This window comes from Lissotriton helveticus, chromosome 4_1 (genome assembly GCF_964261635.1).
Source record: "Lissotriton helveticus chromosome 4_1, aLisHel1.1, whole genome shotgun sequence".
Taxonomy (NCBI): Eukaryota; Metazoa; Chordata; class Amphibia; order Caudata; family Salamandridae; genus Lissotriton; species Lissotriton helveticus.
The window spans coordinates 1,721,896,040-1,721,968,128 of NC_136063.1; the positions used below are offsets into that span (position 1 = coordinate 1,721,896,040).

Consider the following 72,089-nt stretch of genomic DNA (forward strand, 5'->3'; position numbering starts at 1 on the left):
TCAACAGTTTGTCACAACTTACCTTAAAACATGTTGTGAGCATTGCTCTACTTTTTTTTTTTTTTGACAAATTCATAATTAATACATAAATTCAAAAAGAAACACGATTAAGTATAGCAGTTGATCGCGTAACTTAATTAACAAAACAATTTATACAGTGTCAGGTGGCATAATTAGACCAATGCTAAAAAAAAAAAAATCATAATTATAGGCAGATTAAACAATCCAGAATTTGAGAAAAATGTACATTAATCATTGGCAGAGTCTAATTGGCGCACCTCATTTGTGTACTATCTTGTAATGGGATCCCAAATCTGTGCTCCTATTACTTTCATTTTTCTACCCCTAGTAGCATATATTGCAATTTCTTGTTTATAGATTGCAAGGAAACGACTTAGCCACATATGAAAAGTAGGGGGGTCTGGGTCTTTCCAGCGAGCTGCCAAAATGATACGAAGTACGGCATACCCCAGGAAGACTACCGCTTGTTCCTCTTTATTATGGCCCAGTGATTCATCATGGCCTAGTATATACAGAGTTAATGAATCTCTTATCTGACGTCCAAAGACCTGGGCCCAAAACTCCAATATCATGGTCTTTAACCTCTTCAGTTCCGAGCATTCTGAGAACATATGTAGCAGATTGGCAAGTGGTTGTTTGCATCTTGGGCAGTTGTCGTCGGCCCGAAGACCCCAAGCAAATAATTTTGCAGGTGTATAGTATAGATTGTATACTATTCTATAATATTGTGCTCTTAAATTGGAGGCTATAAAGTATTTTGCAGATAGTGCTAGTGAAAGATCAATATCGACATTAGGATTTGCCAATTTTACAGCCCAAGATTGTTCTGTTCGTTCGATATCATCAGGACAATTACCCATTAATATCTGATACAGAGCCCCTATTATTGTCGTTTTCTTACCAATAGCTTCCAGAAGTGGGAGTTTGTCTCGTATTATTATTGGTAAAGCATTGCGGATACACGACAGAATTTGAAAATATTTAAGAAAATCCTGCGTAGGAACACAGTATTTTTCTTGAAAATATTCAAAAGATATAGGGGTATTATATCCTAGTATGTCACCAACTGTATTGATACCTAGATGTTCCCACCTCTGCGAGGTAGTATCATTAAGAGATGAGGGGATAATCTTACTATGCCACAGAGGGGTATATCTTGTAAAAGTGGGAATAGATAGGTATTTAGAGATTGCTTTCCATCCCACCCATGCGTCTAAAACTGTCTTCAATTTGATTTTTTTATAATACGAAGGCTCTACCTGTCTTAGGAAAAGCCCTTTACACTTATCACCAAGACTAAGTTCGTAGATCGAAGGAATATATAGATCTAGGGGCGTATGGGTATTAATTTTTTTATCAGTAAGCAGAGGATCCATAGATTGTATCAGTGTTGCCCAAAGATATAATTTTAGATTAGGGATAGCTAGTCCTCCTCTATCCTGTGGGAGCGACATTAAGCGGAAGGATCTTCTTATCTTTCCGTAGCTCCATATAAATTTAGAAATAGCAGACTCAATGGTCTTAATGAAGTTATCTCCCGCTAACAACGGGATCGCTCTAAAAAGGTAGAGTACCCTAGGAAAAATATTCATTTTAATATAGTTAGCCCTTCCAATTATAGATAGATGTAAGTTATCTATTCTTTTAAGGTCTATTTTGATTTTATCAATGAGGGGAGTGTAGTTCAAATGGATAATTTCTTCCACTTTGGTAGTAAGGCGAATACCTAAGTATGTAGCATCTTTAACTTTCAGAGCACTTTCATATTGGATATTATCAGTAGCTAACACCATGGTTTTCTCCCTATTTAAAGAGTATCCTGAATATGTACCAAAGGCCTGGGTAATTGATTCGATTTCCAGGATTGCATCCGTAGGATTGTTAGTTACAACGGCAATATCATCCGCATATGCCATGACTTTGGTGACATATGGCCCTACTTTGATTGGCTGTATTAGAGGTGTCGAGAGGAGTTTCTGAATAAGGGGATCTATGTATAATGCAAATAGAATCGGGGAGCATGGGCATCCCTGTCTTGTACCTCTGTGCACCTCAATAGACTCTGACTCATTGCCACATATAGAGATTTTTGCACTAGGATCGATATATAGGGCTTTAATAGCTCTGATGAAGTTGTTTCCAAAATTCTTTCGTTCCAGAATGTTCCATAGAAACTGCCATGCTACTCGATCAAAAGCCTTTTCGGCATCAAGGAGGATCATCGCCATCTCACCCCCCGTGGTACCCATGATATCAAAAAGGGTAGTGGCTCTCCGGGTATGATCTGTAGTGCCCTTTCCGGGTATAAAGCCATGTTGCCAGGGGGATACGAGATGTTTGATAACCCCACTCAATCGGTTGGCTAGTATTTTGGAGTAGAGCTTTGAGTCAGAGTTTATCAGGGATATCGGTCTGTATGATGAGGGAAGCTGAGGTGGTTTACCTTTCTTGTGGAAAATTATAATATTCGTCTGTTTCCAGGAGTCCGGTGGGGCCGAGTGATACTGCACTCCGAGAAACAGATCTAACAATAGCGGAATTATTTGTTTACCTAGGATCTTATAGAGATCTAGGGGAATTTTGTCGGGGCCTGCCGCCTTACCATTGGATAGTTCAGATAAGGCAATCTCTACCTCAGTATAAGTGATTTCTTTATCCAGAATTATTTTAATCCTGTCATCTATCCTAGTATTTACGTCTTGATCTGGGAGCCAGTTATTCAGAAATGATGTGATGTCCACATCAGAATTTGTCAAATCACTGTGATACAGTTTCTTATAATATTTTTGGAATATGTTTAGGATATCCTGCTTGGATGTGTATTCCTTGGCTTCAAATTCAATCATCTTTATACTACCTTGTGATTGTTTTTGGCGTGTTCGTAATGCTAGGTGCTTACCAACATTCTCCCCTGATTCGTATAACTTAGTTTTGTTAGCTTGATAGGTCTCGGCTGCTTTTTGGATCAAGATGTTATTAATTTCATTTTTTAATATCAGTATTTTTTTAAGGGTTTCTGATGTTGCAACACCCTGGCCTATCTGAGTGGCATGATGTGTCTCAAGATCAGAAAGTTCTTGCATGAGCTGTGTATTAATATTGTCCTCCCTCTTCTTTTTATTGGCTACAAATGAGATAGTTTCTCCCCTTATTGCGGCTTTAAAACAGTCCCAAACCATTACTCGTGACGCACTAAAACGATTACAATCAAAAAAGCCCTGTGCCCAATTTTTCATATGTATTATGTATTCCTGATTGACCAAGAGTCTCCTGTCAAAGGTCCAGTTAAACTTTGGTTTAACCAGTTCGTGGATATCGAAGACACAGGTAAGCGCATTGTGGTCCGAAATCGTTTTAGGGGACTTAATCATATCAATCATTACCAATCCCTCTAAGGATGACATAACATAGTCGATTCGAGAATATTTATTGTGAGGGTGAGAAAAGAATGTATAACCGTCTGTCTTTTTGCCTGATAGAACCCACATATCCAGTAAGTTATGACTTTCCATTAATTGCCTAAGTGCGCTAAATACTTTTGGTTTGCGTCCTTTATAATTCATAGAAAAATCGTTGTTAATAGGTACTCCTATATCAATGTTGAAATCTCCACAAAAAATTAGTGAGCCTGTCCAGGAGGCCAGCTCTATCTCTAATTCCTGGAAAATAGTAGGATCATCCATGTTTGAGCCATAGATTGCACATATTGTAAGACCGCATTTTAGTTGAACTATGGCCCATCTGCCATTTTTATCCGCTGACCTGCGAGTCGGGGGACCTATAATAGGTTTAGCTAAAATAGCTATCCCTCTAGTTTTGGAAGATTGGGTTGTGGCTACCAACAGGTTATATCCCGGTAATTTAAGTAGTTCTCTATCAGCAGTTACAATGTGAGTTTCTTGCAGGCAAAGTATGTCTACTGGATTCTGACGTGTTAGTTGAAATAGTTGGGCCCTTTTACTTTTATCGTTTAAGCCTGCCACATTCCATGTACATAGACTCACTCTCCCCATTTCGCAAAATATACGTTCAACCTGGTTTTAATATATCGATCAAATGAGTAGAAACTAGCATTATAATTAATAATGTCTCTTGTTTCTCTGCCATATTTGTTGTAATCCACATATAATATTTGCATATACTTTACTTTACAAATGAATTTGTACATTTTTTTACATTTTTCCCAACCCCCTTTCCCCCTCCCCCTCTCAACCCTTTCCTGCCCTCCCCCATCCCCCCCGCCACCCACCCAATGAGGCATTTAGACTCTAGCTAGAGTCCGTTGTGATGGAGAGACATCCCTATCCAGTGCCACACCTATACCTTATGTCTTATAATGTCCTTTTGATGGGCTTGAAATAGGAGAAAATACAGGGTGAGAGTAGAGAAGAAGAAAAAAAAAAAAGAGAAAAAAAAGAACAACAGTGAGGAAAATAGAACTAAAAGAACTAAGAGTGTGACCCATTATAGAACTTTATATAGAAAGCTAAGAGACCCTGTCTGGGAAGATCAGCATACATCAATTCTATATGTGTATTGGTTATCTTTGGGTTAGGAGAGCTATATAGCCCCTAAGCTGGTTCACTAGAAATATCAGATTGTTGAAGATTTTTAAGGATAATTAGTAGCTATCTCCCAAAATCGCTATCTAATTCAGAACCTTAACTAGGTATACAGTTTCCATCTAGTTCCCCCGCGTTTAAAGCAATAAGCCCTAATATCATAGTGAAAAAAATACATCTCTAGTTCATGCTGTCAAGGAAGTCTTTTGCTTTAATTTCTGAGGTGAAAAACTTAGCGTGGCCCTTATAGATGACTTTCAGGGTTGCCGGGTTATTCAAGTACACCTGGGCCTTTTTCTCAAGGAAAGGCTTAATCAGTTGGCGGAGCCGCCACCTCCGCTCCACCGTGGTGTGGCAAAAGTCGGGTCTTACAAAATAGGAAATTTCACCTCTTGTCCGATGAGCATCTGGTCTTGCTTTCTCGGCAATAGCTTGACGGAGGAGGAAATTTCCAAAGTATACTAAGATAGCCCTTGGATATTTAGCCTGCTCCTTTGTGGCCCTTAAAGTAAATGGGGTTCTGTGGACGCGTTGAACCTCTAGCTCCCAGTTCCAGGTGGAAAGTTCGGGGAGCGTATCCTTGAGGAGCTGGATTACGAACGTGCGCACATTTTCACCCTCAATTTTCTCCGGAACACCAAGTATTCTGAGGTTGTTGCGTCGCATGCGGTTTTCCATTTCCTCGAGTTTCCACCTGACGTCTTTTAGTTCTGCATCATGAGCGTCTACTTGTTCTTTTACGGCAGTGGCTTCAGCTTCATTTACTACTATGCGGTCCTCCATATCGGTCATTCTTGCATTTGATGCAGCTACTGATTTAGAAAGTTTGCGTACTACGCCCTGGACTTTGTGAAGTGCTTGTTGCGCCCTGCGCCCATCTTTTGAGGTCTGTTCCCTATGGGAGGCTATCGCCTGAAGCACTGTGTCCATGACAGATGTCAAGGTGGCATTTTGCTGTTCAAAAAAAGGGGAACTATCGATCTGGGCTCTGGAGGGAGGGTCCTGCGCGTTGGTAGGTGGAGATTGGACCCTAGAGTGACCACTTGCACCCTGGTGGCCTTTTTTCTTTCTTAGCACTGTGTGCCTCCTGTGTCTGCCCATGACTGCGTCAGGATCACTTTCTTGTGAGCTCGCATCAGAGTCTGTACGAATATCTGAGTCAGATTGAGAATAGGAAAGAGAATAGGAGTCTGAATCAATGTCTTGGTCTTGAAGCAATATAGGATCCTCCGCACCTTCAGAGATGGTAAAAAACTCTGATGGTTCCTTGTCTGTGTCTGACGCTAAGCCCGTTCCCATTTTGAAATCTGTTGTAGGAGTTGTAGGAGTTGTAGGAGTTTATGAACCCTGTTCATCGTTTAGATGCTGCTGAGCGATGGCAATCTCCTTAACCAAGATGGAAGTAACAGTCTCGGGGGGAATTATATATGACTGGGGATGCATTGGAGCTGATACTAGAGTGATGGGTTCGACAGAAGATACATCACTATGGAGGGTGTGCGTAGCCTGTACTGGTTGAGACACTGGTGTGGGTGCAGACGCAGGCCTTACCTCCTTTTGGATCGGTGCCAAACCTTGCTGTGGTAATCCCAGCCCCGCCGATGTAGGTGCTGATTGTATTGTAGGTTTTGCGGCTATTACCTCTATGCCAGGCGCCCCAGGTGGTCCCCCATCCGTTTGGACCTGCGTAGCACACTGTAGCTGTGTGGTGGAATCAGCTGCTTCTCTAGCTTCAGTCGCTTCAATGGAGGTCGGATCAGCCGTTTTTCTAACCTCTGTTGCCTCAGCCGCTTTTGCACATTGTGAAGCCTCAGGGACTTCTATGGGAACAACTGCTCCAGGCTCCAGGGCTGTCTCCGCCGATGGAGAGAGCAGCGAATCAGGACAGGCGAGGGCCGCGGGAGTAGCGTGAGCGGCAGCAATCACCGCTCCGCTTGTTGCGTGGTGAACGGGGGAGGAAGAGACAGCCACTCCGCCGGGTGCTTTCCGCAGCAGATCTACCACAGATGGCCCCGGACCGGGCCCCGGTGTTACAGGGGTCTTTACCAACTTTGGATGTCCTCGCTCTCTCTTGTATGGTTGCTGGTCAGGGCCGGCTCCTTCCTCCGACACAGATCCGCCAGCGCCAGCGCCAGCGCGCCTTGCCGCAAGCTTTTGTTCACGAATAGCCTGTTTGGCCGCTCGGGCTTTGGAAGCGGCAGAAACCGATGCAGCATTTTTTGGTGCCATCTTTGCAGGAAGACAGGCGACGTCCGCCCCCAGTCCGGTGGGAAAGTTCTTCTGTACCCTGCTGCCTTCGCTCAGAGCGCTCGGAGCATTTGGAAGGCGGTGCCAGGAAAGAAGTCTCAGCACTGCATAGCCGAGAACCGAGGCCACCAGATGCAGAGGTGGACGGGGCCGTTCTGTTATTGATGGAGGACCAGCAGCCGGGTAAGAACCACGCATATTACTTCATTTCCACCAGCGTGTAGAGGTTCTAGATTATAGATTATAGCTTCCTATCCCCAATACGGATAGATATCATTCTCCAGAAAGACAGAACATAGCCCTTTGATTTTTCGAGACACTGGACAGAGGGTGTCTCACAGCGGTCTAGGGAGCCGCCGCCATCTTGCCTCTCGCGGTGCGTGTACCCACTCCGTGTGTACCCACTCCCGCATTGCTCTACTATGAAATTCATGTGTTTCATGTATAATTACTGGAGTAAGTTTTCTGGCATACTAATAGAATATATATGTTTTATTATGAGGTTTTCAAAAAGCCTGTGGCTTGGTCAAACTCACTCATTTCACAGTTCAGAGACAGATTAGTGCCTAATGTATGGTACAATCAGATAAAATAATAATATACTCTTCAAGAGGTTCCAATTCCTATTTTGAGCCTTCATGAATAATTGGTAGAGTATGGAGAGCTGGAACAATGAGATCAGTGCTGTGACAAATTATATACTCTTTCTTCCTAATCCACCTTTTACTTTGTACCGCCTCTGACAAAGTGTAACGACATAGGAAAGAGCTATCTTTGAAACTGAGCGATTTCATTCATATCAACATATCCATGTAAAACACAAATGTTCTGGGTGTGTACTGGAATTGGTTGTTATGGCATTGAGTGCCGTGCTGTGAGTGGTCAGTCTACTTGTATTGCGCTTGGATTGGATGCATATGTCAATGAGTATTGCATTGTGATTTGTTAAAAAATGCAGGTTATTTAAATTTCTGTTTTGCATTTTGTAAAGAGCAAAGATTAAATACTTTACAAAAATAAGAGCTATGTTGATAATTGATGGAGAATACCTGTCCGCAAGACTGAGGAGCTCACTCCAGAGGCGAGCGACCCTTGACCCCGCTTCCAGGCAGGTCACTCCCCACGCCGCGCAGCTCCACCTGACTGTGCCTGAGATCCCAGCTCTGCTGCTGCCAGGTTCGTAGCCCGCCGTAGCTCCTGCTCGTTTCTCTTCCTAATTGCATTGTGATTGTCCTGACATCGCGCTGTGTTGTTGTCTGCTCATTCCCTTTCTTACATTGTGATTGTGCTGATACTGCCTTGTGTTGTTGTCTGCTCATTTCCTTCTTGATTGCATTGTGATTGTGCTGATATCGCGTTGTGTTGTGGCCTGATCTGTCCCTTTGTTTTCTTTTTCCCCCTATATTTGTTGTGCTGCCCTTTTACCTTCTGTTTTCCTCGCTGTTAGATCTGGGGGTCTCTAGTTGGCAGAGGTAGGTACCACTGTCCAAATAGGGACCCTTGCTTCTAGTCAGGGCAAGGAGATAACCCTCTGAGATAACCCCTGCTCACCCTCTAGGTAGCTTGGCATGGGCAGTCTAGGCTAACCAGAGGCAATGCGTAAAGTATTTGTACCAACACTCACAGTAACACAGTGAAAACACCACAAACTGACTCCACAACAGTTTAGAAAAATAAAGGTATTTTAATCTAAACTACACAAGACCAAAACGACAAAAATCCAACATACACAGTTCAAGAATATGGTTTCAAAAAGAGTTCTTAAGGTTGCGTTAGAATTCTCTACGTTTCGATAGAATTCTCTACTGATGCGTGAAAAGTTCACAGTTGCGTCACGTTTACTCACAGTACCTTTTAGTTGCAACAAAGTTCCAAAAGCAGAAGCTGGTGCGGTGGAAAACAAGCGATGCGTTGCTCCTGAGACCCTGGGGAGGCGATGCGACAGCCCCGCTGCAGCAGCGGGCGTGTTGCGACGAATCCGGTCTGTATGGGGAGGAAGGCCACTTGTATGGATTCCGATGCGTAGGTTCCGTAGGAAGTCTGTTCTCGCAAAGGCACGCTGCGACGATCTCGTAGGGGCTGTGACGATCTCCGGACACGATGCGCGGTCCCGCGGGGATCCTCTCTCTCGCAGCTCCTCGATGCGTTGATTCTGCGACGATGCTCGCAGCGACGTGATGCGGTCCGCAATCAAGCGGTGCGGCGTTCTCACCCAGCGACGTCAGGCTCTGCGATGATACTCGCAGCGATGTTCGATTCTCCCGCACCGGTCTGGTGCGTCCCGCTTACGAAGGATGCGACGTCTCTGGCAGCGGCGTCAGGCGCTGCGACGATCTCGACCTCCGTAGCGGCGGGAAACTTCTCGCACTGTCGGGGATGCGCTCCGCAAGCGAGCGATGCGACACTTTTCAAGTTCCAAAGTCACTCAAGCTTTAGTTTCAAGCTTCCCAGCTCAGGTACAACTTCCAGAGGCCCCACAACTGGATCAAGCACTCTAGGAAGGACAGAACTCTCTCAGCAGAGTTCAGGGAAGCTGGGGGTGAAGTCCTTTTGTTCCTGGGACTTCAAAACAGGGAGCCAGCTCTTCTCAGGCCCTTGGAGATTCCTTCAAGACAGGGGACACAGCTCAGCAGCAAAGTCCTTCCCCTCTCCTTGGCAGCAAAGCAACAGGTCAGTCCAGCAGAGCAACAGCAGGACAATCTTCCTTCTTCAGTTTCAGCTTTCTCCTTGGCAGAGGTTCCTTCTTGATTTCCAGGATGATCTAATTTTCTGTTGTCAGGGGTCCTGTACTTATACCCCTAAAGTCTTTGTTCTCTTGGTGCATGTGGGCCCTGAGCCCGGTCTGAACCAGTTCTGGGTGGATCCTGAGCACTTTGTTATGCTGGCTGCATCTTTCCTTTCAGAGTGAGGGCCAGGGTCCTCAGCCGCCCAGCAGGGGGGTGGAGCCAGCATTGTGGAAGGCAGGCACAGCCCTATTCAGCCCAGGTGCTAACTCCTCCCACCACTCCAGTTGCAATTGCAGTCATTCAGCCTAGTGCTGACTCATCCAGCCTCCTGGGGAATCCCCCAGCCCATGTCACTCTCAAACCAGACAGTCAATACACAAACAGGCCCAGGCACACAGAAGGGTCAGACAAGAGAACAGCAACATGCTAAAAGTGCTGTTCTCAAACACAGGATTTAAAAACAACCTTTCCTAAAAGATGTGTTATTAAATTCTGAGTTCAGGGATACTAGATACTTATGTCCTATCTTGTTCCTATGGGAAGAAATGCTGTTAACCCCTGTAGCCAGCATTCCCCATGTTAACCTATGGAGCAAGATAGCCTTACAGTAGTGAAAAACGAAAATGGCTGTAATTCACTACCAGAACATGTTACCTGCACTAGTACATGCTCTACCTTTCACATACACTGCACCCTGCCCAGGGGGGTACCTTGGGCCTTCCATAGGGGTGACTGATGTGCACAAAAAGGGAAGGGTTAGGCCTGGTCAGTGGGGAATCTGACCAGGAGGACATGGCAGTTCTAAACTGCACACAGGCACTGCAGTGTCAGGCCTGAGACATCATTTTAGGGCTACTCCTGTGGGTGGCACAATCAGTGCTGCAGGCCCACTAGTAGCATTTGTCATCACCAGCCCTGGCACACCCAGTGCACTTTACTAGGGACTTCATGGTGATACAAATATGCCAAACATGTATATCCAATCAGAATAACAATTTACACAGAGAGCATATGCACTTTAGCACTGATTAGCAGTGGTAAAGTGCGCAGAGTCCTATTGCCAACAGCCGCGGGTCAGGAAAAATAAGGGCGGAAGAAGCAAAAAGTTTGAGGATGACCCTGCAAGAAGGGCCAGTTCCAACACTCGCCGTTTTTCCCATTCACAATCCCCACCGCTGTGTCCCCTATGGCCCCGCCCCCGTGGTCCAATCACTTTCCACCTCCCAGCTGCTCCTCCCTCCCACCTCCCCTTGTATTGTGGCCGCGCGCATTGGGCGCGCAGGGTGCGTCCAGCCCCAGATCCTCTGGCTCCCGTGAATGCCACAACGCCCACCTCTGCTACGACTCCCGCTCCCTCCATGCACTCAACAGTGGATGATCACACACCTGTTGCCTGGCCGCCCGAAGCGCACCCAAGGACCATTCACCTTCCAGAATTGCAGTTTCACCAGCATCCTCCCCGCCAACCCACCTACCAAAGAACCTAACCACCACAGATGCATCCTCCTCAACACCCGCTCCGCACGCAAACACGCCGTGGAACTGTGGGACCTACTGGACTCCAACACCCTGGACGTCGCCTTCCTAATGGAGCCCTGGCTGAACCCCTCCTCGGCACCCAACATCACCATAGCCATCCTGGAAGGCTATAAGATCACCCGCAGGGACCGGAACAACAACAGAGTAGGAGGAGGAATCGCCATCGTCCACAGGAACACTCACAAAGTATCAACCAACACTGATGACACCCTCAGTACCGCCGAGCACCTGCACTTCCAGAATCACACGTACCCCAACACCAGCCTCAGAGGAACCCTCGTCTACAGACCCCCCAGACCTTGAGCACAGTTCTGTGACTCCATCACTGACCTCGCTAGCACTCACGCCCTCGCCTCCACAAACTACATACTCCTCGGGGACCTGAACTTCCACCTCGAGAACAACAGCGACACCAACTCTTCCACCCTGATCGCCAACCTCGCCAACCTCGGACTCAGACAACTCGTCACAACACCCACCCACTCCGCTGGCCACACACTTGACCCCATCTTCTCAGCAAGCTCTCACATCTCCTTCAACCACACCACCAAACTCCACTGGACCGATCACCACTACATCCACTTCACCTTCCAGAAACCCACCACGCACCACTGCCCCAACAGATGCCACACCGCTGCTGGAGCAAAGTCACCGAAGACCAGCTTTCCACCACCCTCGCCCAGAACCCACCCGCAGACCCGACCGACCCCGACGCCGCTGCTCACAACCTTAGACAGTGAATCAACGACTGCGCCAACACCCTCGCCCCGCTCAAAAAGCCCTCCCACATCCAAACCAGCAAGAAAGCCAGCTGGTTCACCGAAGACCTCCAGGCCTCCAAACGAACCTGCCAAAAACTCGAAAAAAACTGGATCCGCGAACGAACACTCGGAAAGCTACACTGCCCACAGGAATGCCACCCGCAGACACCACCCCCTCATCAGATCCACCAAAAGAACCTCCTTCAAAAACCTCCTAGACAACAACGCACACAACAGCAAAGAGCTCTTCAGCATCGAGTAGGAACTCTCCAACCACAGCTCCAAAGCCAACGACATCCCACCTTCACAAGACCTGTGCGACTCGCTGGCCACCTTCTTCCATCGCAGACATCCATGACAGCTTCGGCACCGTGACCACCTAGGCAACCATTAAGACCCCGCTCTCACAACCACCACCAACACCAACCACCTATACTCCTGGATCAACATCAATGACGGTGATACCATCAAGATCATGAACACCATCCACTCCGGATCCCTGACAGACCCTTGCCCACATCACATCTTTAACAAAGCCAGCAGCACCATCGCACCCCATCTCTGGAAAACCATCAACATCTCCTTCGAGAAAGCAACCTTCCCAGAGAGTTGGAAGCATGCAGAGATCAACGCCTTACCCAAGAAACCCAAGGCGGACCCAAAGGGCCTCAAGAACTTCCGGCCCATCTCCCTGCTCCCGTTCCCTGCGAAGGTCATCGAAAAGGCAATCAACAAACAACTGACCTGCTTACTCGAGGAGAACAGCATCCTGGACCCGTCACAGTCCAGGTTACGCCGCACCTGCAGCACCGAAACTGCCCTCATCACCGCCACAGACGACATCACGACCATGCTAGACAATGGAGAAACTGCCGCCCTCATCCTCCTGGACCTGTCAGCCGCCTTCGGCACGGTCTGCCACCGCACACTACGAACACGCCTCTACGATGCCGGAATCCAATAGAAGGCCCTAGACTGGATACCCTCCTTCCTCTCCGGCACAACACAGAGCGTTCGCCTCCCCCCCCTTCCGCTCCAAAGCCAGCGAGATCATCTGCAATGTCCCCCAAGGCTCATCCCTCAGCCCAACACTTTTCAATGTCTACATGCCCACTCTCTCGAGGCCACGCCCCCACCGCCTACATAACCAAGCTGATTGCTAGCTCAGTTAGATCTTTAATCCTGAGGCACAGCCGGGAGCATTTGCTATCGTACTTTGTGTTTTTAAAAAAATTGTGTATGTGAATTGATTTTAAAACTCACTACCCTCCCTTGCCTGCACTCTGTCTGGGGCACTTTCCTTACCTCGTGTGATCCGCGCAGCTGAGACAAACGCTGACGCGGGATTGCAATTGACATCGCCGCCATCAGCGAGCGAGCCGGTCTTGTGGCCACGCCCACTCTCTCGAGGCCACGCCCCCTTGGCTCACACAAAAAGATGTGCATTCTACGTACGCGCAGCGGACGGGCGCAGTGGGCGCGCCGGCAGCGTGCCGATGGCGCGCCTAAGGCAAGCCCGTCTGGGCCCGTCCGGGCCCTGCCGGACCCAGGCCCAGTTACTCTGCCCATTTCTCCCAATGACCGAGTGGTCTACTCGAGGGATAGGCTCTTAGCACTCCATTCAGAAAAAAATCCGAAGTGCAGTTACTTCTATGCGGAAGACAAACCCTACATCAAGTGTGAACTATGTAACCCTGACACCATTACCGCAGGTAATTCCGGAATACAGCTGGGTCTCCTCAACTGTCGGTCCCTTCCTAAGCATGCTGATGAAATTAACCTGCTTATTCAGGATCACGGCTTGGACATTTTGTTCCTCACAGAAACATGGCTTACTGCTTGGTCTAATGCTGATATTGTTAACACCCTACCCCCAGGATACTTAATCCAAACCTTAGACAGACCCCTTGGCAGAGGGGGTGGCCTTGCGATTATCTACAGAGAATATTTTGCTTGCAGATCTGGTAATGCTAACATTGAAGACTGTGAAAGCTGCCATTTTGCGCTTCAAATATCCCCTGCACATTCCCTTTCGGGGCTGTTGATTTATCGCCCGCCGGGTACACCTGGGAAATTTATAAGTGCCCTTATCAACAATGTTTCTCAGACAGCAACCTCCTCTCCCAATTTTCTTATCGTGGGTGACCTCAATTTACACCTTTCAGACCCTAATGAGCCAACTGCGTCTGAACTTCTTCTTGACCTTATGTCCTTTGACATTCGGTTAGTTAATTTAGGACCCTCACACAATAAGGGGCATCTTTTGGACCCGGTCTTAACCAACATCACGGACATTACCACTTGCTCCCCCGTCCCCCTGCCTTGGACAGATCACTTTTTAATACCCATTTCTTGGCACCTCCACATTCTCCCGACCCAACAGACCAAAACCCGGGTCACCGACCGGCGCTGGCACAAACTGGTGCCAGACGAATGGATCACTATTCTTGGGACAGCTCCTCCCTCCCCAATCTCAGACCCAGCCAATGCTGATAAACAGTTTAACTCCTGGCTTACCTCATCATTGGATAAACTTCTCCCCAAAACTACCATCCTCAGGCGAATCAAAAGAGTGAGCCTTGCCCCTTGGTACACTCCTGAGCTTAATCTTTTACGGAAGGAGTGTAAAAGAACGGAGCGCTCTTGGAGAAAGGATAAATCGTCAGATAGGAAAGATGCCTATCGTACCTCCTTAAAAAATTACAAGCTCGCTCTTCGTAATACTAAAAGTATATTTTATCAGGAAAGGATAGAAAATTCGTCTTGCTCCAGCAAGGAAACTTTTGTTATTTTAAAAGAACTATTTAATGCCCCTGACCCTGGACCAAAGATTCCGCCAGACCCCAAAGCAGATGAAGAAAAATGTCTTAAATTGGCCAAATTCTTCGAGGAGAAGGTTCAGAAAATCCTTGCCTCCATTCCACCCATTAATCCTAGCGTGGAAGATGGCACTAATACGAATCTTACCTCTCCCCGTTTAAATTCTTTGGGACCAGTAACTGCCGAGGAGGTCGCAACCACGCTAGACACCATTAAAAGCGGATCCCCTAGGGACCCTGTTCCGCTTCGCATCCTTAAGAAAGTTGCCACTACCATCGTCCCCCCACTCACCCATCTCATAAATGCCTCTTTACTACAGGGAAAAGTTCCCTCCAGTTGGAAGGCGGCCGTCGTTAAGGCGCTACTAAAAAAACCCTCTCTGGACCCCTTGGATCTGGCCAACTACAGGCCAATCTCTCTCCTCCCCGGAACCAGTAAAATCGCTGAAAAGCTTGTGAACAAAAAACTCTCGCAGTATCTGGAAACTAACAATCTGCTCAGATACTCGCAGACTGGATTCCGTCCAGGGCAGGGCACTGACATCGCCCTTCTCGCAGCGGTGGAGGAGGCCAGAGCACTTTTGGATGCAGGAGGATCAGTGGCAGTGATCCTCTTGGACCTTAGGTGGAGAAGCGTGGCTCAGTGGTTAGAGGCGGCAGACCCGGAAGCTGAGATCAGCCGTGGACCAGGGTCCGATTCCCCCCATCGGCGGGTCTTGGGCTCAAAAATTCCACAGACTCGACAATTCTCGCTCCGGTGCCTACTCGACTCACGGGGTCACACTCTGCGACTCTGGGCAATAGCTTGCTTAATCTCCACTACGGCCCCTCGCGGCGGGATGCCTGGCTTTCACCTTGTGAATACCCTGCCGGGGTATCTCACAGGGGAATACCAGGACGGGTTCCCTAAGCAAGCGCCTTGAGACCCCTGGGTGATTCGTGTGCTATATAAATCGAAATACATTTACATTTAGTGCGGCCTTCGACACCGTTAATCACCAGGTCTTAATCCAACGACTTAAGAACATCGGTGTGGAGGACACCGCGCTGTCCTGTTTCACCTCCTTCCTTGGTGAGCGCTCTTTTCAGGTCTGGGAGAATGACACCCGTTCCCCCAATTTACCCCTCCAATGCGGCGTGCCCCAGGGCTCATCCTAAGCCCGACATTATTTAATGTCTACATGTCCCCATTGGAGGAGGTTGTCAACCCGTTTGGGGTGAATATCATCAGCTATGCTGACGACACGCAATTAGTGGTGTCTTTATCCCACCCGAACCAAAAACCATCTGATCTATACAACTGTCTGACAGAAATACAAGGATGGATGAATCGCTCGTCCTTGAAACTAATGGCTCAAAGACAGACATTCTCCTCCTTGGTCAGAAGGGGCCATCCCTCTCACAGAATATCTGGCCCCCTTGCTTGGGCGAACCCCCCGCTCCTCGGTCTGAGATCAAGAGCCTGGGAATCTGGCTTGAGAAAGATCTGTCCTTCAGGATGCAAGCCAAGAAAATCGCAGGTATCTGTTTTGGGCTCCTCAAATCGATCAGGAAGATTCTGCCTTTACTCCCTCCAGCCTCCAAAAAACTGTTAATCCAAGGCCTTATTTTATCAAGGCTGGATTATAGTAACACCATCTATCTGGGAGCTCCCGAGGCAACCCTGAACAAATTACAAAGGATCCAGAATGCCGCGGCGCGGATCCTTACCAACACCCCGGCCAGATCCTCGGCCAAACCATCCCTGAAACTCCTTCACTGGCTCCCAGTGAGAGAGCGGGTGAAGTTCAAGGCTCTCTGTCTGTCTCACAGACTTCTGCAAGATAAAGGCCCCCCTATTTTGAGAAAATTCATTAGGCCCTACAAAGCTCCAAGATCCCTCCGTTCTGATCAGTAACACCTTATCATCATCCCTAGAGTTAAGAAGGTGCGCATGGGTGGACGGCGCTTTTCAGTTAATGCGGCCCGTCTTTGGAACTCCCTCCCCCGTGACCTTAGGTTGGAACCAGACTACCTTTGATTCAGGAAGCGGCTGAAAACGCACCTTTTCCCCTGATCTGTTCTCCCCCTCTGCTCTGTTTGACCCTCTGCTGTTTGGATCTTAGCGCTGGGATACTTACGGGTGACTACGCGCTTTATAAAATGTATTAATAATAATAATAATAATAACATGGCACAGCTCGCCCACGTCGCATGACGGCTCGACCTTAACATCATCTCCTACGCCGACGACACCCAGGTGATCCTCCCCCTCCCCCACACCTCCAAAACCAACCACCACGAAGGAATTAAGTTCGGCGCGGACTGGATGAGGAACAGCCGACTGAAGCTGAACTCGGACAAGACGGAGGTCCTCATCCTCTGACCCACCCCCTCAGCCTGGGATGACTCCTGGTGGCCGACTGCACTAGTAATACCCCCAACACCCACCGACCACACACGCAACATAGGGGTCATCCTTGACTATACCCTCTCCATGACGAAGCAGGTCAATGCTCCTCCTGCTTTAACACCCTCCGCATGCTCCGCAGGATCTCCAAGTGGATCTCCACCGAAGCAAGATGGAAGGTCACCCAGGCCCTCGTCAGCAGTAGACTGGACTATGGGAACGCCCACTACGCAGGAGCCTAGGCCAAACTCCTGAGACGGCTCCAACGCATCCAAAACGCCTCCGCAAGCCTGATCCTCAACATGCCTCGCCACAGCCACATCACACCTGCACTGGCTCCCTGTCAACAAGAGGATAATCTTCAAACTCCTCACCCACGCACACATGGCACTCCATAACACTGGACCAGCATACGTCAACAGCCGACTCAGCCTCTACACCCCCACCTGCCAGCTCTGCTCCGCAGACCGCGCCCTTGCCACCGTTCCCCGCATCTGAAGAGTGACCGCCGGCGGCAGATCATTTTTCCACTTCGCCACCAAGACATGGAACACCCTCTCCATCTGTCTACGGCAGACCGAAGACCTTCTGACCTTCAGAAAACTGCTAAAGAGCTGGCTCTTCGAACAGTTGCAGCTTTCCCCCCCTAGCGCCTTGAGACCTATAATTTAGTGAGAAGTAAGGTCCATAGTTGGATGAAGGAAACAGAGGATGGAGAGCAGCAGAGATGCAGAGAAAATGTGATTGAAGGCATAGGGATGCACCCTATGAGAGCGAAGAGAGTGAAAGAAATCACAAGAGAGAGGTATGAATAAAAAGAATGGCGATGAGAGCTTCAGTTCCTCAAATAACAACTTTTTGGATGATTTGCTAACCTCCTGACCACCCATACAATGTTGTTCCTCAAGCTTCAGGAAACCAACAACCCCTATTGTTATCTGAAGTAGAGGAACATTCTCAGGTACAAGTGCGAGCACTCCTGTTGATTAAGAAGTGAGGTTGGGTTGTGAATTGGGGCATCCCTGAAGAAGACGCTGTATGCCGAAATACTTGTTGAGCAAGTTGAATTTAAGCCACAATGCACAGATTGAACTTAAGCTGCAACAATGTGTAGATTTTAAAGATATGCACTCTTCTGTTTCAATGTACAAGACTTTTAACCTACAAGTGACCTGGAAAAAACAAGAATATAACTGTATGATATATTTGAACCACCATTGTACTGTTTGAACAATTCTAAACTAAAGTTGTTGCATGTAATAGGATATGTTTTAGTATGGAAATGAATGTATGTATTAACATGTGGCCCTATTATCTATGTATGAACAATTATTGAAATGTCTGAGGTTTCAATGAGAGAGGGTTTGTATGACAGGTTTTCTTTAAAACTTCAAACATGTAGTTTTCATGATGACTTGGTTGTTGAACTAGTTAAGAGATGTGTCTTTTTTATTGTAAATAGGAGATGTATTTTGTCAAACTTTGATACAAATACTGAAGGGTTTTAGCACAAGAAAATAAAAAATATTTATTATAATACATAATTTCATGGACCATACATTGATGTGTGAATGATAGACTGGAGGGTGTGTTGTAAAGAAAAGAGCTAGATTCCAGGGGAATTTGTTTCTAAGGTATTAGTGTAGCCCTGCCCCAGAATCCTAGAATCGTATGCAGGAGGTGCTGTCTCTAAATAATGATACCAAAATACATTTTCCACATTAATTTTGCCATATGAAATTTTAAACAGCTGAGCCTATTTGAGAGAATGGAATTACACCAAGTTTGGCAGAAAGCTAGATCGTGGTGAAGAAAGCATGCTTTTTGTGATTTGGTGTAAATCAATTCAGTAGTTTTGGAGAAATTAAGGCTCATAAACTTTGCATATTTCACACCACCTTAGATCAACTATTGGAAGGCCCCTACATGAAGGAAAAGTGGCAGCCGCTATCTTAGGAGTTGGCTACTCGGTCCCTAAGTCATAAAACATAGACCAAATATAAGAAAAAGAGCAAAATAAGATATACAGGTTCAGAGTATGGGCACCAAGACCCCCTGGTCTTGTGTGGGGGGCCCAGAGGGAGACATATCGGGTCAAATTTAAAAAAAACATGTTTTTGGGGGTTTCTGTGGTCCAGGCCGATGCCCAACATGACACCTCTGGGGATTCGCACCGCATAGTAACTATAACACATGCCCTCGCCATGCACTGCTTCTACCCTCGCATATTAGACCACTCATGACATGTTAAACACTGCCTAGCGTGCGATTGACTCATAGTTACTTAAGGGCCCGAGTCATAGTTACTTGAAATAAGTATAACTGATGAATGTCTGTGGTTTTATTCTTTCAAAACAGTATATTTTAACTGACATTTTTACCTAACTTTACCATCCCTTTAACCTTTGTTTTTTCAGTGAATTTATAGGCTTTTTATAATTGGAAAGTAAGATATCATTATAATCCCTAACTACAACGTCATATGTGCATGTGTAGTCAGGGCCGTTTCTACCATTAGGCAGGACTAGGCGGCCGCCTAGGGCGGCAAAAGGGCTAGGGCGGCAAAAGGGGGAAACATTTTGTAGGCCTTCTCAATTCAACGCCATGTGATGTTATGTTTGGCGCCACTGGTGGCGGCCGTGTGCGCCGCGATCTGTGCGGTACAATCAGAGCCACAGTACAGACAGAGAGGCAATGAAACAGTCAGGTACGTATGTATGCACCAAGGTGGGGGTAACAAGTGGGGCGACGCACAGCTGGCAACTAATAGCTCTCCTGTCAGTAAAAAGCGAGTGCGTGATCCGGTGCCTCTGTCTCTGGACAGGTCTCGCTCTGCCCCTCCCCACCCCCTCTCCCCTCCCCACCCCCTCTCAGCGGGCGGATGTTACTGTTCTCAGAACTGTGACCACATGGACCGCAGGGACCCCCCCCTCCCCCGGATAAATATACACGCAGGACTACACAATACCTATCTACTCATGACAGCGCTGAGTGAGGAGAGTAAAACATTGAGGCACATGGCCTCGTGAAGACAGAACATGAAACGAGGGAAGGTAAAGACCAACAGAGAGATAGAAAAGTTAAGAACAAAAAACTGAAACATTCCTTCGAGCGGAAGGACACGGAAGGCCTGGCAGAGTCACGGAGGTACAGGAGGACACATAGAGATAAGAACGAGAGCAGATACACATTGAGGTGGGTGGTGGGGTAGATGCAAGGTGCAAATGGCAGCTGAGTGAGAGGAGGTGTGAGCGCATGGAGGGGGGTGAGGAGAATATGAGATATGAGAGATGACATGACATGACAGGCCTGTGTGCTGCAAGTTCCATCTGAGCTTTAAGCACTTACAGGCGAAGTGAGGAGACCTGGCAGCCCCAAGGACACAGCGGGAGAAGAGAGCTGCAGAAGGATGATGGCATTGGGAGGGAAGAGAGATGGGGTACAGAGACAGGGAAAGATACAGGGGGCTGTGTGAGGATGGACGAGGGGAGGGGCGAGGAGAGAATTGCTTAAGTGGAGGAGGGAGAAAGAAAAGAAAGGACGAAGTAGAGAACAGATCAAGGAGAGGGTAAGGGCAGTCAAAGGCTGGTGCTTGTTTCTCCGTGTCCTTCCAAGCCTTCGTGCATGAGACGGCCCATCTGGAAGTGTGTATGTGAAAGAATTAAGGTTTTAGAAGCATAATGGGGAGATTAAGGGGTATCTGTAATTAAAAAAAAACTGCTTTGCTATTGTTTGATAGACAATTTGCCATTCTAGGATATAAGTAGGCCTGAGTGAAAGTTTCATTACTGCTGCAAAATCGCAAGAAATGAGAATATTGGCATTGCATGAATTTTATAAATTAATTTTTGCCATTTCGCTATTGTGAAATTTTGCTTACTCTTCAACCAGAGGGCACTAGTTCCAGGAGAAAAGTCCTCGCAAGAACGTTAGAACTTTGGTTGAGATGCATTTGTTATCAAACCAGTCTCCTGCTGGTATCTTTTGTGCCTTTTTCTTTTATCTGGAGTAATCCCTTGTATGTAAATTTCATTGTGATACTGGCCAAGAACATTTTAGGAAATTTGCATCATTTTGTGAAATATTTGTAAAAGTGACTTCAATTTTGAGAACAAAAATCACAATTTTGTGGACCCCCAGTGTAGAGTGGACCTCCTAATTAGTGGTGACAAAAAACTCTGCATAGTGGTTAAACTCCCTGTTCTTTGCTGTTAATGGTAATGATACCGAGTTGTGAATACTTTAGCTGTCAGTAAGGAGTGTACAACATGCAGCTATCCAGTCTTCATGCTACTAGCTCCTAATACAATTCATTTTATATCTAATGCTTTTTATATCTAATTCTCCTAGCCTGGATGACGGGGAGAGAGTGATGGTAGTAAAAGGGAGGGGGGCGGCATTTCTCAATTCTTGCCTAGGGAGGCAAAACACCTAGAAACGGCCCTGTGTGTAGTGACCAAGGCGGTTCGCCGCAAAAACACGTCTTGCTTTTCTTTGGATTATTAAATACTTTTTGTCAGTACATCACGGAGTCTGTGCTAACTGTTTGCCGCCGTCAGTGTTGGGGGGAAATAGAGAGAGAGAGAGAGAGATAGAGAGAGAGGAGAGAGAGAGAGAGAGAGAGAGAGAGAGAGAGAGAGCGAGAGAGAGAACATTTGAAATATATTAACAGATCCCAATGCATACAAAATATCAAGACGTATAGCGTAGTTCAGGGAATGCATAAAATGCAAAGAGGATCTCTAATGAGGACCGCTTTAAAATAAGTTTCAGAGCTGTATGTGAAGTTGAAACGTAATTTTTTTTAGGCAGTGATATATAAATTGGCCTCGTGTGAACGATTGAAGTACATATTTCTTTATAGACAGACAACTTTGGTTCCAGATATTTCAGGCAATAAACAGAGGTTTTTGTGAAAATCAATGGTTTCTATCACAAGTCGTTGACTAAATCAGGCGAATTCGAGACGTGTGTGGTCAAACCACCTTCTTACTGTTAATATTCTAACTGCTGGATGAGAGGTGCCTTTAAATGCGCTATCTGCATCTTTAGTTTCTGGTATATAAGAGACCACCAAAGTGAAGATGCGTCTAGAGATTGTGCAAATATTTTAAAGCAATATTTAAAAAAAATTCCAAACCACCAGAAATATTGTGCATTGTTTAACAATATTGAACAGCATGTGAATACAGCAAAATTGAAGGCGTTTCAGGGAGTAGTAGGGTAAGCTGTAAAATTGTTTTAAATGCATACCAAAACCCACCACTAAAGTTAAATTGATTACTGGGAGCCATATGTCAATTCAAGACACAGTTAATTTTGTTCCCGCTGCCAAAAACACATCGCATACGGAACAATAGGAAAACTCATATGCACTTATTTTTAGACATATTGAATAACAACACAAAAATTGCACCCATTTCCTAAAAGCATTAAAATCAAAGCCTTAAATCACGTAGGAATATGTTTCCCAGCATAATACATCAGGCAAATTAAAGATAGGTTCATGAATTTGCCAACATTATTAGTTTTCTCCAGGCTGAAAATATGTGCTCTGCAATTGCAAATTGCATTGATTCATCATCGACACTGTCGTTTCGAGCCAAGGCACATTTGGTGACTCTTGTTTACAGATCGGCTTTAAACATTCAATAAAAATAATTAGTGCAGAGAAATAAAAAGGGTAATACATTTTCTTCAAACGTATTTTGCATAGATACAGTTTGCAAATGTCCATCACAGTTAGTTCATTTCTTTAAATGTATGCCCTGTGGCAAATGTTTAATCTGAATTACAGTGACTTAATAAATAAAAGGATAATATCTACCTTGGTAATGGCAAGAACCCACAATCATCCATGGTAATTGTTACCTTCTAAATACTGCACATGCTGGCTGTGGTATGTCCCGGGTGCTCAAATACTGCACCATTTCGACGTGTCTCACCTGCATATTTGTACACCCGATGCAGTAGCGGCTCGTGGAGGGAGTGCCGCGGGGCAGTGAGTCGGGCGAGGGAGGGGCAGGGTGAGGGGTAGTAAACTCCAGCTCACAGCTGACCAGAGTACTGTAAACAAATAAATAAATAAAACGAATTTCATTGCGCATTTAGCGTTTCAGCGTGCGCAATGAAATTTGTTTTATTTATCTATTTGTTTACATTACTCCGGTGGGCCGTGAGCCAGAGTTTACTACCCCCACCCTGCCCTTCCCCCGCCTCACCGGCCCGGGGGCACTCCCTCCACGAGCCACTACTGGTTGATAACCAATTTCCTGATGAAACATAGTTAGTTGAGCATCAGCTTCCTGTCACAGCAAAACATAACACTTCATATTAAACAGGGATTCACATTTTTTGTTCCTATAACCTTTTGTTGTAACGAGCTGCAAAATCCAAGACAGGCATTAGTCCATCTGACTACCATACCACTGAAGGCAACACACTAAAATATACAAAAAAGATGATGGTTATACCACTTGGATTATTCTCAACCACTGGTAATTACTCAGTCGCATCCCAGTCCATCATTATTTTGTACACCATGCCACCTCAGTATGGATCCAGCATTATTCAAATCAGTTTTGATCCTGCTCCATTGGGAACAATCCAGCCTATGGAGTTGTGCACAGTGGAATACTGTACAGTGTAGTAACGTACAGTTTAGTGGTGTGCAGTGTAGTGCAGTAGAGAGGAGTGTTGTGTAGTGGATCAACATACAGTGGAATAGTGTACAGTGGAGTGGTGTACAGTGCAGTAGTGTAGAATGGAGTGTGGTAGAATGTAATGGCATACAGTGAAACAGCATAGAGTGTAGTGGCGTTGAGTGGAATGGCATAGAGAGGATCAGCAAAGAGTGTAGTGGTGTAGAGTGGACTGGTGTAGGGGGAGTGAGGTACAGTGTAGTGCATACAGTGGAATTGCAGAGATTGCAGTGGTGCAGAGTAGCGTACACTAGAATTGCATCCAGTGGAATAGCGTACAATGGAGTGGGGTAGACTAAAGTGGCGTGGCATACACTGGAGTAGCGCAGAGTGGAGTGGTGTAGAAGGGAGTAAGGTGCAGTCTAGTGGCTTACAGTGGAATAAACTGAAGTGGCGTAGAGTGTAGTGGCAAATCCTGTAGTGGTGTACAGTGAAGTGTTGTATAGTCGAATACCATAGAGTAGAGCATTGTAGAGTAGGTACAGTGTAGTGGGGTAGACTGCAGTGGCATACAGTAGAGTAGCATACAGTGGAGTGGTGCACAATGGAGTCTCATACAGTTAAATATGGTAGAGTGGATTAGCACAGAGTGGAGTGTTGTATAGTGGAGTGGCATACAGATAAATAGCATACAGTGCTGTGGTATACACTGAAGTGGTGTACGGTGGAGTGGCCTAAAATGGAATACCATAGAGTGTGGTGTTGTAGAGTGGTGTTGTGTAGAGTGGAATATCCTACACTGGCGTAGCATAGAGTGGAGAGTCATACAGTGTACTGGTGTACACTGGAGTGTCATAAAACGGAGTGGAACAGAGTGTAATAGCATACAGTGTAGTAGTGTGTAGGGGTGCAAAGTAGAGTGTGGTAGAAATGAGTGGCATACAGTGGATTAACATAGATTGGAGTGGTATATTGTGGAGTCTGGTACAGAGAAAGCAGAGAATCAGGTTGCAAATGGAAGACAAGGAGGTTACAGGCTCCTGCAACCGACTCAGGCATCTTAAGCTGCAAAATACTGCACAAAACCTATATCTTACAGGCATTGGCCTATGTCAACATAGCCGTCATTGAGGTTGTAAATCTGAGAAACACCAGCCCCATATAGTCTAACAATGGGTAGAGGAGCACTATTATGGACGTCTAGTTTTCAAACTCAATATAATGTATCATAATGTCACAGATCTTCCCCTCAAACATGCACAAATCAAATTGCAAAAGGTAAACACACTTATATTCTATTCAATCCAATGTTTTTTATTCCGGGCAGGTAATTTGCATCATTAGAGCCATGGTGGTCACTAAAGGTAAATTTATCTTCTATTGAGTGCACAGTTATCTCTTTACTTGGTGGTTTGCATGTAATTTAGTGTTGATTTTTTTCACGCAGTCGGAGCATGGGGTAGCATCCATGCACAGAAAAGATGCAGTCTGAAAAAGAGAAGACATTTTCTCACCTTAAGCACCTTTAAAAGGTAAGTAAACATAAAAATAAATAAAACGAATTTCGTTGCACACACTGCATCGCATTTGGTGATGCAGTGTGTGCACCGAAATTTGTTTTATTTATTTTTAGGTTTACTTGCCTTTTAAAGTCCTTAATCCATACATTACTACCCGCCACCCTGCCCCTCCCCCTCCCCACGTCAACGCCCGGCTGGTACACCCACTACCGGCTGCTGCTGCTTACGCAGGACACCCCTCAAAGCTGGGGCCAGAGGGCCCAAGCCCATTTGATTCCTTAAGACATCCCTGCTCATGGTTTGCACTGACCTTATGACTTAATTTAGCTCTAAGCTTAATATGCTCTATGCTTAATAGGCAACTAATATGCTATTTTTTACACTGCACTTGGACATCTGACTAATGGCATATATGCATTACCTTATTACAAAGTCCACACAGTGTGGGAATGCCTAATTTGAGGTCCGTTTCTTCTCATTTGTATTGACCTTGGGCTGCAAAGACAACATTGGCTCTCGTGCAAGAATGAACTGGTGCTCCTCCCTACCATGCATGACATAATTTAGCACTACCTGTGTATGTATGGCACGAAGGACAGCCCAGCATAGCCTGATTCACATTGCCCTTGCTCATCCTAGACAGTGGGCTGGGGCTCCCAGACCTCTTGTGGCACTTCACTCAGGCCAAAAGGACTTCATAATTTCGCTTTTTTTTATTCTGGATTATTAAAATCTGGGCAGTGGATCAATATACATTGTTTTAAACTATAAAAGTGACACAGCAGATGGTGTACAGTGTTGTGATTTATATCTTGTGGTTCCTTCATCTTCTCTAACCACTACCACATATGCTGGAAGTCGTACAAGAGCCCAGCGTTCGCAGCACGGAATTCAGGCATCAGCTGGACATGTGACAAATTTCCCAGATTTCTATAGCGCCACTTGTAGAGATTGCATAAACTGGCTCTTGCTCGACCCTGGGCCTCCAGATCCACAGTTGGCACCCCAGGCGAACAAACCTTGTGAACAGGGACCGCTCCATGGTGGAGTACTTCTGAAAGGCCATGTTCTTAATGACAGGAGATAGCTGGTGATGGTCTCCAATCATAATCCAGCGCTTCAGGCGGCTGAACCCGTCTTCAGGGTTCTGAAGGAGAAGAGGGATGAAGGTTTCGATCTCCAGAATTGGTGCAGACTCCTCCATTAAAATGTGGTCATACTTGAAGCCTAGTTCAACTAAATCATTTCGCTTCAGGGCAGCGTGGGTGCAGGTCATTGCAATGATCTTTGCCTCTTTTACCAAGAGGTATTTGGACCGGTCAAGTCCACTGCGCAGTAATTCGAAGGCTCGGAACTCCTCAAGCTGAGTGAATATTTTTTATGTGTCTGAAGCAGCCTTCAGCAACCTCCATGTCTTCCTTGTAGGACCTTCCCTTGAAAATTGGCTGGGGGCGTTGGCAAAGTACTGGTGAAAGGGGAAGGCTAGAGAAATGTCAGCCACCTCAGGTGGCACATTGGATTTGCTGCTTACTTTGCTAAGGTACTCTTCCCATCGAGACATGACCTGATATAAGAAGAAGTGGCCAGCGGTCTCACAAGTGTACAAAACATCCCCTGGGACGCCAAGCCTCTCTTGCAGCCGCCCAACCTCACGAAGAAGCTCCAGCCTTCGAGCCAACACATAGTTGACCCGTCCATACCTGCTGAAATCCTTCTCTGTCCCCAGAGCCTCCTCTCCATGATCCAGACGGAGCAGGTGACACTCATCAGTATCCAAGGCTATGATCTTCTCAAAGAGCTGGTTCAAGGCCTGGTTAGAGTGAGTAACAATTAGAGTGCGTTGTTCTGGGAAGTTGTGATAGAGATTAGAAATGATCTGCACAGCAACATCTGTTTTCCCTGTTCCTGGAGGTCCTACTACCATGGTAAGTCCAGGCTGCATGCCAGCACGGATTGCCTCTTTCTGGGTGGGGGTAAAAGGAATGGTGTCCGTTTTGGCTGATTATAGGGGTATGGACCTCGATTTAGGATGACATGTGTTTCTACAAGGAGTATGCCAACTTCATCACTGCTTCATTCTTCTTCTTCTTCCTTCCGTTTCTTCCCTTTCCCAGTCCTGACTGGGAGAGTTATCCTGAAGGGTGGCTTCTGAAGAGCTGGGTCATCCATTTGATTGTCCATTTGATTGTCCATTTGATTGTCCAGCCTGGGAAGGAAGCTTTAAGGTGGTCTATATTCAAGAAAGTGTCATTGAAATCCGGGGGCCTCATTTATGAGGCCTTCCGTCAGTTTTGCGCTTCCGATGCGTCACTTTTTGTGACGCATCGGCGGCGTAAAACATGCCTCCTGTTGCGCACTATTTACAAAGTGACGCATCTAAGCAGATGCGTCACTTTGTAAACCCCTGCGCTACATTATACCTGTGTCAGGTATAATGTATGCAGAGGGGGCGTTCCCCCGCAAAAAGCCTCGTAATAGTGACGCAGTGAAATCAATGAGATTCACTGCGTCACTTTTAGGACGCTGTTGCGTCAAAATCTTGCGCCTCCCTCACAGCAGGCGTAAGACTGACGCAAGCCCTTTCACATGGGGCTTGCCCTATGTGAAAGGACGCATTGCTGGAGTTGCGTCACTTTTGTGACACACTCCAGCAATTTGTCACTTTTGCGCTTACAGATACGTCAGAAATACTGACGTATCTGTAAGTCCTTGCGCAATGATGCGTCATATTGTAAATATGACGCATCATTGGGGTCGCAAGGAGGGCGCAATGAGAAGTGACGCATGGCTGTTTTCTCGCAGCGATGCGTCACTTTTGATAAATGAGGCCCCAGGCTGCTAATCTGATTGGGCATCTTGGAGTAGTGTGCACTGCCTGGGTCCCCATAGCCGAGAATGATGTCATGGAGCCAGTCCGGCACCACACAGTCGGTGTTCAATAGATTGCGAATAGTTTCAAGCACTGCCTTGAAATTGTTCTCCTTTGGTTTCCACCTCATACTTAGGTTGAATGACTCGTAGACATCCTCAGCACTGTTTTGAATGCTGTTGTTCATATCCTGCTGGTACTGGTTGGGATCAAGGAACACACGATACATTTGTGGGTCGCCTTTCAGCTTTGGTTTGGGTTCAGGGCCTTCTTCGAGGACTCTGCCCTTCTCATCCAGCATTCCTTGGATTTCACACCCTCGAACATGCAGAAGGCCACTTTGCTCAATAAAAGGTTGGCGACGATCGAACTTGGTGCCATAAGGCTGTGTGGGGCGCACGGTCACCAGGAAACACACGTCATGCTTGCGAAGACCTTCCCACTCATTCTTGATGTGGTCTCTCACATTCAGGTTAATGGTCACATCCGCTCGCACTCTTGTGGGCCAGTTCTGTCCAATGTTGGGTTTAGCCACTTCCACTATTGTGAAGGCAACAATAGGCTGTGCCATGCGAGCCCAGCCACCAAATACAACACCCCCATACTCAGACTGCCAAGGTTTTATTCGGCTGACTGCATCCTCTATGTCCTGGTGAATCTCGTACGTTGATTCCAGACGGAAGAGGTTGAAGTTCCGCAACAGGTAATCATGGAGGGTAAGAAACTGCAGATTTAATTTGGGAAGTGCCAGACAGCCTTCTCCAGAGTAGTACTCAGTCGGCACAATATTTTCATCCCAAATTATATTTTCTGTTGGATACAGGGGCATTTGGTTCAACTGCTGAATTTGAGAAATGCGACGTTCATGACGGGAGACCAGAAGCTCTAGAAGAAACTCCTTCTCATAGTTGGTGTCTTCTCCCTCAGGCAAGGCAGGAAGGAGACAGGGGTATGAAGCCACCTGGTGTAGTGTGTTGGGACTGAGAGGGCCAAAACATTTAATTAGTGCTTCTCGAGTGTCCACTGCAGCCACATTGGAAAGTGAAAAATTGTACAGCTCTGGAAAGTGAGCAAAAGCTGCCCTCTGTAAGGACGTAATTCTGTCATAGTGTATGGTGGTCATCTCGTTCTCGGTTAGTGCATTCCCAGTCTGGTCATTGATCTCAAAGCCTGCATAGAACTTTAGCATGTCCAAGAGCTGACAGAAGAGATGCCCTTCCTTCTCCCTCTTGGCAAGGCTTGCCAAATATCCACGAACCACCAGGTGGGAATTGTCCAAGACAGTGTTGAACCATCACCGTGTGGGAAGTAGTGCCTCCAAATCGATCACTAATTCTATGAAGCGCTCACAGTAATGTACACTGTCCATCGACACTTGGCCTGAATGATAGATCGATTTCAACACAGATAGGAATTTCTGTATTAAACTGGAAAGAAATCTTCTCTCTTGGTAAGCCCGCTCAAGTGCTTTCTTAGCCATTTTAGCATCACTTCGATTGATCAAGTTCCAGAATTTCCTTAGTTTTGGTGTCTTTTTAAACTCCAGTTTGCGGCTTCTGCAAGCACATCCACATTGGTAAGGAAATGAGTTGCTGTACTTGGCTTCGGATCAGATCCACTTCCAAGCTGTTGAAACAGTGATCCAGGAAGAGCAGCAGGATGGTGCGTTCATGCAAAGTGAACTTTGAGTCCTCGTCATCCACTGAGGCCTCAAGGATACATTTGAAAAAAGAAGGAAAATGCTCTGGCTTCTTCTTAAACGTCTCCCATGCAGGGACATTCCCTCGGAATTTCTCATTCTCCATGCAGCAAATCGACAGTAAATAGGCTTTGCTGGACACCTCAGGAGTGTAGTTCAGCCACAAGAAATTCTCCAGGTACTGGCTGAATTCAAGAAGCATTATCTTCCTTATTGCGAACCTTGACTTGACTATTTCTTTTTCATATACAGCTTCAATAACCTGCCTATCAACAGGCAACTTGTTCTTCAAATGGGGAGCCCAGTATTTATTTGACAGCTGTGGTCAGTGATTTCAAGGAGCCTGTGTTGAAGTTGCTGTACATGTGGCTAAAAATATCTTAATTTTTTCATTAGTGGGCGTCACTGTTGAAATTCCAAGTAAACAATGTTCGGGTCACAAAGCATCAATATTTTTATTCGCGTCTCTCTGTTACTCAACAACGTACCCCTCGTCTAACCACAGGCGCGCAGAAAAACAAGGCTTCCAGTTTTTTAATCATTCAAGACCAGAGCCAGGTCTCTTGCATTCTAGGCAATGGAGTTTCAATCCACATATGCACTTGAGAGAGCGCAAATCGAGAAAAAAATTAGAAGTGCACCATATTTACAAGCACGTTGTATTAGTTTAGTAAAGATTACATAAGAGTGTCGAATTGATAGAGTGAAAATACATGAGTGTTTAATCAAATAGAATGCATATGTCAGTGTGGAAAAGCTAATGTAGAAGTGTGTAAAGATGTCATAATAATGTTGAAATCCTATGTTATGTGGCGGATGTAGAGGAGAATGTAATACTGCTAAACGAAGAAATGTGTAGGCCACATGGCAGTTCACAGAGAATGAAAGGGGTTGTTACACACACACGTGAGATGGATTTTAATGTTGTTGTAATTCAAAGTATTATTGATCATAGAACTGAAATATAGGTTTTATAGAAGTGTTTCATATAACCATTGTGTGTAATGAGTTAGAATACTGTTTAGACTAAGAAATTAAATGTTTTACAAAGTGCACAGGCCCGTTTCATGTAGTTCTAATAGGCCTGAATAGATAAGTTCATTTCTTTTGATCTGCATGTGCTAGTTAGAAGAATGTCATGTTAAGCATAAATTGCGGAGCCTGCTCGATGGTTTACGACTTAGAAGATATGGTGGAGGCCGGAATTTGGGGCCCACTGCACAAGTGTCTGTTTGCAGGTGCGAGGAGGTTCCAATCAAGAGAAGTGATGAATAGGGTTTTGTTCAGGGCGCCAGGCACAGGCCTGGAGGAGGCTTCAGGAATTTCCTGGGGGGTACCGTCTTGCCGGAGAAGAGTCTGAGAAGCAAGGTCAACGCTAACGATGGGCCCAGAGGAGTATCAGCATGGAAAATGCCAGAACCAACACCACGTGAGGGGCGTCTCTAAAGGGCGTTTCTATTGTAAATGTGATTTTGTATTAGGGACAGCACCCCTGGGTGGAGATAAGGCAGATGGTCTGAGGAACCTAAGAGAGTGGATGGGTAGGCAGATAGGTTAACTGCGAGACACCGATTTACAACGAAGACTAAGGGAAGTGAGTGATCTTCTTGGGAAATCACCACGGCTGACACCTTTTTAGGTTAAGATTTTGCTAAGTAGGGATGTCACTTAGTCTAGTGTAGGGACAGTCTAATCTGAATTTTCTTCCTTTCTGTAAATGACTCATAAGCTACAGCTTGTGTCTATTCTTGCAACTCTGATGATTTTCGAATTGGTTTTGGTGATATTCTTCTGCCGACTAAGAGCATTTAGAACATTTATGTTTGTATTGATACCAGTATATCTTTTGAACCTTATTTTGAGATGTTTGTATCTCCAGTTAACTTTGGCTTTATAATAAACTTTTAAAACTTATTCGTAGTAGGTGGTTCTTTAGAGTGGTGTAAGTCCTTATTAATTGACCTAGTAGTGGATTGCCTTTTACTCTATGACAGGTATCAACGGTACAGTCGACCTGAGTTGGGATCTAGATTTATAGCCAGAGATCAAAAATCCCGCCGTAACAGTTGGTAGCAGAGGATGGTTACCTTCTAGAGGAAGGTGATCTAGACTAGGTTAAGATTACCCCAAGGCCCCTAGAGATCGAGAGATGAGCAGCGGAAGAATCGCCTGCCGAAGAAGGTGCTGACGGTGCGAGAGAAAAGCAGCAGGATCAGACGAGAGTGAGTATAACAAGGGTCATGCGTTGACAGATTGCGGTGTTTTGTGTTGTATTTGTATTGTAATGTCATTCGGAGTTGAATGCCTGTAGTGTGAGTGAGAGAGGGTTGTGAGCGCGCGCAACCTGGTTGGGGGAAAATCTTAAGTTCGGGGAATTGGTGGATTGTCATCAGGAAGTAAACGAACGCGGAGAAAATAGAAATTTTGTAGATTTTGAACATGAAGTGTTTTAAATGTCTGAGAGCGATCTTTAAGAGAAAGAGAAGAGAATCTTATTGCGGGGAAGAGGCACCGCCAGAGGGTACACCAGCTCACTATATGGCAACGAATGTTGGGTTGCATACTATACTGTGGCTTGGTACTTGGAGTAAGATTACAGAAGGGAATGAGGAACTGACTTTTCCGAAATACGGAACGTTTAGACTAGAGGTGTTGCATCAGCTGAAAGCAGTTATGTCCTCATTGAGACCTTTGCCTAGACCAACACAGTTTGAGGCGCTTAATGCGTGGATTAGGGCGGCGCATGACAGGAGTCAGAACAGACGCCAGGAAAGGGTAAGGCGATCAGTAAGGGCAGTGCAAGATGCCAAGTGGGATGCGGAAGCTAAGAAATGGAGAGTACAGACGATTGAGGTGGATAAGTTGTACCCAGTGAGAGAGGTTACAGGAGAAAAGAGACCCATAGAAGAGGATGACGAGAGCGAGTCGGAGGATGGTCTAATAAATAGGTTGTTGATAGATAGACCGCCTCCGGACAATTGGGAGTTAGAAGGTACTGAACTCCCAAAGGAAGATAGGGTTGACATAGAAGAGAACAGGCCACTCCCTATAACGGATTGGGTACCTACCAAAGGTGAGGAGACACCTCAACATAGTCCTGTACAGAGAGTAGTCGGAAGGATTGTGGTGCAGAAGATGCCAGCAACAGTGAGGGTTGATTCTTATGGATTGCCAGATGCTCTTCAAGTACCCGTTACCATAGGTCCTATAGTGTCGGTTTATCACCCAGAGAAAGGGAGAGAGGAAGAACAGGTACGGCTAGACAGAGAAAGAGTTGAGATGGAAAGAAGGAATAACACGACAAACGCCTGGAGGAAATTGCCAGGACCGATAACGTGGAGCACCCCATTGGATTCAGCAGTGGATCCCGTAGCAGAGCAGGGGGGTCAGAGAGGACCGATGGACCTGAGGGGACCACGGCTGAAATCCTATAAAGAGTTGAGGGCTGACTTGAGGGAATGGGATAGGTCCACAGAAGCACCGAGCAACAGGTCAAGAGCAGAAGCTGGATGGGGAAGTCGAGGCAACGGGACATTATCTCACTGAGGGGCTAGCGAAAGCAGTCAGGAGTGGGACGGTAAAAGTCAGGAGAGTAGAGGAGTTACACGTCATATTGACGGTGGAAATGTGCAGGAGCAGAAAGTTAGAAGTGCGGAGTGTGGAGAGACGTCTCGTCTCATTCAAAGTGAGGGAGACCAAAGGGCACAAGAGTACAGGGATAGGTTTAAGTGCACTCCCCATGCACCTGATGGTAACGTACAGTACTGGAATTGTGGGAACATGGGAAACCGCGAAGGATCTTGCCATGCGTCGAGTGATCAGAGATCATAGACAAATTGCGAAAGCATGGGGAATAATGGAATGTCTTACCATGCACCGAGAGAAACCAGGCAGAATGGGAAATGTGGGACTATGGGAAATAGAGAAGTGTTTCACTATACACCCAGAGAGGATGGAACTGCATGGGACCTGGAGAGATGGGAGCATGGGAGGACTCCCCATAACACGCCTGAGCCCAGACGTAGGACTCAGAGCTGTGATGGGAGAGATGTAAATGGACTCTCTAGAGATAGCATACTGAAAGCTGTGATAAAAGCCAAAAGACTCGATGTGACCAGCTTAAAATCTGACCTGGATGAGATAATTGATGGTGTGTTGCCTTTAGAAAGGATTGACATGTACGAACAAGATGAGCTGCTGTTTATAGCAAAGGATGTTACTCGGAAGGCAAGATCAGCTCATGAGAAACTGTCTGAACTGGCAGACAAGTATATGGTAGATTTGTCCAGAACAAAGGCATTGCAGGGTAACCATAGGTTGCATTATTCAGATCAGGACTTAGATGAGAGGAGGACAACTGGATTAAAAACACATATAAGGGAACTGATCACAGGAATAAAAGCATGGAGAGATCTGGATAAATGGGAAGAGAGGTGGTCCAAAAAGGGAACTGTCAGGCGGAGCGCAAATGTGATGTCACCGGAGGGAAGGCTACTGCAGATGGAGGCATTCCCTTTGCGAGAAATAGCGAATGGGAGTTATGTACACGTGCCCTGGAGTAGGGGAGATTTGGCTGCATTCACCAACTCATTTCCGAAGTTAAGGGAAAATCCCGTAGAGTGGTACAAGCAGGTAGAGAGGTTTGTCAAGATTTCAAAAGTATTGTGGATTGATTTGAACACCCTATTTGACATTGTGGTCCCAGGAGACTTGTGGATAGCATGTAAAGTTAGTGTCGAATGGCCAACTGCAGAACCAGAAAGGGATGGACGCACTAATGGACCATCAGCAACAGTAATGGTAAAATATGAAAAGGTGATGACATGGCTGAAGGAGAAGGTGCCACCACAAGATATAGATTGGGTAAAAATAGACCGAACAAGACAGGAACCCAAGGAGACAGTTCATGAGTTTTATGAGCGATTGCTGAAAACGTTCAAACAATACAGTGGATTAGATGTAATGGATCCCAAAGATATAGGACAGTTTGTATCAAAGTTCATTTTGGGGTTGAGACCTGAAATTTGTTTGATGATTCAGCAACATTTAATTTGTTGGCAAAACAAACCATTGGATGAAATTTTGAGATACGCAAGGTATTGCAGTGATGAAATAGATTCCAAAGCAAAGAAACTAAAGGAGAAACTGATGATGGTGCAGATGCAGTCGGCTGGAAAGGGTGGACAGCAGCAACAGGCAACAGGGACAATGGGACGGAAACCAAATAGTCAGAATAAGGACAGCGAGGAAAACTCGAGACCTAGAATAGACATTGCTACATTGAAAAAAACGACAAAGTGTCACAGGTGTCACCAGGTGGGACATTGGAAACGCGAGTGTCCCTATAACACTGAAAACGGAGAGCTAGAAGTAGAGGAGGAGGAAGTACTAGAAGTTCCAGTTCAAAGGGTGACAGTGCCAAAAAGTAAGGTGGTCAAAGGGGGGACTTCGGCTCCACGAGCCCAGTTCCCGCAGCCACCAAAGATTACGACAGGGGGAAAGATCTATAGACAAATGCCTCTTTTTATAGAAGAAGAAGAGTGTTACTACGTTGATCCATTGACGGGGCGACGTGTAAGTAGAGAGGAGGACTGTACCCTCGGGGCAGTTCTAGAGGTGGATCAAAGAGGACCGTTTGTGAGGCTGAAGTGGCAGGGTGTCCTACAACATTCTTAGTAGATACCGGAGCTACTCGATCAACTTTGAGATCGGCAGTGGTTCCAGATCTACCAATGTCGGGGGAAACTATTCAAGTGGTAGGAGTCGCAAATAGGAGAATGACCAACCCTTTGACGGAACCAGTGCTAGTGCGAATAGGAAACCACAACTATGAACATCAGTTTGTAGTATGTGATTCTAGTCCTGTGTGTCTGTTAGGAAGGGACTTATTGTGCAAACTGAACTGCACAATATACTGCACACCTCAGGGAGTAGAGGTACAGACTACAGACGAGGATGCTACCTTTAAAGTTGCAAATTCGAGAGCGTGTGTAGAACTGTATCCTACCCAGACTGTGGGAGACCTTCCACGGGACTTGCGAGATACCGTGTCATCAGAGGTATGGGATTTTACTGGAGAAGAGATAGGATTGATCAAAGGAGTAGAACCAGTGAAGATCATGGTAAAACCAAATGTTGAGTATCCAAGAACGCCTCAATACAAATTGACCCCAGAGACGATTGCAGGAATAAAACCCGTGATCGACTCTATGATTCAACAGGGAATACTGAAGGAAATCGTGGGTAGTCCATGCAACTCCCCGATTATGGGTTTGCAGAAACCTAGTGGGAAATTTAGAATAGTGCAAGATCTTCGAAAGATTAATAACATAGTTGTTTCATGTTGTCCAGTGGTACCGAATCCATCAGTGATATTGTTTCAGATACCATTCCAAGCTGAGTGGTTCACAGTGATAGATCTTTGTCAGGCTTTCTTTTCAATCCCATGGATGAAGAGAGCCAGTATCTTTTTGCTTTTAAGCTGGAAGATCGCGTCCTAACATGGTGTCGTATCCCACAAGGGTATACAGAAAGCCCATCAATTTTCAACCAGCTATTGAAGAAAAACCTTGAAAGTCTAGTACTGCCACAGAACTCGGTTCTGGTCCAGTACATAGACGACCTACTTGTTGCGTCAGGAACGGAAGAAGCTTGTAAGATAGATACCATTGCGTTGTTGAACCATTTAGCTGAAAATGGGCATAAAGTATCTCCGAGCAAATTGCAGTACTGTCTGACAGAAGTACAGTACTTGGGTCACCGGATAGAAAAAGGAAAGCGCAAGGTGTCACCAGATAGGATAGAGGCGATAATGAAGATGAACGCGCCTACGACACAGAGAGAAGTCAGGATGTTCCTAGGGATGGTGGGTTATTGCCGACAGTGGATAGCTAACTTTTCCCTGAAAGCAAAACCCTTACAAAAGCTGACGCACAAGGAGGTGAGTGATCCGGTACCATGGGACAAGGATTGTTTGATGTCATTCCTACAGCTGAGAGAGGACTTGTGCCGTGCTCCAGCTTTGAAAATGCCTGATTACGAAAAACCATTTTCACTTTACTGCTGCGAAAGAGAAGGTTGTGCTTTGTCAGTTTTAGTACAAATTCTAGGAAATGCCTGTAGACCAGTTGCATACTTTTCGGCTACTTTAGATCCGGTAGCCGCAGCATTGCCCGGATGTCTCAAATCCGTTGCTGCAACAGGTGTCAGCATTGAACGGTGTGAAAATATAGTTATGGGACACCAATTAGTGGTGTATGTACCTCATTCTGTAGAACTGTTAATGACCAGGACAAAGACACAGCACTTAACCAATAATAGGCTCACGCGCTACGAGCAAGTTATTCTTGCTGCGGAGAACGTGACCATTAAGAGGTGCTCTGTTTTGAATCCTGCTACGTTGATGCCACTTCCTAATGATATAGAAGGCGAAGAATGTGAAGATCACATTTGCCTTGATGTGACTGAACTATGCACCAAGCCAAGACCAGATATTGTGGATGAGCCGTTGACTGACCCTGACGAAATTTTCTTTGTTGATGGCTCATGTTTAAGAGACGATACTGTTCGGTTGAGAGCAGCTTATGCTGTTTGCACCATTACTGGAGCTGTGGAAGCCGCTTGCCTGGAAGGAGTACACTCTGCTCAGGTAGCCGAAATCATTGCATTGACACGTGCCTGTTTAGCAGGTAGCAAAATTAGAGTCACCATTTATACCGATAGCCAATATGGTTTCGGTGTGGTTCATGATTATGGGCAATTGTGGTCTCAGAGAGGTTACATGACCTCCTCTGGTTCGCCTATTCGAAATGGGGAATTTGTGCGACTGTTGTTAGAAGCACTACAAGGTCCAGCAGCAATTGCGGTTGTTAAATGTGTAGCCCACACCAAAAATACAGATTTTGTGTCGCAAGGTAATCAATATGCAGACGAAGTTGCCCGCTACTGTGCGGAGCAAGGATACTCTTTCACGGAAGTGGAAGTAGGTGGGACTCAGGAAAAGACAGAGTTAAACATGATGCTAGAAACAGTCGATACTTGGGATGATTTAAAAGATCTGCAAGAGAAAGCACCTGATACTGAGAAAAAGGCATGGGAAACAGCAGGTTGTGTGAAAAGTGAAATGGATTTGTGGGTTTCAGCAGATGGAAGGGCAGTATTACCTGATGAGCTAGTCCAATGGCACGACAGATACATGGTCCAGTACACTTAGGAAGAGATGCCATGCTGAGGTTATTTAGGCAGACTTGGTATAATCCTAGGTTTAGGATTGCAGCAGAAGCAGTGTGTCGGAGATGTGTCACCTGCCAGCAATTGAACGTAGGGAAAAGAACACCAGTTACAATGAGTCACATTGGGAGGTCTGGGGGGCCTTTCAACAGAATGCAGTTAGACTTTATTGAGATGCCAAAAAGCAACCGCCTCAGGTATGTTCTGGTGGTTGTATGTATATTTTCCAGATGGGTCGAAGCATACCCTACACGCAGGTGCGACACACTCACAGTAGCAAAGTTGTTGCTTAGAGAGTTGATCCCGCGCTTTGGGGTGCCGACCTCTTTGGAATAAGACAGAGGAACTCATTTCAACAGCGAAGTTGTGAAGATGCTTTGCTCTGCATTGAACATTGATCAGAAGTTGCACTGTAGCTATCGACCAGAGGCTTCAGGTATCGTGGAGCAGATAAACGGAACCCTAAAATCCCGAATAGCCAAAGTATGTTCATCGACGTCCTTAAGCTGGCCTGATGCTTTGCCCTTGGTACTCATGAGTATGCGTAGCACACCAGACAGGAGGACAGGTCTCTCTCCACATGAGGTTTTAATGGGGAGGGCAATGAGACTTCCGTCTGTTCCAACTACAGCTTTGTTGAAAATTACAGATGACCTGATCTTGGATTATTGCAAGGGACTTTCTGATGTCATTCATTCTGTGTCTCTTCAGGTGCAGGCTGCTGAAGTTCCATCTTCAAGAGACCTGTGTCACGACTTGTGTCCTGGAGACTGGGTGCTTATTAAGAAGCACGTCCGGAAGAATTGCCTAGATGTGCGTTGGAAGGGGCCCTACCAAATAATCTTGACAACGAATACTGCTGTAAAGTGTGGAGGGCTGCCAAACTGGATCCACGCTTGCCATACTCGAAGAGTTCCAGCACCCTTAGAAGAAACAGCTCCTCTCACAGATGAAAATCCAGCAGTGGACGGCGAACCACTAGAGGGGATCAGTCAAGCTGTGGGGGTGTCGGAAGAAGTTGGGAGTGCTACAGATCCAGAAGAGGAAAAACAGGACGACAGTGAAACTGAAGTTGCCACCAAAGGAGAAAGTTGCTGTGAATACGGTTCAGACACAGATCCAGACAAGAGGGATCAAGAACCGAGTGTGAGGACAAGGAATAGGAGAACAAGGCGTGGAGAAGCTACTTGGCCTGAAAGAAAGAAGAGGCCGAGCTTGAAGCCAGCTCCAGAGAGAACTCTTGCTCCTATATCTGAAGACTCGGATCTGGACGAAGGTGCACAAGGACAGGAACAGGAAGGTCCGAGAAGATCGAGGAGGGTGCGAGTGCCCTGCAGAAGATACGCTACTCCTGAGTGGACCTACCTAGCCACAGATGTCCAGTGCACGGAGATCTGGGAGGTTGAGGGAAGTGACATTGATCAGTACTGACCCAATCATAACAGTGGAAATAGTGTTGGTGATACCCGGAGTGGAGGTCGAAGGGTTGCTGACACTCACTATCCCCAATCCTCCTTATCTGAGCGGGATAAGAGACATGGTTTTAAACAGAATAGAATTTCCGACTTTTTGTCCAACGAGGCCAACGCATGAGGAGATCACTCTTCGTTTGGAAATATTAGAATACGTGATTAGAGCCGCTGGAACACGTCTGATTCCAGATTGTTAAAGACTTTGTAAATAAACAGATTGAAAGCTGACCTAGCGCCAAGTGGAAGAAGAAGAAATTTAGGGGCTTCCCATTTAGTGGACGGAGAAGGGCTAGGGTTGTCTTTTGCTTTAGAACTCAAAGACTGATCTTGCTGAAGGGACTATCAGCTTCCAGATGTGGTTCGGAGAGACTGAATAAGCAAAGAAAAGAGACTTTGTGTTGTGAGAGAAAATTAGAACTACACTGTCTTGGGATCATGGAGGCTGGCAACCCAAACCGCAGGACAAAATGCATAGTAGGCACACTTTTAGTGGGAGTAATTTTTCTTATAGTTTTAGTAGTTACTATATCATATGTAGTGGGACATGAAAATGAAGAAAAGGCTTCAAAGGAAGCAAAAATTGTATCGATACAGAAACCTACTACTGCTGGTCAAAAGGGGGACAATACAGAGAAAGATAAAGCTTTACTAGCAGCAGAGACTCGTAGGTTGCATGTGGATGAATCACAGGGAAATTTCAAATCAAATGCATATGCTAAATTGCTTTATGAATATATTGATGCTATGGAGGCTAAAGATTGTTATGTCTGCATGCAATTGCCAGCCTCTGTAGACGAAGGTATTAGATATCATCATCTTCCATTGACTTATGGAATCATATGTAGTTTGTTGCTTAGTATATTTTATGAACGTGATGGTTTTGAATATTATTTTTCAAACTTTGATGCTGTTTTACCAGAAGTTCCAAATTACAAGCATATGAATAAGTGGGAATATTATAAGAGTGAAGATAGACTAAAGAAATTTTTCATTCCTTGGAAAACGTTAGATACTTCACATGCCCGAAGAAATAATTTGACTTGTAAAGTGTCAGAAATTGAGAAAAGGTTTATAGGGCAGGTGGATGATCGGTACAGGAGACAGAAGATCCTAAAAGCTTCAGGCCAATGGAAAACAGATTGGACAGAGGAAGAAATATCACATCAAAGAAAGGGTAGTAATGGTCCAATAGCTTTAGATCGAGAGAAGAAAGGGAAACTATGTATATATAGGGGTAAAACCTATGATGAAAATGTGTTTGTGGGAGAAGTAAATTGTGAACATGCTTTCCAATTAGAATATTATACTAAGGATTTCTTGAAGGGAATTCAGGTGATCCCGAATGTATATTTTGTTTGTGGAAGAAATGCATACGTGAAACTACCGGATAATTGGTATGGATCATGTTACTTAGCAATTGTCTTCCCCAAAATATACCATGCTAAGGATTTGGAAATTATAGAGGGAAGAACTCAAGCTAGAGGAAGAAGAGATGCAAGTGATGAGGAGGTAGTTGGAGACGTATTTGGTGCTAAGTTTCCTCTTTTAGGGATAGTACTGAATGATGTCAAGATCAGAAGATTGGCAACAGTTGTGGATAGGTTGTCCGCCAGTACTGCTAGATCATTAATGCTGGTGGAGGGAGAGATGCAATCGATAAGGGCAATGGTTCTTCAGAACCGACTTGCTCTAGACGTTCTGTTAGCCAAAGAGGGAGGAGTCTGTAAGGCTTTGAAGGTTCAGTAATGTTGTACTTACATTCCAGACAATTCAAAACCTCTAGAAAAGTATATACGGAACATCACTGAAATTCATCATGAGATTGAGGATTTGACGCAGGTAAATGTGTGGGAAAAAGTAGGTCATGGAATGGGTAAAGTTGGAGGTTGGTTTGCCAACCTAGGAAAGGGTTTCATTTGGTACATACTGAAACCTATCATCATAATAGTGGTTTGCATAATCACCCTGTGGGGATTGGTGCGGCTGTACCAATGGTATGGATCAAATAGATTGCAGAGATCCATGAGAGAGCAGGAAAGGAGATTAGCTGCGATGCAGGATAATCAGTACAGGAGTCTGAGGGCTCTAGAGATGATGAAACGAGAGAGTACTGCAACGAGTTCAGTTTGATTTAGGTCATACTTCAGGGATGGTGTTGTGATGGTGATGACTACTAAAAGTCATCAAAGGGGGGAACTGAGAGAGCGCAAATCGAGAAAAAAATTAGAAGTGCACCATATTTACAAGCATGTTGTATTAGTTTAGTAAAGATTACATAAGAGTGTCGAATTTATAGAGTGAAAAAATACATAAGAGTGTTTAATCAAATAGAATGCATATATCAGTGTGGAAAAGCTAATGTAGAAGTGTGTAAAGATGTTATAATAATGTTGAAATCCTATGTTATGTGGCGGATGTAGAGGAGAATGTAATACTGCTAAACGAAGAAATGTGTAGGCCACATGGCAGTTCACAGAGAATGAAAGGGGTTGTTACACACACACGTGAGATGGATTTTAATGTTGTTGTAATTCAAAGTATTATTGATCATAGAACTGAAATATAGGTTTTATAGAAGTGTTTCATATAACCATTGTGTGTAATGAGTTAGAATACTGTTTAGACTAGGAAATTAGATGTTTTACAGAGTGCACAGGCCCGTTTCATGTAGTTCTAATAGGCCTGAATAGATAAGTTCATTTCTTTTGATCTGCATGTGCTAGTTAGAAGAATGTCATGTTAAGCATAAATTGCGGAGCCTGCTCGATGGTTTACGACTTAGAAGATATGGTGGAGGCCGGAATTTGGGGCCCACTGCACAAGTGTCTGTTTGCAGGTGCGAGGAGGTTCCAATCAAGAGAAGTGATGAATAGGGTTTTGTTCAGGGCGCCAGGCACAGGCCTGGAGGAGGCTTCAGGAATTTCCTGGGGGGTACCGTCTTGCCGGAGAAGAGTCTGAGAAGCAAGGTCAACGCTAACGATGGGCCCAGAGGAGTATCAGCATGGAAAATGCCAGAACCAACACCACGTGAGGGGCGTCTCTAAAGGGCGTTTCTATTGTAAATGTGATTTTGTATTAGGGACAGCACCCCTGGGTGGAGTTAAGGCAGATGGTCTGAGGAACCTAAGAGAGTGGATGGGTAGGCAGATAGGTTAACTGCGAGACACCGATTTACAACGAAGACTAAGGGAAGTGAGTGATCTTCTTGGGAAATCACCACGGCTGACACCTTTTTAGGTTAAGATTTTGCTAAGTAGGGATGTCACTTAGTCTAGTGTAGGGACAGTCTAATCTGAATTTTCTTCCTTTCTGTAAATGACTCATAAGCTACAGCTTGTGTCTATTCTTGCAACTCTGATGATTTTCGAATTGGTTTTGGTGATATTCTTCTGCCGTCTAAGAGCATTTAGAACATTTATGTTTGTATTGATACCAGTATATCTTTTGAACCTTATTTTGAGATGTTTGTATCTCCAGTTAACTTTGGCTTTATAATAAACTTTTAAAACTTATTCGTAGTAGGTGGTTCTTTAGAGTGGTGTAAGTCCTTATTAATTGACCTAGTAGTGGGTTGCCTTTTACTCTATGACAGGTATCAACGGTACAGTCGACCTGAGTTGGGATCTAGATTTATAGCCATAGATCAAAAATCCCGCTGTAACACACTCCTAATAAACTCTGTTGTCGCGTGGCAGGTTTTCTTGCAGACCTTAACACAGACTTTAGGTACCCGACGGGGTTATAGATTTTTAGAGGCATCACACGTTCATTAGGGCTGCAGGAGCTGAATTTAAGAATTCTCCAGTTCTCACAGTCTTAAAGCAAGGCTGGCGAATTCAAAACTTAGGTCCTCTCACAAGGGTCCCACCGACTCCAACTGAGAGGCAAATCTGCTCGTCCCAAATCAGGATTCCGAGTTTTGCAGTAATTCCTGAATGTCTGAGATGCTCATACCGCAGGAAAAGCTAAGCCCAATGCGTTAGGGAAATACGGTTTGAAAAAAGTCAAACCATGCATACATTATCAACACGAAGACAAAAAAAACATGAGAAGGCAATTTCATCCTTATGCTGCTATTGCATCAACAAACACACCATCCTACCTAAATGCCACAGTGACAACCAGTGCTGTACAGAGCTAGGTGATGGTACTGAATGTGAAGTGCATACAGAGGGAATGCAGACGTGAGAAAGGAATGTGGAGGAAAATTGTTGTGCAGTAGAAGATATCAGTGTCGGTGTTGGAAGGTTGCAAGCTTTTCTAGTATACGAGCAGTATTAATGTTGATGAATGTACATATTTTAAAAGTACAAGCAGCACTTATTTTCTATATTTTAAAAATAATATACACGTGGTAATCTGTATTATGCTGTGGAAGGTATATTGCAGTTTGAAGTGGATTAAAGATTGTGATGTGAATGGAGCATTCCATTAGGAAAACATGAAAGGTGACATTTCTCACTCACCGGTTATACATTGTGAATAAAAAGTAATTAAGTCCCATTTGAATCACAGTCATTGAAGCCTCTGTGGCACCATACTAGGCCCAGATTTCTGTGAGGTTATGTATCTGCACGGCCTCTGCCCCCTTTGGTGTGTTTCTTAGAGCACCTGTTTATACAACAGATAGGGATGATAATAACAAGCTGGGCAATACTGTAAAAAGGTAAACACTAGCTTCGTGGAGGTCAAGTCACAGAAATGTCAGAGCTTGGCAGCTATGTTCATCAATATTAGATTAAAAAGAAAATCGAATACGGTTGTAACTGTCTTTAGGCAGAGAAGTAGTCCTTGGAGAATATTTCAATATTACAGTATTTGTGCGAAATTATTTACCTTTGAAAATACGTAAAGAATACGTAAAAAAAAGAAAACGTCACTACATTTAATTTATAATTCTTCAAGGTGGTTGCGTATGTTTTCTCTTCAGAAGAGAAAGAATCAGAGATCTAGAGAAATATAGACATTTATCACACACATAGATCACAGATAACATTGTGTCTGGGCCTTTTTGTACCTACTTTAACTCCTGGAATCCTACACAGAGCTGAGTTAAGTGTTGTGCACAAATGTTGGCGACTCCTTTTAACAGTACATTACAACGGTGCATACAGTTTGTCTGTTCTAAAACACTCAAGCATATTTTGTATTTGAAGATTCCTTGTAGTTAGTATTTAAAATGAACTTATACCTATTACAAGAAACAGTAGCAGTCGGATATTGCATCCAGCACTGAATCCTCCCTCAAAGTGTGGTCAGTAAGTAGAAAACGTATTTAATGTGCTATGGCAGACAGCACTCCTGCTGCAAAGAAGTGCAATTGAGTACATTACCAAAGGCAATGACACATCCAACATCCAACAATGTATTGTCAATGTTTTTTCAACTTGTTAGGTCTAAAATCATTGTCATTGACAGACTTTCTTGAACACATAAAGATGTGACCATGCTAGTTTGAACTCTGCTCCAGACATATGTTGAATGTCACACTGTATTAGTGAAGACTCTGCGGCCCATCACTGCAAAAAAAAGACGACCTACTGAAATGCTGAGAGGAATAGCCACATTTTGAAATGTAACTTGAAAGAGTGCTCGTCTTTCAAGGCTTGTGAATGCGAGGGGAGAGCATTCCAGGCAGTAGCAGCAAGATAGGAAACAGAAGTGCCACCCCATCATTTCCTTTGAAAGCGAGGAACCGAAAGGGCACCAGAGGGTTATCGCCAGGTGATATGGTGTAAACTTCTAATGTCAGATACCCAGGGCCGGTCTGGTGGAAAGCTCTATTGCCCAAAAGAAGGCCTTTACACAGTGTCCTCTCCTTAATTGGTAGCCAATGAAGTTCCTTAAGATTATGTTCGATATGCACCGTCATCTACCCCCCTCAACTCCCACCACCAGGAACCTTCCACAGAAGCCACGCAGTGGCATTCTGAACTGAAGTTTCTTCAGCTGGAAATCCGGAAGGCCGCAATAAAGAGCATTGGCATAATCAAGTCGAGAGTTAATGAGAGCATGAATGACTGTTTTCTGGGTCTTCAACAGCAGTAAATATAGAAATTACGTTATGGATTTTAAAAGTCCAATGCACAAGCTCACAACACCCACCACCTGGGGGTGAAAATGGCAAGATTATCAGACTTTGGCCCCAAATTGCACACAAATGAAGCCAGGCAGGTGAGGCCAGAATATGACTGGACCAGCATTCACCATCCCATGCTAGGTGAGGTGAAACAATTAAGAGGATCTCAATTTTATTGGCATTGCACTGAAGGTTACTGGGCTGCATCCAATGGAAGACTGCTGTCAGACACAACTTAAATCTGCGGAAAACATTGGGGGCATTCCTCTCCAGGGTAAGAGGACGCTGAGTGTCATCAGCATGAGACACAATCGGGACGCCAACAGATTCCACCAAAATTACCAGGGGAGTCGTGTACATATTAATTAGCGTTGGGCTTAAGTCTGATCCCTGGGGGACACCAAACCTTAAAGGTTTGGAATCAGAAGCAAACTGAGCCATTCAAACTGATTGACTCCTGCCTGTCAAAAAGGAACAAAACCAGGCTAATGCTGATCCACCCACAGCAGTGTTCTCTAAATGGTGTAAAAGCATGAAACTCGGCAGATACGGCTTTCCCTTCTGTCAACAAATGCCTACATTGCCAAATCACTCTTTTTTGGCGCTGCTCGATAAGAGAGAAACTGTTTGCTTTGAGGAGCATGAATATTTACTGTTCTCTGCACTTGGACCGCCGTTTGCTTTTCCTTTTCTCTTGGTGGTGGTAGACTTTCGAAGCTTCACTGGTGGACTCTCGAAGCTTTACTCGTGAAAGGGCCAGTGTTGTTTAATGAAAAAGCAGGTCCGCTGGAATTATGTGGCAGGGGGGGCTCAAATTATGCAACACAGTTGACTAAATCATGTGGTGGAAGAAGGTAAATCACGTGCTGTAATTACCACCCGATTCGTTGATGTTAAAGGTAAGTTACAGCTCATCTTCTGTAATCACCCTTTTCTCGCAACTCCGCTGATGTATAGACTTCTTCACAGCTTCCATTAGCACTTACCATTAAATGAAGACGCAAACCTCCAGCACAGCACATTAAACAGAGCATGCCACACACACCTCGCTTCAGACACATCACCATCTCTGCTCACAGCACAGACGTATGTTTGGTAATTCTGTTTGTTTACTCGTATCCATGACTCGCTCCCTGCAACCCTCTGTGAACGTGCTTTGAAGCAGGCTCTAGGGTGTCATAGTGCTGCACAAAGAATAAATCATGTAAAATAAAAATATAGCCAACAGAGCACAGCTTTGCCATAAAACAGGCTGCCTCTGGGCTCCCAAAAGCATGTACCACTAAGATACCTCATACAAAGTCCCAACACAACATGCCACAAGGACCCAACAACTCACATCACATATCAGTTCAATACTGTAACATGGCTCACACTGCAATAACCATTTGCCAAACGACACATTTTTTCGGACTTGTCCAGATACATAGATCAGTCTCTCAACCCTGCCACAACACTTTTTTGACGCTGTCAGGTGCGTGAACGGTGAAGGAAATATAGTTCAATAAAAATTGTCATCAAAACCGCTCACCCAGATTCAACACAAACACCCCCATGGAGCAGACTTCTTGAACACATGCCACATGCATGCAGAAGAAGGCACTAAAGCTATATAGTAGGCAAACCATGCCAATCAACAGGTGAAACGTTTCAGACTCGACAATGTAAAACTGCCTACAACACTCTCGCCCATCCCTACCGTACTCTGTAATGCCCCGATTACTTACCGGTAGTCTTCATTACTCCAAGTATAGTCTTCCTCGCCACATGATTAACACGGTGAGCTTCAGCTCCACACCAGAACCCTCCAAAGCAAAAAAGTTAGCCTCCCATGCCTCCTATCCCTTCCCAATATGGCCGACCCATTGCTCCCCTGACCTCTATAAGAGGCGGGCCGGCCCAACCCATCAGCCTGAAACTACCAAGCATAAACATGAAGCCGATAGCCAGACAGGGAGGGAGGGATGGGAACTCATGTGGCGAGGAAGACTATACTTGGAGTAATGAAGATTACCGGTAAGTAATCGGGGCATTACCCCCTCGTAAGTCTTCCTCGCCACATGATTAACACAGTGAGCACATACCAAAGCCAAGCGGCTTCATGGAAAACTCACAAGAAACCAAAGTGCCAGAAGGGGATGCCAACAAAGCAGGCAAACCCAAAAGACCAGACGAGCGGAAGGACCACCCAAGAGAGAGGAAACCATGAGCAGTGAAAACCAGCCCAGGACAGAAAGACACCGGGAGGGCCGAGAACACGGACCCCCGGGACCCGCCAGAAAACCGCCCAAACCAACAACCGAAGGAGGACAGAGAAGGCACAGAACCAGACCGAACTGGGCCAACAAAAACAAACACGCCCAGAACAGAACAGAGGACAACTCACCACAGTGGAACAACAAAAAGCCACAGCAGGAAAAGCCTTCTACCAACAGAAACAGCAACACCGCACAGAGGACCACCAACAGAGAGAGATTTGAATCTGACCGAAGCAGTGGAACCAGACAAAAGAAAACAGACAGGCAGGATCCGAAAGAATGGAAGGAGGCCCAGAAAGGAACCCAGCACGCCATCCGAACAATAAAAAAATGAAGGCCACCAAAACCCCACCATCAAGGAGAGAAACAGGCGGGACATGGACCCAAGGCGCACAAAGGACCTCAAGGAAGGGAGAGCGGCACCAATGAGAGAACCCAGGCAGGCACAAAGCAAAACAGACCCAGTAAACCGCAGGAACTGCCCAGCCCCCAAGGGAATTCAACCAACCAACTGCAAAAGAAAAAAACAGAAAACCCAAGAGGACGCCCACGGAGCCCGAAGAGCGGAAGGAACCAGGCCCAGGGCCAAGCCACCAGAAAGGCAGCAAATGCCCACCAGGCGCTACGATGCACACGAAAGCAAACCGAACGCGGCAGTGTTGAGAACGCAGCCCAGAGGAGCAAGATCGGCTCGCCCAGGGGCCAGGCATCCAACCCAGAATGATCTACAAGAAGCAAGTGAGCTGCCGAAGCGAGCACCCAGCAGGCCACACAGCCAGCCAACAACCCGGCCTGACCCAGCCGAACAACGAAGAGCTGACATGAACAGGAGCGTACTGGCAAGGCCACAGGAGAGAACACATACCCAAGGCGAGATGGACTGAAGAGTCGGGCGAAATGAGCCCAAGCAATGTCAACAACACCAGGGAGCAATCCGAGCCAGCAGGCCCCAGTACCCCAAAACCAGGGACAAAGAAGAAGAGGGCACAAAATCCGCCCAGGACGCGCAAGGCCCCGCCCCGGGAAGGAGAACCAGGAAAACCCAGCAACCCGGACCAGGAAGGGCACCGACAGAACGGACACCAATGCGGGATACAGTGAACATAGGGACAGGAGACAAACCCATGTGCCCTTCACTGGGGCATCTGTGCGCTCTATAAATCCGGCTAACATAACATAACATAACATGTCCTGCACGAGCCAGTGCTCCCAGAAGCACAAAAAGGTCCAAAGAGCAAGAACTCCCAGGTCCAACACCCACAGTAGCAGAAACCAAGGGTGAAGCACTCAGGCAAGCACCCCCAATGGGACAAACGCCCCAACCAGGCCAAACAAGCCCAGAACCCACGCAAGCAAAGGGACCAGAGGAAAGTGCAAAATCGGGGGCCCGGACGGGAAGGCAGACAGAGCCAAACCGGGGACTCAAACCAAAGCCTGAAGAAGAACGACCCAGTCAAGGACAGCACAACTATGCCAAAAAGCCAAAGGGGCAAATCCCGCAACACCCCAGAGACCAAGGCAGGGAAAGAAAAGCACCCAGAATAGCAACAAGGGCAGGAGCAAACCCCAGGCAAACCAAGGGGTAGCCAACAGATGTCAGACGAGAAAACCCCCCACCAGAAGAACCAACGGACCCAGCACAGACCGGTAACTTAAAAGCCACACAGCAACTGGATTCCCAGGCAGTCTCCCAACCAGGCACCAACTAGGACCAACCCCGCTGCACATCCAGGATTAGACAAGACCAGGAGGATCAGGGGTGGTAAGGCAGTAGGCCCAAGCATGCCCCACAGGACGGCAAAGGACGACACCACCTGGGGAGGGGATACAGAAAGACAGCCGGCCGCACCGGCAAACAGGGCGGGAAGGGAGCCAACGGGGCAAGAGAAAAGGACACCCACGGGAACAGGCGAAACTGGGATATAACCGGAACCAAGGAAGGCCCAGAGGCACTGAGACCAACTGGACGGGGAGGACCCCCAAAGGACAGACCGGGCAGGCCGTGGTTGCCAACAAGGAACCCAGACACCCAAAACACTCCCTGAGAAAGGCCTCAATCAAGGTAGACAACCCTGACAAGAACAGCCGGGAGGGCCACATGAAACCTGCTGAAGGGGGACAGGCACAAGGAGGAAGGCAACCAAAAAAACAGAAACTGGAAGGGGAAAACACCCCACCAGCAAACTGGAACTGGAGAAATAGGACCCGCCGGAGAAGGACCAGAGAGATAGCCAAAAGAACAACCCTGCTGCAGACGAACCAAGGAGGCACAGCTCCTCGGACAGGATCAGGGGAGCCCAACATCCCACAACCGGAGCGACCCGGACGTGGGCAGGACCCATGGAGCCAGGCAGCGAGGAGAGGCATGAACAGAAAGGGTGTACAAGAGCCACCCGGCGAGCCAGGGAGCAGGAGGAGGAGGGGGTACCACTGTCGTGGCCCTGGTCAAGAGAACAAACCCACCAGGAGCAGGAAAAGAAGCAAAGACTACATGGCGACCCACTGGCGTAGCGAAAATTGAGGGGGCCTCCCAGCACGGTCCAAAAAGGGGCCCCCTCCAGGCTCAATTAGGAGCTCTCTGGCCAGAGTGCAGCACCAAGGGGGTAGCGGAGGCCTGTGTTACGCCCCTGTGGCGACCGTCTAAGCAACCCAGAGAAGGAACGAACAGGTGCCAAACTCAGCCCGCCCCCAACAGAAACGCAGCAGTCCACATCCCCCGGACTCCCCAGAAGAACGACCAACCAGGGAAGGACCAGGAGACACCCCTCACCAGAAAGGAGAGCAGGCAGGATGGACCGCAGTCCCAAAGCCATGATGAACGTTACTCCAACAGCATGGACAAGAACATCCAATACATACAGCGCCACCAGAACGTGTGCAGGAGCACCCGAAGGAACCAACATGGCAATCCCAGAAAGAAAGACTGAGAACAACCCCTGGAACACCCCAATGGTGAATCCAGCAGGGCACCCTACAGGGCACGTGAGGCAGTTACAAAATGAATAAACATGACCAGCAGGCAAGAACCACAAGCCAACATGCAACCAAAAGAGCATGAAGAAGACCCACGCACAAACACTTCCAGAATGAGGTGAACAAGAAATCTAAAATAGCCGTCATTCACAACACACAAGCAGTTTAACACTTGGATCCGAACACATAAGCAATGGCGCAAGAGTCAGAGACCCTAACCACCAGGCCACAGTGACTTAATATTTATTTATATATTTAATGCGTTTTTATATAGCGCGGACTTCACCCGAAGTTGTCAGAGCGCTCCACAACAGGAATAGTAGTGATACATGAGCGTAAAACTAGAAGTGAGCACATCACAAAAGCAAACGTCACATTACATGAGGCAATGGTACACTCACAGCAGAGGCAATACACAAAACCAGAACAGAGTGAGCCTGCGCCACCAGAGGCACAAGACCCATCCCAGAGAAATAGCATAGATGTCCGAACCCGCACAACATCTGGAAGCAGGACCAACAACACTAGGTTACGACGGGGAACATTCACTGCCAGCTGAAAACCATAATTTCGAAGTAGGTCCGTAAACACTAGGACAAAATGGGGGAAACTGTACCCACAGTGGGAAAGAACCCAAACAACAACCAATGAAAGTCGCAGGCGAACAGAGAGTCAGCCACAGCTGACAGCGCGCTTATGTCCACAGTTACACATCACAGTAACCACACGCTCCACACCCCAGGGGCAAAGCACTCATCCTGGGGACAGACAGCGACCACTTAGGTGAAAGGAGGGAAGCCCGAGCAGGAAGGCCGCCAACCCCCCGAAGAGAAGTGGGAGGAGTAAGGGCTGGGCTGGAGGCATAAGCCGAGCCCGGAAGAGACCCGACTCAAACGGGAAGAAGAAAAAACTGCAGCGCGGACCAGAGTCAAGCAGCAACGCCTGAAAATGGGCTCCACACATGGAGTCCAACCAGCCCACAAAGTCGGGCAAACAGCGAAATAGACTAGGAAATTCCATAGTGGGGCCCAGGGCTGCAAGACCCCATCTATACCACACGCTGCCTCATGAAATGCCATGGCGCCCAGCCCACTGCCGCGCCTCCCGCAGCAGAGCCCCCCAGCCCACAGGAGGCCAGAGGACCCAGGGCGCACCAGAATGTGCATCAGAGAGCGGCAGAGGCAAATCCCGCAACCCGCCCGCAGCGTGGGATCAGAGGCCACGAAGCCGCCGGCGAGCCCCAACCAGAGCCCATTCCCACGAGGCACAATAAGGGATAGAGAGGCTCAGGGGTCCCAACACAGAAAGAGTAATTACGGGGACATCCCAGAGTGCCGTAAGGGAGGAGGGAGGGCAGCAAATACACCATGCCAGGCAACCCACCGTGCGAGCAGGAGACAAGAAGACCAGAGGCGGGAAAAATCTCCGGCCGCCCCACTGACGTGCTAGCCAAGACCCGGAACCGTGTTGGGGAATTGAAATGGACAAAAAACAGGTGAGCCCGCTAGGGCAGGGCTGACCACACACCGAGGAGCCCTCTACCGTCAGAGCCCGCTAGATCAGGGCCGCAAAAGAACATTAGAACTAGCCACAAGGTGGGGGAAACACCCAATGCATGAGCCCGCTCCCGCAGGGCCTCCTTCCCAAGGCCCAGGGACCTGCTAGAGTAGGACCTCGCCCCCACTTACCTGATACAACAGCATGCTCTGGAGAAACTGCACGCAGAACAAAAAAAACAGGCTGATGGGTTGGGCCGGCCTGCCTCTTATAGAGGTCAGGGGTGTAATAGGTCGGCCATATTAGGAAGGGATGGGAGGCATGGGAGGCTAACTTTTTTGCTTTGGAGGGTTCTGGTGTGGAGCTGAAGCTCACTGTGTTAATCATGTGGTGAGGAAGACTTACGGAGCAGACTTCTTGAACACATGCCACATGCATGCAGAAGAAGGCACTAAAGCTATATAGTAGGCAAACCATGCCAATCAACAGGTGAAACGTTTCAGACTCGACAATGTAAAACTGCCTACAACACTCTCGCCCATCCCTACCGTACTCTGTAATGGCCGCGCCATATAAATCCTGTGAGCTTGGCCGGTACGAAAACAATCATGAAGAAGACCGCAAAAAAAAAAAACAATATAAGGAGGGGGTGGGGCCTTGTGTTGAGCAGCACCTGAGATGCACTTTCCTTGAACCATGACTCAGGATGGGATCAGTGTTTATATTTAAACATACAACATCCACACAATTATAACAAAAGTGAGTTTGAACCTTTTACTGACCGGACCAATCGGGAGGCTCACCTTAAAACACCAGCCTTTGACTCGTGAATAGTATATCTGTTTTGGAAAATAAACAATCTTAGGCAAAGGAAAGGCAGTTATTTTTAAGCTTTACCATTTTACTAATTTTTTGCTTCCGCTTTTCCATCTTTAAAATGATTTCGGACTGGTAAAGCCCCTCATCTCCCCACACAGAATGATGTGCTCAGCGCATGTGCCAGGTTGTTGTGTTTAGTCCTTTCTTCTTTTCCTTCCCTCCCTTGCGCGTGCTTTTCCCCTGCTCCCTATTGGTCAGCTCCCAGCTGGAATGTTGACAGCTGTGTGAGTTTGACAGTTGACAGTTGATACAATATCTGTTCACTGCCATGCGGACTTGCTTATGGCGTGTTGTCTTAAGAATAAAGTTATTCTAAGCAGCTTGTGTCCAGGAGCATCTTTACAAATTGGCGACGAGGACACAACACGCCAGTGAACCTACGCGAAGCAATTTTGAGTGAGGAAGACGCGTTGACAAGGGAACGGGACTAAAAGATGGTTTGACGACTTGTCACGAAGCGGAACATTGACTTCTTAGTCAATCATTTGAAGTACTAGCAGGAGCGGAGGTGCGGAATGGTGTACTCTTCCCTAAAGCACATCAATATGAACTGAGCAGGAGATAAGTTACGAGACCATCAGAGGTGCGCTAAAGGCTTATGAGCGGAACTTCGAAGCTTTGAAGTAAGTGGCATCTCTTGAATGACTAAAGTCTGCTGGATAAACATTGTGGTGAACGAAGGACAAAAGAGTAAACAGCAAGAAAAAACTCACTTCGTCAGTATCGTGTGAGGAGGCTCTTCATGTGAGGAGAATCAGCGCTACGCAACGGCGGTTGTGACGTCATCGCGCTAGGCGCCATTTTGAGAAATTACATGAAAATTTAAAGAAACACTCGCACAATCTATTTGATGCAACGCGAGTCACTGATCGTATCCTTTTAAGTAAACACGTAATTCTATGTATTGAGTGAGCTGAAGTACACGTTAAATAAAGGAGTAAATACACATATATAGTAATACCACGAACATTCTGAAATGGCAAACAGCAACGTATACAACTTGCAGCCACCTGAGCCTTTTTTGAAAGGAGAAGGTACTCCTAATGTTAAATGGGAAGAGTGGAAGGAATACTTCTGTAATTATATATCAACATTCGACAAGGAGGATGAGGCATTAAAACCTGAGGAAAAGAAAAAAATTTTGTTGCACAGTTTAGGGGCAGGTGGTTTAAAGGTATACAATAACATTGCTAAAAGGAGCCACGAGGGGGCGGACAGGAATGTGTTTGAGGATACTTTGGAGGATTTGGATTCGTATTATAAGCCTGTCGTGTGTGTAGCTGTGCATAGATATAAATTCTACAGGAGGAAACAGAGTAAAGAGGAAAGCGTTGATGAGTATGTTGCAGCTCTAAAAAACATAGCACTCACATGTAAATTTGGGGTATTACACGACGATCTCATTAGGGACCAAATAGTTATGTGTACCTCAAATCAAAATATACAAGATGCTTTATGGGCCAAAGGTGAAAAGCCCCTACAACAGGTAATCGACATTGTGAAAAAAGCGGAACTCACAGGAAGATGTGCAAAGGAAGTGATTAATGAGAGCAAAGGGAAGAGTGAAGAGACAAGTGTGGTAGCCAAAGTGAGTGCTACAAGAAGAAAAAAAACTAATTATAGCAACAAGGAAAGAAACAGTACAAAAACATACAATAAGGAGAGAACATATAATGACCTTAGGTGTTATCGCTGTGATAGTGACAGACATTTGGCTAATGATTGGAACTGCCCGGCAAGGAACATCAAATGTAGTAAGTGCGGATTGGTAGGGCATTTCCAGAAAGCATGCAAGAGGAGTGGAAAAATGAGAATAAAATATGTCTGTGATGAAGAAGAGAATGGGGAAAACTCGTCAGATGATTCGGAATATAATTTCTGTGTATTAAATGTGAAAGAGGCAAAGGATAACAAAGGCAATAAAAGAAAACCAATGTGCAAAGTTGAAATTGGGGGTGTAAAACTAGAAATAATTGCGGACTCGGGTTCGCCTTGCACCATTATCAACCACAGTGTGTGGGAAGGGAAGTTTAAACAGGTCGTAGGAAGGAAGTTGGAAAAACCTGACATTACACTTAAAACCTTTACAGGGGAACCTATAAAACTCTTGGGATTCAGAGAATTACCCTTCTTCTTCAAGGAAAGAGAAATGTCCAGTAAACTTTATGTGGCAGCAACAGGGCCGTCTGTATTAGGATGGAGAGACCAGGGAAAGCTGGGCATTACTCTCGACCCCAACAGTGCGGAGCCCGTCTTAGTGGTTCAACATGACACTCTATTAGACAAGAGCATTTTGGAAAGGTTCCCGGGGGTTTTTAATGGAAAAATCGGAAAGTTAAGAGGCTTTCAACACAAGATTAAATTAAAGGAGGACGCAGTACCCTGCCTACACAAAGTACGACAAATACCCATTACGATAAAGGAAGAGGTAAGGGAAGAAATTAACAAACTATTAGAAGCAGATATAATCGAACCAACAGAATCTGCGGAGTGGGTCGCACCCTTAGTTGTCGCTAAGAGACCTAATGGTAGGCTTAGGTTATGCATGGACCTTCGTGATTTGAATAAAAATATAGTAATTGACCAATACCCGCTACCAAGAATTGGGGAAATGTTGTCACTCACCAAAGGAATGAGTGTGTTTTCTACCATTGACCTTGCGGCAGCGTACCACCAGGTTCAATTGCACCCTGAGAGTAGACACCTTACAACTTTCATTTCACCATTCGGGTGCTTCAGGTTTAAAAGAGTCCCTTTTGGTATAGCATCTGCTGCTGCGTTATTTCAAAGGCTCATGCAGGAAATATTTAAAGGTGTAAGGAACATCCTCATCTTCCAAGACGACATCTTAGTCATGGGTAGAAATCAAGAAGACCATGATAACAGACTTCAACAAGTGCTAAAAAAATTGGAGAAGTGCGGGATGACCGCAGAATACAAGAAGTGCAAATTCAGCAAAAGTAGTGTAAATTATTTGGGACACGAAATAACACATGAAGGGATAAAGCCTAAGAAGGAACTAATAAAGGCTATCAGTGATGCACCTGTACCCGCGAACAAGGATGAAGTAAGAGCATTTTTAGGTTTAATTGAATACTATTCAAAGTTCGTAAAGGATTTTTCAACCAAAACTTACGATATTAGAACACTATTGAAGAACAAAAACAAATTTGAGTGGACAAAGGACTGTGAAGTAAGTTTCAAAAAGTTAAAGAAAGAAATTTGCGCTGCACCTCCCCTGCAAGGGTTCGACGGAGAATTGGAGTGCGTCATCACAACAGATGCAAGTGGGAGAGGAATTGGTGCGGTACTTACACAAATAGAAAAAACAGGAAAAGAAGTGACCATCGCGTTTGCCTCTCGTTCATTGACAGAAACAGAAGAGAGGTACTCAGTGATAGAACGGGAGGCACTGGCCTGTGTGTGGGGAATGGAGCATTTTCGCCAGTACATCTGGGGCAAGAAAATCGTACTACGAAGCGACCATAAACCACTTACAAAAGTGTTAACTGTGAAAGGGTTGTACACAGCGTCACCCAGACTAGCACGTCTATCATTAAGACTTTTGGACTATAATTATGATGTTCAATACTTGCCCGGTGCGAAAAATGTGGTGGCGGATTTTCTGAGCAGGTTGCCATTGAAGAATGTGGAGAGTATGGAGCAAGAAGAAGAGTTATGCGTGGCAAGTGTCTGCGAGGAATTCCCTACCATCCAAAAAGAGGAGTGGACTCAGAGTAGTCTCACAGATGCAACATTACAAAGGGTACGTGAACTCTTAGTCAAAGGGTGGCCAAAGAAAAAATGTCTGGAGGAGGAAATACGTGCATTTTGGGAATTGAGGAACGAACTTTCGGTGGAAGACAATCTCGTCTTTAGACAAGGAAAAATCATACCACCCAAAACTCTCAGGAATAGGGTTATAAAAATATGTCATGAAGGGCATTTGGGCATAAATAAAACTAAACAAAGGATAAAAAGTTGGTACTGGTGGCCGGGCTGCGACATTGAGATAGAGAGAGCGGTAAGGGACTGTGTTGATTGTGAGAATTCAGACAAATCTCAAACAACGCTCAGGCCAACACTAAAACCCTTGGCGTGCCCTAACATGCCATGGGATAGGATTGGAGTGGACATAACAGGACCAATAAGATGGCAAGACGAACAGGTGTATATAATAGTGATGGTGGATCATCTGTCTAAATGGCCAGAGATAAAGGTGTGCAAAGAAAAGGTTGACACAAGCGACATATTAACATTTATGGACGATGTGTTCACCAGGGAAGGTATTCCGAAAACTGTTGTCAGTGACAACGGCAGTCAATTCACTTCAGAAGCTTTCAAAAGATACATCAATAGGAATGGCATCACACATAAAACAACTTCAGTCTATCATCCGGCAGGTAATGGTGCCGTGGAAAGATTTAATCGGGTGATTAAAGGGACCATCCAATTGGCAAACAAAAGTGGGAAGTGTTGGAGGAAGGAAGTAAAAGCGATGATATGGGGGTACAGAATTACTCCTGGAGAAAAGACATTAGTAAGCCCATTCGAAATAATGAGAGGGAGAACGCCCATTTCTAAGGACAACATCGGGTGGCTCAAATCAGCGAGAACTACTGGATGGACAATGGAAAAGATAAAAGAACGGATAGAGGTCGCACAAGATATTCACAAGGAAAAACATGACAGGAGCAAGAACTGCAAAGAAGTGTACATCAAAGTAGGGGACAAGGTGAGGATAAAGAAAAGTGGACACATTGCCAAAGGGAACGATAGATATACCGCACCCTTAGATGTGGTAGAAGTTTTTTGTAACTCAGCTTTACTTAGTGATGGAAAAGTATGGCATGCTTCTAGGATGGCAATGTGTCGCAGCTCAGAAATAAAGGAACAAACAGAAAAAGATGGCGGCTATGAGCAAAACGATCGACACTTAGAGTGTTCTGATGAGGAGGATGGTGTAGAACATAACCAAGTCTGTGCACCAATGGAAAACATGAATGTCAGGACGCGACCAAATCAAGATGGAATAGAATCTATTGGAATGGACAGGGCTCTGAGCTCAGACGAGTCGGTGGAGCCACAGGAAAGTGTGGAGACAAGTTGTACAGATTCTGAGTTTGAGACTTCGGTTAATGGAGAGGGGAAGTGTGATGCCAGCCCTAAAGGAACTGATGACACTGCCAGTGGGGCGAACACATCCACTGAGGACACTGGAAGTGGGCACACGGAAGGTGTTGGAGGAGCCAGCACAAGCACCAGCAGTTTCGGCCGCATTCTTAGTAAACCTAGTAAATATAAGGACTTTGTGTGTGAATTACAATCTTGAATATATCATTACTTAAGCACAGTGCAAGTGTATAATATTCCCTTGTTCCATTGGGAAGGAGATGTGTTGTGTTTAGTCCTTTCTTCTTTTCCTTCCCTCCCTTGCGCGTGCTTTTCCCCTGCTCCCTATTGGTCAGCTCCCAGCTGGAATGTTGACAGCTGTGTGAGTTTGACAGTTGACAGTTGATACAATATCTGTTCACTGCCATGCGGACTTGCTTATGGCGTGTTGTCTTAAGAATAAAGTTATTCTAAGCAGCTTGTGTCCAGGAGCATCTTTACACAGGTGAACATTTATAAACGGCCTCTGGTAGAGCCAGGACTGATGTTTGGGTTTTAACTACCTTGGATAAAATTCCATGTGATTCCAATTGATCTGACACTGGTTGTTGGTGTATGATCCCACTTAGAAGTATCGTTGGTAGTTTTATTTCACTAGCAATGTGTTTTACATCAAATTTGTCATCACACTAAAATAACAAAAGTTTTAGCCATTGGCAATCGTGCAAGCACATCTCCATCTTTTTTTGCGCACTGCACAACTCCAAAAAGGGAGAACCTCATACAAAACAGGCTTGTTCCATCTCCAACGGCAACAGACCATTCAAAACTGCTAAAAAAAAACACCCCTATGAATGGGAACAAAACCCTACACCGGTTTGAGCTTTGTTGGATGACATCAGTGAGCTGCAGTTTGGATCCTATGGCACAGTGAGCGCCTGCCCACATCTGAGAATACCCAGATACACATAGGGCATTACACTAAAGCAACACAAAGCGATGGTTGGAACACTTGCATAGGAATCAGAAGTTGCTCAGAGGTCTCACGTATTCCATTGATCACCCCTTGTTCCCGTCCTGAGGCGTAACATTGAGAGGAGTGTAAAGCAGTCAGTGACATTTGTTGTTAGTCAAGCTCGACATTATAATGGACAGATGCCTCAGAGATGCCAGTCGTATCTCACTACAGAAAGATTCTGGTGATAAATGCACAATCCCCCCTTTTGAACTCCTCTTAACTTCCCTTTAAGTTGTCTTCACTTCTAACTGAACATATTAAGCCATTTCCCTTCTGCCACCTCTGATGTCATTGTACCTTCCTGCAAAATTATGTAGCTCTGTGCTTATTTAGGTATGCCTTCTTGGACATAGCTGTGTCCCTGCGTGGTTTAAGTGGCAGCTTCCTTTCCTTTAAAGGGCAGCAGTCTGGATAGGCGAAAGAAGGCTGAAAGGGGGTGACAGTCACACCACAGAGCTCAGCTAAACATGCCGTTCAGTGCGAGCAAAAACACCGTTGGCATCCACATTTGTTTTCAAGATATTGCCCCTTCTACAAAACATACATTATCTGGAAAAATCTCCGAGTTAGTGCATGAGCTGCAGACTGCACCGCTCGGAAAGCACAGAGCGCTCATTACCACTCCGTATTTCCGCTCATGTAGGGACCCGGACATGTTCTGAGTTAGTGCACGTGATGTAGACAGGGTCATTTCGAGAAAACCAAGCCACAGATCCATTAAGACTTATTCGCACCACCATTTTAGAGTATGTGAAGCAGCGCTCTTTTACGTGATTTTACATGACTTTGTGAATAGCCTACAAAACACCTGAATGGAAAAGAAACGGAATATTCAAGAATTATACATATACAATTAGCCCAAATACAAAGGACTGGGCCCTCTTTTCACTTTCGCTGATATATAGAGGTCACGTTTCCAGGCCCAGGCGCATAAATGCTTAGTATCTCCATCGGTACGCCGTTGCCCACAGCCTCCAAACCAAATAAAACACAGACACCAGTTATTGGAATGAAGAAGCTGCAGGTTTATTTGTTGTACATATAAAAGGTGGGTTATCTTACAGGCGACCCCGTCCGCCCCGCAACCCCTTGTTGCAGGGTACCTGAAGTTGAGCCAAGGACACACCAGCGGCCATAGCCCGGTGTGGTACCTGGGAGGATAAACTCCTCCCACCGGTGGACCTATCGTCCACCCACTGCGCCCTCTGAACAAGGGAGAGTTAACTCACACCTTCCCCAGCCGGGCGGAGCGCTATATGGCAAGCCCCCGGTTGCTCAGGCTTACAACCGCCCTAAGGACTAACAGGGTGCCGTTGTACCCCAAGTTCCCAAGAAGGACCCCTTGGAGTATGTATGACTCTGCACGGTGCGCTTTGCACTGGAGGCTTCAGGTCCTGTTCCTGCGCCTGTCTTGTATAGGGATCGCCCTGTAACTCCTCCTGCAACACAGACAATAATTAATACATCAATACTGTCCCCCTCCCCACTTCCCCCCTTTTCAGCGGGTGAGCGGTAGGGAGGGGAGATGAAAATTGGGTCTAGAGTCCGGGCGGGGAAGGGGGGCTGCCTAACGGCCGGGCTGCTGGGGGGAGCAGCCAGGGATGCGACCTATCTATGGAGAAGGGCAGCAGCAAAGAGGGCGCGCGATAGGAGGGGCCACCCATATAAACCCTCCCTAGGCCCCACCCCTTATCCCGCCCCCTATGGCTCGTGCCGCACCACCCCTCACACCCCCGAGGATGGACTGCCCGGCTGCCCGCGGCCATACTACGGGGTCTGCCCTCCTATGGGGTCCCCTGCAGGGACCACGGGCATCCTGCATAGTATCTCCACCGGTACGCCGTTGCCCACAGCCCCCAAACCAAATAAAACACAGACACCAGTTATTGGAATGAAGAAGCTGCAGGTTTATTTGTTGTACAAATAAAAGGTGGGTTATCTTACAGGCGACCCCGTCCATCCCGCAACCCCTTGTTGCAGGGTACCTGAAGTTGAGCCAAGGACACACCAGCGGCCATAGCCCGGTGTGGTACCTGGGAGGATAAACTCCTCCCACCGGTGGACCTATCGTCCGCCCACTGCGCCCTCTGAACAACGGAGAGTTAACTCACACCTTCCCCAGCCGGGCGGAGTGCTATATGGCAAGCCCCCGGTTGCTCAGGCTTACAACCGCCCTAAGGACTAACGGGGCGCCGTCGTACCCCAAGTTCCCAAGAAGGACCCCTTGGAGTATGTATGACTCTGCACGGTGCGCTTTGCACTCGAGGCTTCAGGTCCTGTTCCTGCGCCTGTCTTGTATAGGGATCGCCCTGTAACTGCTCCACAGCCCTGGGCGTGGCAACCGCTGCGCCCAGGGCCCCCCACCACTTAGCTCCCTAGTTCTCATCTATTTGCCCCGCTGTTTCCAGTGCTTCCCCCAGTTTGGTAAGAATATCGCCATGCCCACCTTGAACCAGTGCAGCTTTGGCAAAGTATTTCACATGCAGGGAGCCGTGCCTTATAAAACACAAAACCCGCATCTCCGTGAATTTACGCTTGGCTGCGTTTGCGCGCTTACGGGCAACTACCAACGCCTCCTGAGATCTCATGCCATAAGGGTCTAGGAGTTATCTCTGACCACCAGAGGCCACGCAATCCCGGCTCACTGTGTTTGCAGGGCCAGCTGTGTTTATTTACCTATGTGTTACTCGCTTGGTGTTGGGTACATGCGCGGAGTTCTAAAATGATTTTAGCATGCATGAGTGTTGAATTGAGCGGATCTGGTGAATGGGATGAATGCCGGCTGAGAGGCAGCACTTGTCAATCTTGCTGATGCTCAACCGAGGGGCCAGTTAACTTTGTAACTAATGGACGAGGAACCCTCGTACTGGCATCTATTTAGGGCTGTGCTTGCTTTCTACACTGCCCCTTTCAGTACATTGTTAGTTAATTAATTCTTTACTTGAGCAAGTTCCAGTTCCTATTACCCGCCAGATCTGTGTGACAAGCAAACCTGGACAGTGAGACAAGCAAGTCGACCTCCGGCCCTATCAATGCCAAGATGTTCGGCTTCAATACAAGTGCCTAAATAACCGGGGGCCAGAGGCATGAACTGTGTGATTGATAATAGGCAAGCCAAGCAGTGAACTAAATACAGAACATTGTTTTACCTCTTCTTATGCTCCTCCTGTGCAACATCGTGCTGTCTAAAATTCTTTGACTTCGCGATACCCCGCCTAGTTGTTGTTGAAGCCTCCCTCCAAGGCCCTCCTATCAGTCCCAGCGGCTCTGTACGGTGTTGCAATTACGTCACCTGGATATATTCTGGGGACCTTAAAATCCCATGGAAAATGTAATTGTTTCTTGGCGCCTGTTCATGCCACTTTACAATAGGCAGCATAAGCAGTGAACTAAATACGGAACATTGTTTTACCTCTTCTTATGCTCCTCCTGTGCAACATCGTGCTGTCTAAAATTCTTTGACTTCGCGATACCCCGCCTAGTTGTTGTTGAAGCCTCCCTCTATGAATGACTATTTCCTAGTCCTTATAACTAAGCGCCCCTAACCAAGGACCACCTATCAGTCCCAGCGGCTCTGTGCGGTGTTGCAATTCACGTCACCTGGATATATTCTGGGGACCTCTAAATCCCATGGAAAATTAAATTGTTTCTTGGCGCCTGTTCATGCACTTTAACTATGATATATTTTATGTACATTGCAGAGCCCTGTCGACTTGGGTTTTGCCCAAGGACGGGGCCCAGCGGGAAGCAACCTTGGTCTGCTTACCTTCAGTCTATTGTCCGATTGGGTCTAGAGCCCGGGCGGGGAAGGGGGGCTGCCTAACGGCCGGGCTGCTGGGGGGAGCAGCCAGGGATGCGACCTATCTATGGAGGGGGCAGCAGCAAAGAGGGCGCGCAATAGGAGGGGCCACCCATATAAACCCTCCCTAGGCCCCACCCCTTATCCCGCCCCCTATGGCTCGCGCCGCACCACCCCACACCCCCCCGAGGATGGGCTGCCCGGCTGCCCGCGGCCATACTACGGGGTCTGCCCTCCTATGGGGTCCCCTGCAGGGACCACGGGCATCCTGCATTTGTTGGTCACCCCAATGAGTTGGTATGGTCCGCCGCAAGGAGAATCTGTCCGCAGTGTGAACCCCGCCCATTTGCTCCCAACAGCCCTTGGGCCACCTTTCTCCAAGGTCAGTTTAATGTGCACAGCAGGACAGCAGCAGCCTCTTCTTCCACAGCACTCATACATTTGGAGTAGCACGGTGTTATTGTGCGGCCGCGCCGGGATTCAGACTTGTGACCTTCTGCAGAAGACACATTAACACCGCTGAGATGTAGAACTCGGCAGATAAAGTGTTGCACAATATCTTATGCAGGGCACAAGTCCTAGCAAGCATTTGCAATGCAATAGGTCCCGCGTTTACTCGAATTTAAAGCAATTGGCATTGTAAATGACAATACCTTTTGTTTATGTTTTAAAAACGAAAACTAAAATCAAAGGCATTGTTATTTACAATGTCAATACCTCAAACTTGTTTATTTTACTTTCCCTATCCCGTTGTCTGTCCACTTCTGCCCCACCTCGCCCCACCGGTTACCTTGGACGTCCGTGCCTGGTCATCAAACAATCATCCTGTTTATCATCCCTCCAAGGCTTGTTCAGTCTCCCCAAGCGGGATGGGATAAATTCCAGCAGATACCAAAATGGCGTTATAGGTGAAATAGTACTTACAGGATCCAAATCACAACTGTCTGAAACATCACCAAGGGCAGTAAGGGAAGTGACATTGAGAGCAAGTCGGATAGTTGTTCCCACAAACTGAGGGAAGCCACTAATGGCTAGGATAAAGCATACAGATGGGGAAACCTCTTCACTATTTTAAAGATATCGTTCGATTTATTGCTAGACAAAACAATTTGGTTGGGAAAAAGGCTTGAGCTTTCTTAATGGAACGGTGATAATCAGACCGAGCTTTTTTGTTATGGACTTTATCAGCGAGGAGATAATGACGCTGCCTCCAAACTGTTTCTAATTTCTTACATACTTGCCTAGTGCTTTAAGTTCATCATTTAACGCAACAAAACGTCTGCACTTCAGCAAGCAATTCGTAATTGAATTGATAAATGTGACACTTTTCACAAAGTGTGTAAAATTGCCTAAAATGCATCGAAGATTGCCTTTTACGTGCCGATGGGTGACTGTTTGGGCAGGCATATAGCGCATGAGTGGACATCAAATCCTGTCACCTGCTGTGCTCACATATTTACTCGCATCATGCAATCCTGCCCAAGGTCTGTAGGTTTACACTTGGACTTCTGCCTGTGCTTGGCTGGTCCGGTCACTGTCGAATGTGTTGCTTTATTGTCACCAGCACGTGATTTGGAAAGGTATTTTGTGCATTTAGTATACTTCAAAGAAAGGTGTTCTGTTGTAGGTGCGACTTCACACTGCATCTGTCTGCTAATCTATAGTTTTCAATTCTTAAATATATTTGTAGCGTGGGCTTTGGCTCTGCCCGGAGGACTATTTCTATCACAGCTTATGCTATTGCCTGTTTGGTGTATCACTCTGTCTTCACGGGTGTTTGCATTGTAATACCTGTGATGACTATTGCACATGAACACTGAGTGATCACACATTAAATTATTAATCTATTAGAAGCACTGTAAACAATTTTTTTTTTGCTGTTGTTTCACTGCGCCAGGATTTCTTTTATGTTTTAGCCATTAGTCAAAATGCAACCCGCACATATTGACATTGCTAATTTTCATCAGCTTTCAATTTTGAATACTTCACATGGTTTCTAATTTCGTTCTAGGAAAAGCATATTTCACTCTTTTCGGTTGGATCTTGTTGTGGATAGCTCTTAAGGCTATTTACATTTTTGTTAGTATGGTCATAATAATAGTATGGAACGGACTGCCATTATTCACATTCTTTAGTTTTCACCTCTTCCATTGTATTGCCTTTTATATTGCATTTCAGTCTGATTTAAAGGTATTGTGCATCCTAATAGCCTGGAGGCTGATATGTATTGATACATGACAACTCGAGGAAAACCCAATGGAATAAAATACAGATCAAAGCATTGCAGTGAAAATTGAATCTCTCAGTGACTCTAGAGAGAATGTACTCATGCTAAGGCGCTGCAGAGGCGCTACGAGAAGGATATCCTAGAAAAACCAGCAAGATCAATATAACCCTTGTGCTACAGGTAGTATTCTGATCTTACCACATGCCTCTTGCTTATCTCTGTCCTAGAGAACAAAGTATGAGATCACATCACAAGCTCCTTTCTAAAAAAAAAAAAGGCCTGTGTAACGCTTTGTTGGGGTCTGTGAGACTACTAACTGAACCACAATCCTCTGCCTCTGAGAGAGGGGGCTGCACCTTTCTTCAGCTGGGAACCTTGCTGCACGGGATGCGCGCGGGACGTGTGCCCAGGCAAAGACCAGGCCAAGAGCCGACCCTCTATGCCTGTCATCACTAGGAAGAGGATGGGTCGGCCCACCCCCTTTTATTTTTTATTTTTCATTTCAGTGTTGTCAACAGTTAATGCAACCTCATCGCCTTATTGTCCCCCGGTTAGAAAGAAAGAAAAAATGGGTTAAACTTTATTGCGGAGTGTTAGGGGCATTTTGATTTGGAACTCAGTGTGTTTTTTCTGACCAGCTGGGTCCTTTTGTTTTCATTAAGGGATGCAATTTGACACAAGTAATTTCATCTTGAATGTGGCACCCAGTTTTAAACACTACATTGAACGAGATTCTAGGTTGTGCGTGTGACAAGCCTAGCAGGGGGATATTTGATTACAGGATCAAAAAGTTATGGGAGAAGAAAGAGAACTCCTAGACCTACTTCTCACAGCAGCCCTCAAAATGATCCTAACGAACTGGAAAAACACAGCCAAAGCAAGCTTTAAAACATGGATCAACTGGATTACCTTCCTGAGGGGAGCCGACAACATCACAGGCACCTTCTCGAAAGAACACAAAGCCAAGCTGCACATGTGGGACCCGCTTGATGAGCTCCTGAGGACGACCCAATAAAGGACAATCAAAGACAACTACGTGCGCACCCCCCCCCCCTCTCTTCTCTTTTCTTCTCCAGTGGAGGGAGAACAGTAGATATATATGACCGTCGTCTGTGTACCTATATCTGTATATATATATTTTTGTACGACCTTCTTTTGTATACCAATAAAAAATTTCTAAATTAAAAAAGTTATGGGAGATACCCTTTTAGGGAAAAGGGAGTGGGTTTATTACAACGAAAAACGAGAATACCCTTTCCTTGTTTTGTAAGGCAAAGTCTAGGGTAGCCTTCTGCTTTAAGCCTACTCTGCTACCAAACGGTACAGTAAATATGGGATAGAGTCAAGACAGATTTACATAAACAGTTTATACCCCTTTCACATCTAGCGTTATACATTCCTAGGTGGGCATGATCATCAGAAAACAATGAGGGCAAAAAATGCGATGAAAATAATTACATATCTTTTTTATTTATCAAATGGTTGTTATATGTTCATTATTTTTAGTAATAAAATCAACATCATATTTATTAAAAAATAATACAGTAACTTTACTATGTAAATAGCTTGATTGAAATTAACGTTGGGTATTTGATAATGCATACATAAATTGTCTCTTGTGTTGGTTGAGATTTCTTTGATTTTTTTTGTTTACTCTTTTTTGCAAACTAATCCAGCACTTCAGTGGCTGCATTCAGTGCCAGGGGACATAAATTGCTCGTTTTAATTATTATGAAACTCTCTTTGCTTAAAAAGTGATCATTTAGTGACTCTCCGGTGCAGGTGTTGATTGTTCAACAATTTCAGAATTGTGTGACCCCATAGAACTCTTTGTAGTCTTTATAAAAAAAAAATGAAAGGTACACAAAAGAGGCAACATCGAAGCGTGGCACTGTAGAGGTTTAGGGAGAGTGTGATTTCCTGAATGATCTGTGTGTGTTAGAAGTGAAACATTATTAAAAGCAACTCGTAAGCCCTTTTCAGATCAGATGAACAGACTAGAATAATTTTTGGCGACATCTAGTTTTTAAACAACCGCTGGTGACCATTGTTTGTAAGGGCAATCCCCCCTTTTTGCCCTGTTTTTGGTAATAGTGGCTCTGTTCTGTCTCTAAGTTCTCAGCATATGGTTAATGGCAACTCCTATGTCACTTCTTCCTTGTTGCATCCAGCACGTCAGCTGCCACAGTTGGCAAATCCTCCTTTAGGGGCCTATTAGGATGGCGGACGGAAATATGTTCCGTCCACCATGGTCGCGGCGAAATCACTCCCCACCGCACTGCGGAGAATCCGCGGTTGCAATTAGGATATTTATGTCAAGAAACTACGACCGCTGCGGACAGATCACATCAAACACCGTTCGCGGCGGACGGAGCACACCAAAGATCGCCGTAAGCGGACGGAACCAAAGAAACACCCTCCGCCGTGGACGAACATGACCGCGGGAACAGGCCCATCCACCGCTATACCTGCGGAGGGTCCGGCCGCGCGATTAGGATAACGTCGCCATTCCAACAGAACTCACCACCGTCCTCGATCGCCGCGGAAACAATGCATCGCCAAACGGACCATGACTGCGGAAGGACCACACAAACACCATCCCTGCCGTCAAACCGATTACAAAATGGCAGACGGGAGTAAATAGAAAACACACCAAACAGGACACCCAACCACCTGAAACGCCCATCTCCAGCAACTACACGCCCCAATGACACCCCCCAAGCACAGAAAAATGCACCAAAATCACCACACCCACCGAACACCTGCTTGGCAACAACCATTGGGACACCACCACCACACAGGATATAAAATGAATCCCTCCCACTACCACAGTCCTTTGCATCACAGCATAACTGCAAGCAAGAGCCAGAATACCACTAACAGCAGACACACACAAACACACATACAACCTGCACACAAACACACCCACCACACAAACCCCCACAACCCCATCCCTACACACCACACACCTGTACATCCCACCGCACCCCACCAACACCTTGTACATCACACACCATGGCACCAAAGAAAAATCCCAAGTTCACAGACAGTGAGTTGAAGGTCATGGTGGATGAAATCATCCGTGTCGAACCACATCTGTTCGGCACCCTAGTCCAGCAGACCACCGTGGCAACCAAAAACAACATGTGGGACAGGATAGTGACCAGAGTGACTGCGTCAGGGACCGTGCCACGCACCAAACACGAGATCCAGAGGCAGTGGCACGACCTCAAGACAAGGGGAAAGGCATCAGGGCCAAAAACCACCTGCGGGCACACCACACTGGCGGCGGCACTCCCCCGGAGCCCATACCATTTGCAGAATGGGAGGAGAAGGTGCTGGGCATACTGCGCCCTGAGAGCCTGGAAGGAATCGAAGAGGGACTAGAGGCTGGTAAGTACAAACCAATGACCACTATCACACTGCCATGGTCTGCCTTGCACAACTGACAACACACATCTCCCTGTCTCCAATCCATGCATGTGTGCCACAAAGTCACCTAAATGTGAAGTCCTGGGCTCAAATGCACCCACCATGACCAAACACAAATGTTGCCTCCTACGTTACCAGACTTGCATGTTGTCAAAGCCGCCAGCACCCCAACTCCCAAGAGGCCCCCATGTCTACAGGGAGGGTGGTGGTGGGTGGGGTGTGTGAGAGAGGTGGGTGGGGTGTGTGAGAGACCAGCACTACAACTCCCAATAGGCCCCCATGTCTACAGGGAGGGTGGTGGGGGGGTGTGAGGGACCAGCACTACAACTCCCAAAAGGCCCCCATGTCTACAGGGAGGGTGGTGGGGGGGGGGGTGTGAGAGACCAGCACTACAACTCCCAACAGGCCCCCATGTCTACAGGGAGGGTGTGTCAGAGACCAGCACTACAACTCCCAACAGGCCCCCATGTCTACAGGGAGGATGGTGGTGGGTGGGGGGGGTGATAGAGACCAGCACTACAACTCCCAATAGGCCCCCATGTCTACAGGGAGGGTGGTGTGAGAGATGTGGGTGTGGGTGTGTGGGAGACCAGCACTACAACTCACAACAGGCCTCCATGTCTACAGGGAGGGTGGTGGGGGTGGGGGATGTTAGAGACCAGTACTACAACTCCCAATAGGCCCCCATGCCTACAGGGAGGGTGGTGGGGGGGTGTGAGAGAGGTGGGTGGGAGGTGTGAGAGACCAGCACTACAACTCCCAACAGGCCCCCATGTCTACAGGGAGGGTGGTGGGGGGTGTCAGAGGCCAGCACTACAACTCCCAACAGGCCCCCATGTCTACAGGAAGGGTGGTGGGGATTGGGGGTGTCAGAGACCAGCACTACAACTCCCAATAGGCCCCCATGTCTACAGGGAGGGTGGTGGGGGTGTGAGAGAGGTGTGTAGGGTGTGTGAGAGACCAGCAGTACAACTCCCAACAGGCCCCCATGTCTACAGGGAGGGTGGTGGGGGGTGGTGGGTGTGAGAGAGGTGGGTGGGAGGTGTGAGAGACCAGCACTACAACTCCCAACAGGCCCCCATGTCTACAGGGAGGGTGGTGGGGGGTGTCAGAGACCAGCACTACAACTCCCAACAGGCCCCCATGTCTACAGGAAGGGTGGTGGGGATTGGGGGGTGTCAGAGACCAGCACTACAACTCCCAATAGGCCCCCATGTCTACAGGGAGGATGGTGGGAGGTGTGAGCGAGGTGTGTGGGGTGTGTGAGAGACCAGCACTACAACTCCCAACAGGCCCCCATGTCTACAGGGAGGGTGGTGGGGGGTGTGAGAGACCAGCACTACAACTCCCAATAGGCCCCCATGTCTACAGGGAGGGTGGTGGGGTTGGGGGTGGGGGTGAGAGAGGTGGGTGGGGTGTGTGAGAGACCAGCAGTACAACTCCCAACAAGCCCCCATGTCTACAGGGAGGGTGGTGGGGTGGGGGGTGAGAGAGGTAGGTGGGATGTGTGAGAGACCAGCACTACAACTCCCAAGAGGCCACCATGTCTACAGGGAGGGTGGTGGGGGGTGGGGTGTGTGAGAGACCAGCACCCATGTCTCACCCCAGAGCAAGATTGAGTCCGCCCACCATTTGCTGACCAGTGCATCTCCTCCTGCAAACTGACAGGTAGATAGACATCTTCTCAGGGGGAACATCCAATAGCAGGAATGGACCACACATATCCAAGTAGTGCCTTCCCACCTCCATGCCACCATATTGCTCTGTACTGTCAACCACAACAACATGATGACAACAACAACATGTCCTGATTCCATAGTGATTTGTAATGTTGCTACCAAAAACATGTTATGTCCACAGCATTAATTTTGAAAATCTTGTCCCTCAGGTGATCGCAACTTGACCGGCGAAAGCAGCAACCGCCAGCACCAGTCGCCCCCCTCACAGCCAGAACCCTCTGGGGATGATCCCATTGACAGCTCGGGTGCAGAGGACGATACTGGCCCAAGCAGACTCCCAGGGCCATCAGGCTCCCAGGACATCCCGGCCTCCCCCACCTTGGCCTGTGTCACTACACCAACACCTGCCATTGTGAGCTGTGCAGCTACCACCACCACCACCACCACCACCACTCCTGCCTGTGCCACCCTGCCTGACCCATCGCCCGATGATGGGCCATCGACATCCCAGGCTAGCAGGGAGAGTGGGCGGGAGAGGACACAGGTGAGGCCACAGCTCACAACCAGGAGTGCAGTTGCTAGGCGAGGTCGGGAACAAGACCCACCCCATCCTGAGGCTGAGACCCTGGAAGCCATCACCAGAGTCAATGCCTCCTATGAGTGGTCGCAGGCACAGGCTGATCGGGCCCACCAAGACTCGCAAGAGAGCAGCCAGCTGTTGCGGTCCATCGACACTCGCATTGGCCAAACTTTGGACCTCATGGGCCAGTAAACTGCTCTGTGGAGGGAGTGGTTATCCCGCGCCACACCACCACACCCTCCCCCAAGTGCCCAGCAGGACAGGTCACAACACCACCGCCACATCACCTGAGGCCACGGACAGGGAGGTGGCCCCTGACCAACCTGCCCCCACAGCTGTCTATGCTCCGGCTCCAAGACGGAGGGGCCGTCCGAGGCTGGATGCAGCTGAGAGCAGTGGAAGTGCACCATCTACCCGCTCGAAGAGGGGCCGCCACTGACTTCACCCTTCCTTGAGCCTGCCATTCCCCCTTGTCAACTATCCTGCCCCACAATGCCAAGCATTGGCACACGTCTGTTGGACTAGGTGGACATCACACAATGTGGTGTACCCACTGTGTTTTCGTCTGCCATGACCTTCAACTATCACTTCCCCATATTTACACCTACTTGTAAATATGCACCAACATCAATACACAAACTGTAAATAAACACCACGTAAGCACTCTATGCTGTGTGACCTCCATGTTTTAATCACATGTTTGTCTAATAAATTGTCATTACCAGGTGCAGGGATCAATGTTCTGGAGAATCATGCCTCTGTGGGAGTGACCTAGGGATAATGAGAGAACAACAAGCACAGGTCAGGAAAGTGATTCACACCCATCACAGCACACTGCACTACAACATCCCACAAACCACACTCATCACCAATTAAGTTGATCACAGGATACACATCAGGGAGCTTTGCATGTACACCATCTCCCACACACATTTGCAAACAGAACAGGCAGCATAGACACACCACACCCACACATCACCAGCAAACATACATCACACATTGTCTAGCTGCACAAGAGGTAGTTACTCACATTCAAGGAAAATAGCGATCAATGAGCTGACG

The 72,089-nt window shown here is 46.6% G+C and overlaps 1 pseudogene; it reads right to left on the reverse strand.

The window, feature by feature from the left end:
* Positions 1 to 26,064: 26,064 nt before the first annotated feature.
* Positions 26,065 to 46,014, reverse strand: LOC144828216 (RNA helicase aquarius pseudogene; annotated as a pseudogene).
* Between the last annotated feature and the right edge of the window lie 26,075 nt (positions 46,015 to 72,089).